The sequence below is a fragment of the Haemaphysalis longicornis genome, unplaced genomic scaffold (genome assembly GCF_048455015.1).
Source record: "Haemaphysalis longicornis isolate Haplotype H1 unplaced genomic scaffold, Haemaphysalis longicornis Haplotype H1 scaffold_6, whole genome shotgun sequence".
Lineage (NCBI taxonomy): Eukaryota > Metazoa > Arthropoda > Arachnida > Ixodida > Ixodidae > Haemaphysalis > Haemaphysalis longicornis.
Window position 1 is genome coordinate 88,781,388 of NW_027526407.1, and position 70,930 is coordinate 88,852,317.

General features: G+C 46.3%; 4 protein-coding genes across 4 annotated transcripts in view; 2 read left to right on the forward strand and 2 right to left on the reverse strand.

Moving 5' to 3' along the window:
* The first annotated feature begins 4,860 nt into the window (after window positions 1-4,860).
* On the forward strand, window positions 4,861-6,203 carry LOC144143132 (uncharacterized). The gene is made up of 2 exons (XM_077674938.1): window positions 4,861-6,123; window positions 6,174-6,203. The coding sequence occupies exons 1-2, from the start codon at window positions 4,861-4,863 to the stop codon at window positions 6,201-6,203; spliced, it is 1,293 nt and encodes a 430-aa protein (XP_077531064.1).
* A 241-nt stretch (window positions 6,204-6,444) lies between these two features.
* On the forward strand, window positions 6,445-17,621 carry LOC144143133 (uncharacterized). The gene is made up of 4 exons (XM_077674939.1): window positions 6,445-6,586; window positions 11,180-11,417; window positions 13,253-13,475; window positions 17,598-17,621. Exons 1-4 carry the CDS (start codon window positions 6,445-6,447, stop codon window positions 17,619-17,621), a joined length of 627 nt encoding a protein of 208 aa, XP_077531065.1.
* Window positions 17,622-23,572: 5,951 nt separating this feature from the next.
* On the reverse strand, window positions 23,573-37,749 carry LOC144143134 (uncharacterized). The gene is made up of 6 exons (XM_077674941.1): window positions 37,738-37,749; window positions 37,249-37,393; window positions 34,688-34,902; window positions 32,349-32,632; window positions 25,077-25,241; window positions 23,573-23,681 (listed from the first exon to the last, which is right to left on the reverse strand). Exons 1-6 carry the CDS (start codon window positions 37,747-37,749, stop codon window positions 23,573-23,575), a joined length of 930 nt encoding a protein of 309 aa, XP_077531067.1.
* Window positions 37,750-55,662: 17,913 nt separating this feature from the next.
* Window positions 55,663-70,930, reverse strand: part of LOC144143617 (A disintegrin and metalloproteinase with thrombospondin motifs like) — a 23,918-nt gene continuing 8,650 nt past the window's right edge. The window contains exons 4-14 of the mRNA XM_077675455.1: window positions 67,305-67,416; window positions 66,975-67,040; window positions 65,876-65,991; window positions 63,885-63,956; window positions 63,673-63,803; window positions 63,119-63,171; window positions 62,305-62,413; window positions 60,631-60,798; window positions 58,513-58,651; window positions 56,873-56,992; window positions 55,663-55,815 (exon numbers count right to left, since the gene is read on the reverse strand). Of these exons, the coding sequence (XP_077531581.1) occupies window positions 55,789-55,815; window positions 56,873-56,992; window positions 58,513-58,651; window positions 60,631-60,798; window positions 62,305-62,413; window positions 63,119-63,171; window positions 63,673-63,803; window positions 63,885-63,956; window positions 65,876-65,991; window positions 66,975-67,040; window positions 67,305-67,416 (1,113 nt within the window). The 3' untranslated portion in view covers window positions 55,663-55,788. The remainder of the gene's footprint in view (window positions 55,816-56,872; window positions 56,993-58,512; window positions 58,652-60,630; window positions 60,799-62,304; window positions 62,414-63,118; window positions 63,172-63,672; window positions 63,804-63,884; window positions 63,957-65,875; window positions 65,992-66,974; window positions 67,041-67,304; window positions 67,417-70,930) is intronic.

The following is a 70,930-nucleotide window of genomic DNA, read 5'->3' on the forward strand; positions in this document are numbered from 1 at the left end:
TTCTTATATGTCCCTTCAAATTTTCGTCTGCTCGAGAGTTTCATCACTCTGCTCTGCGCCGCTTTGCTAGCGGACGGAGCAAGACAACATCGCTACACCGGTGACAGCGCTGGGAATATTCACCGAGACGAAAGATCCAACGAAACGAAAGGTCCAACAGTGGATATCCTGTCTCGGTGGAGCTTTCATCTCGTTGGACATTCAAAGTCGATTGGACCTTCAGACTCGGTGGATCGTTCGTCTCGTTGGACATTCAGGCTCGATTAGAGCTTTCGTCTCGTTGGACATTCAGGCTCGATTGTACTTTCCGTCTCGGTGGATCTTTCGTCTCGTTGGACATTTAGGCTGTTACTATTAAATGAATGTCCGGAGCACTCTAAAGTTATCTTCAATGACCTCTACCGCAATATAGTTTTGGGACCTTTTGCATTTTCACATGCAATAACTTTTACACGATAATTTGAAGTGAAATGTACGCCTGGCACCTCTGATTTACGTCGTAACATTTGAGTCTGCCTGCAACGCTATTGACGAAAGGGAGCTTGGTCGTGAGTACGTTGCTGAGAGTGCCGAAATGGGACTTGAGTTTTTTTATTCGCACCTGTTTTATCATTCGGGAAAACTGTCAGGGTTTTTCGGGGGTTTTTTGTTGTGCACTAATATGAGCGAAAAAAATAATGTTCCCAAGTTTTATGCGTATGGCAGGCACGTGAGCGCTAAACAAAAAAGCAAACAGCAACGTGCTCTTCCATCCAAGAAAGGAGGGTGCTACGACAGTCGCCTGACACTCACCGCGTCAGCGCGTAAGTGTCCGTCAACTGCTCGCAGCCCGTAAGAAGCGGTCGATGCGGATGAGGGTTGTATATTCTATATTGAGTCTCATCAAACCGTCAGTTTGATGTGTCATTTGTCATCCAGGATTTCACATATTAATCAGTTATTGAGATAAAACATCCAACTTCAATATCTTGGCTTCTGGTATTTCGTTTACATTTCGCGCCCACTTATAAAAACGACGTTATTGTGCCTCACGCTGTCACAAGAACAAGCCCAAATACCAGCTTCAAGCCTTGGAATGATCATAGTATTCACTTTTCAAATCTGGAAACTTTTCAAAAACCGTCTTCTTTTCATCGATTCCCTTTCCTCATGTGTCCGCAACACTACAAATTTGGGGATGCCCTCAACAGCATAGACTCAGCACCAGGACATACAGGGTGTTACATCGATAAATGCAACACATTAAAAAAAATCCCTGAGCGTATCGCTGCTCCGTTCGCGATCAAACTTCACACGGAGGTAGCATCTTGTGGTCTATTTTCTTTGGCACTGGACATTCAGGCTCGATTGGACCTTTCGTCTCGTTGGACATTCAGGCTCGCCGATCACGTGACGAATTGGACCTTTAGACTCGTTGGATCTTTCGTCTCGTTGAACATCCAGGCCACAAGTGTTCTGGGAAGGCCAGTCCCAACAGTGCGTTTCCGACTGCGCGAAGCGTCTTTTTAAAGCAAAGCTTTACTAATCTTGTCTAGAGGTTTCGCCGTCACCGTATATTTGACCTTCATTGGCCGCAGCTGCACCGTATCTTTGGCAACGCATTACGTGACTTGCCTGGCGGCCTCCGCCGTCCGGGCTCCAGAGACGGTCGGGTTCGCCCAATAAAGAAAAAAATGGCCGAGTTCCCCGCCGCATGCTTGGCGCATGCGTTCTCCACACCTGGTTCGCGCCTGCTCACGTGACTCGCCGCGTGCATGCGAGCTTGGTGGTTAATAAAGAGCGAGGTGGGGTCGTCCTCTCTGAGCGTTGCGCGGAAGCTAGAGGCTTTGAGACGCCGTCGGCAAGCGGAGCCGGACCACCCTGCGGATATCACCTAGTGAGCCGTTCGGCTCGAGAACGCCGGAAGCGGGCCACAACCCCAGAGAAAGGTAGGCTTCGGGCGATGGTATATACAGTCAAACCCGACTATAACGAACCCGGATAGAGCGAACTATGCTATATATCGAACAAAAATAAATCAGTTACGGAAATACATGGAAAGCACACTTCTTATAGCGAACTTCCCATCTAATATATCGATCTCGGCGTGCCTAGAATGACCGCCAAGATGCAATGTCTCGGAGCGGCGATTGAGATGATTGGCCCGCACCACTGAGCTAAGGCAATGGCGGAGACATCGTGCCTCATATGGATTGACATGACGCCCGACACTTTTGGTAACTGTTTCCGACGCGCGGAACGTACGACGGAACCAGTGAGTCCGAACAGTGAGTCCGGACCAAGACGGAAGCTCGCCAACCGTCCCGATGCTGTGCCGAAAGGAGTGTCCTTCGAAGATTTCCTAAGTGTCGACGACTACGGTGCCGTCACTGTAAGCCCCTCGGACGCGGGCACCGTCAGCAGCACTGTCGTAATGCTGATGAAAAGCACCGAGGAGGCAGAGGATGTCGCGAGTGAAAGCCGTCCGACGCTTAATGAAGTGCTTTCGGCAGTCGATGTCCTCCGCCAATACGTCTTCGATATTGAAGGACACGGATTCGAACAGGTGAAAACGATGCCTCGTGTAAAAAATGCTGTGCTAGTTGACGCTGCCAGAATGAAAAGGAAAACAAAAATGACCGCTTTTTTGGAAGTAGGCAGTTACGGCGTTCAGGTGGAAAGTAGCTTTGTTATTTGCAATGTATCGATTGCTTTGAGTATGGTATTGACATACGTTATTTTGTTCGTTTCTGCATGCGGGGATGGCAAGGGGATTCCCGCGTATTGCCCACTCGTAACAATGAACTCGTTATAGGTGGGTTCAGCTATATCGAAATATTGGATATATCGAACTAATCGTGGCGCATATTGCAGTTCGCTATTGGCGGTGAGTTGTTTGAGTGGCGCCCCCCTGGCTCTGACGTCAGCTTAGGGACTCGCTCCGCGGTCGTCTGCTACATTGCGCTTGTCAGGGGCAGCAGCGCCTGTGCTACAAATCGCCCGCTTTGATGCTGTAGTGCACGAAAATGCGTATTTCTAGTAATTAAGGTATTTTTACCAGCCTCTGACACATGAATAATTTCAAGCTGTATCCCCCACAAGTTTGCAACACATGAGGAGAGAGAGAATAAATTTCTTCAGAGCAATGGTCAGAGGATCGTGTGTAACTCATCGTAGCTTATTCGCGAGGTTCAGCGCTCAGAGCTCCTCGATAAGTATTCAAAATGCGTAAACGTCCATGCAGTATTTTTGGGATGCTCTTATGAAGACTGAACGGTTTATTGCTACGAGCCAAGCAGAGGGCCCCTACACGCGCATTGCATTGCAGGAAATTTAAGCGGCTATCTATTTTTTTCGTTGTTGAATTGTATCTGGTTGATGTTTTTTTTGTTTTTTTTTTTACTATGCCCGACGCATTAATTTTTCCGCACCGTCACAAACGTTTATTAGTAGGTTTTGGGATGATGGGGAGGCTCACAAAGGTAGTGTGGATATTTTCTTCAGGCTGTATGGCATACATTCCCTTCTTCACAAATTCGCTTTCGTTATGGCTGCGTGCAAGAAGATGCATATTCTCTGCGTGCGTTGTTTATTCACATGCAAATAGAAGGAGAAGGTTTGTGCTACGCCACCGCGATCGCGATGATGACAACGTACGTTGTCCAGAGCACTCGAAGGCGGCTTTTGTGCTCCGAATTTCTACCGTAGCCATCGTTATCATAACGCGCTGACTCTCAACCCAAACAATTATGACATAATTACGGTGTTAAAGGTGTGATATACTAGCTAACCAACGCAAAAATAGTATACGCGCATATATTGCAAGAATCGAAACCGATTAATATTTCCAAAAATCTCTTTATGGCTTGCCACCCCTTCCAGGTGTAAGAAACAAATCCTATAGTCTACTCGGGATGGCGTTCTATGAATCGAAGAAAATTACTCTTACTTTCTTGTCCTGTACTGAGGCCCCGGCACACTAATAAGTTTGATATTACTTTTAAATTAAGTTTCCCTTCTTGTGTCCTCCTCCTCTTGAGCGCAGTTTTCCTATGACGCATACCTGAATATTGGGGACATAAGGCTGTGAGAAATGTGCCGAATTTACCTCCAAGACTGAACAAACATAGTGTTATTTTAACCGTATCTTTACTGTATCTTTACCGTAAACGTTACTCGTTTTGCTCAATAAACCTCCATACTGGTTAGAAGCCTAGTATGAAACCAACACACAGTGGGTTATTTGTAACTCAACCTAAAGGGTTTGCGGCCCATAGTGCATGTCGACATACTTTCATGCTATTGTAACGTAAAGTGATGAGATATAATACTTTCGATCCTTCGGCGAGGTTGCAAAAACTGTTTTTTTTTTCTTTCATATGACTACCGGGAATCGTAATGCCTTCTGCCAAATCCGACAGCCCCAAAGGCCTGGTATGTGTTTTGGTCCTGCATTTTCGCTTCGGTCATCTGGGCTGAGGCCACCGCCCCAACCTGAACCCGGTGTCTCACCAATAAAGTGTTTTTCTCTCTCTCTGGCGGCCACCAGGGGGCTACGCTGAACGGGTGAGCTCCGTATGGGCTGTGCCTTTTCACACTTTCTGTGGCGTAAATTAAACGATTATCCTGCAAATAACCACCGTATCGGGCGTCCAAAGGCCCTAGCTGCCGACGGACATCGTTTCCTTGGATTACTGGACCACCGCCTAGCTCATATCAGCCGGTTTGTTCAGCGAAGCGGGGCCACCCTGCTAACCCTACTTTCGAACCACGGTGCACCGGGGAGGAGCGGCGACGGCGGCCTGAGCCCAGCCGCCTCGCCCCCACTCGGCACCCACCCGGTCTACCGGCACCTCAACCCCCGAGAGCCGGAGAAGCGCTATGGAGAGAATCGAAGTGGACGGTGAGTCCATCTCGCCTGATGAAATCACCGAGGAAGCCGGGTGGCTCACGAGCCATCGCCGACGTGGAGCTCGTGCTCTCGCGCAGCTCGGCATAACCCCGGCACACTCCCCCGGGCAAAAAGGCGCTGGCTACACGCCAACCAGCCGAAACTCACGTGCCAAGAAAGCAGCAAGCCGGCAACCACGCCTTCCGCGTCAGCCGGCCTTGCCGAAAGAAGACATCAAAGTCGTGCTGCGCCCGCGTGAGGGGCTCGACATCACGAAAGTTAGCCAGGCCTGTTTGCGCGATGGCGTGCTCCGTGCGACCGGCCTCAGCTGCAACGAGGCGGCGGAAGATCTCCTCAGGATCAACCCCGCAAAAAACATCATCGTGGCCAGCACCCCCAGCATGGAGCGTGCAAGTAAATACACCGCTGTCAAGGAGCTCCACTTCGGAGAAAATTCCTACAAAGTCACCGCTTACGCGGCGCCTCCCGAAGACACCGTCAAGGGGATCATACACAATATACCAGAGTACGACAGTGCTGACGACATCACAAGAAGTCTTGTCTACAAGAAGAATCCAACGATTCTGCAGGCCCGGAGAATGGGCCGTACTAATTCTGCCATTATCATCTTTGAAGGCACAACGGTGCCGCATTATATATACTACCGCGGCGCCGAATATCGCTGCTTCATCCACAAGAAGCGACACGAACTGTGTGACGGGTGCGGCAGGCTCGGTCATCGCGCGGACGTCTGCCCAGCACCCGACAAAAAGATCTGCAAGATCTGCGGCACCGACTCACCGCTTGAGGAACATCAATGCGAACCCAAGTGTACTCTCTGCGGACGGGATCATCCAACCGGCGACAAGAAGTGCCGACTGCGATTCCAGACTCCCTACATTCTCAAGAAGCGCAAGTGGGAAAAGCAACAGCAACAAAATAACAACCGTCGACGACAACAAAACGGCGGGCGCAACGGAACTTCGACGTCGTCCATACTCCATAAGGACGGGCCGAGCGAAGCGACAACCGGCCAGCGTGGTAGATCGGGGTCCTTTCCACGGCTTCCGCAGCATGAACGACCTAGCAGACGGGACGTGAGTCGCGGGCCAGGCACCAGGGACAACTCGGCAAGCAGTCAACACCTGCGACACCGGAGCCCCAGTATCGCTGGCTGCCAGAATCACAGACGCAAGTCGAGATCCCTGTCTCGAAACGGAAGACAGCCGAGCGGAGGCAACCAAGCAAACAAGGTGAGCTGGGCAAACACGGTCTCTCACGGCAAAGCCTCCCAAAAGCGCAGCGCCCCTACCACAGGCATTCCTGGTTCTGAACATTCAGATCAACAGTCCGAGATTACCAAAATTAAGCAGATGTTAGAGCTCGTCATGTCGGAAAATACAGCCCTCAAGGCGGAAATAGCTCTACTCAAGGGAACCAGTGCGGAATCAACGGCATCCTATTCCCCACGCAACCTAGGCCAGGCGGGTACTAAGTCAGGACAACTCAACCAGGTCATTACGCCAGCTAAGCAGTCGCCTGAAATTATTTCAGAACACAGCTCTGCAGACGCGATGGACGACTCACCAACGGGCTCTCCACAGCCGAAACGCAAGGCCAAAAAATCGACCCCCACTAGTTCTAGCCAGCCCGCACACTCGGACTCTAAAACATACGTCGATGAGGACATGCTCGGCCAATTTGGAGAAGACCTCAGTAAGGCCATAACCGAGAATCTCAGCACAAAATTCAAGGCCATGCTGGCGGAATTGGCCGAAAATATCGGCTCCCAAATTTCTCCACTTAGAGCTAGGGTTACAGCCCTAGAAAGCACCACCACGTGGATGGGCAGGGATGGAGGAACGGGCCCCATGAAATCAACAAAACCCTACTCCCGTCCAACCTCAGCGGAAAGCTCCAAAAATCCTCACGACCATGTCTAATCGCTCACAGAAGAAAACCCGACAGCCAAGTACGCTTGTCGTATGGCAATGGAACTGTCGAGGATTTAGGAGAAAACGCGCTCACCTTGAACAATTTATTAGGACCAAGGATTCAAGCGAAATGCCTGACGTCGTTTGTCTTCAAGAGACCGGTGTTTTTGCAAAGCTTAGCAATTACAAATCTTTCGCAGACGTAGAAGAAGACGCCGCTGGTGTTAACTCGAAGCAAAAACCCACGGTAGCCACTCTCGTGAGGCGAAACATTCCGGCGATCCGTCACGATGCCGGGGTGGGTGCGTCGTCTGCGGCTCACATCCTTGTTGAATTAATTCCAGACAGCAAACACAGAACACAGACCATATTTATACTTAATATATACAGCTCTCCTCGAAACGCCCACAAATTCGGTCAACTTTTTCGTAAAACCCTCGAACTGGCCAGGGGAAACACCCTAATAGTCGTCGGAGATTTCAACGCTCACCACACAGAGTGGAGATATAAACGGGACACGATTAAGGGGCAAAACCTCTGGCTCGATGCGCATAGAGAGGGTCTCACCTCAATCACTGACCCCACACGGCCCACCCGCATAGAAAACAGCGTGAGTGGCGATACTACTCCCGACCTCGCCTTCACGAAGAACACGCGCAAAGATGCCACTTGGTTCAATAGTCAAGAAAACCTCGGCAGTGACCACTACATCGTCGTGATTGGGGTCGAATCTAGGGTCACTAAATACCCGTACGGTAAGAAACTCCACCTTATTGATTGGGACGCCTTCCGCAAAATACGGGTCGCCGAACGTACCTCATCTGACGTTGCGGGCAGCCCTGCCATCGAGGAGATATCTGACATTCGGGAATGGACAGAACAACTCTGCAGGGATGCCAAACAGGCTACTAAAGAAATACCGGCAGATGCAGGTCTTTATCAAGCCGATGCGAAGCTCCTTCACATGTGGGAGGCCCAGCGCAGTTTGCACCAGAGACTTCGGAAACAAAAGCTAAATCGCAACCTGAGGCGGCGCCTCGCTACTCTCAATCGCGACATTGAAGATTACACAAGTCAACTAACACGTCAAAATTGGCACAGCACGTGTGATCGAATGGAATATGAAATTGGACTCTCAAAGACCTGGAATATTCTACGCTGTCTCATCGACCCTGACAATAGTAAAACCACGCAGAAAAACAACCTCAACATACTTCTACACAACTTTAAGGGTTCCGACACCGAGCTGATCAAGACAATTAAGGATAGATACTTCGGAGACTCCGCACGTGAGGTCCTCCCTCGCTACACGGGACAGGAAAATGACCTCCTTGATCGACCCATCACTGTCAGCGAAGTACGAGGGGCCATCGTAACCCTGCGAACCCGGTCGTCGCCAGGTCCAGATGGCATCACAAATAAAATGCTCCGAAATCTGGACGATGAATCAATTGAAGCCCTCACCCGCTATATGAACGTGTGCTGGGAGCGGGGCCAAATACCCGACATGTGGAAAACGGCAAAGGTGATTATGATTCCCAAACCAGGCAAGAAACTTCAGCTCGAAAACCTCAGACCGATTTCGCTCACATCTTGTGTAGGGAAATTAATGGAGCACGTCATACTCAACAGGCTCAACAGCTACATGGAGGACAACGGTCTTTTTCCGCACACGATGATCGGCTTTCGACCAAAACTCTCTGCGCAAGACGTGATGCTTCGCCTAAAATACGACGTCATAGACGGGGCGCGCTGCTCACCACTTGACACTAGAGCAATTTTGGGTCTTGACCTCACAAAGGCCTTTGACAACGTCAAACACTCGGCTATCCTCACGAACCTGAGCAAACTCGGTGTCGGGACAAGAGTCTACGAGTACATCAGCAACTTTCTTTCAGACCGCACAGCTACCCTCGCTGTAGGGAGAATGGAATCCGATGCGATAAAGCTAGGGAACAGGGGGACGCCCCAAGGCTCTGTCCTGTCCCCTTTTCTCTTCAACGTCGCCATGATTGGTCTTCCTGAAATTTTAAACCGAATTTACAGCCTTCAACATAGCCTTTACGCAGACGATGTTACGCTCTGGGTCTCCGGAGGCAGCGACGGCCACATTCAGGACACGCTACAAGAGGCAATCGAAGCAGTCGAAGATTACGTCGGTCCTCGCGGTCTCAGCTGCTCTCCGCAAAAATCGGAGCTTTTACTATATCGACCAACCAGTCGAGGGCGACGCACAGATAAGACCCCTCCGGAAGTCCATCTCTTCGCTGGTGGTGGAACCCAACGCATCCCCACAGTCACAAGCATACGGGTTCTTGGCCTTCGCATACAGGCGAACGGACACAATTCCGAAACCATCCTCTCTCTCAAAAAGAAGGTCTCTCAAATCACCCGACTCATCTCCCGCATTGCAAACCGCCATCACGGCATGAAGGAACTCAATCTAGTACGATTAGTTGAAACTTTTGTTGTAAGCAGGATAACGTATGTCACTCCGTTCTTAGACCTTAAAAAGGACGAAGAACACAAAATCGACGCTCTCATTAGGCGAGCTTACAAGCAAGCTATCGGGATACCGCTTACCGCATCGACCGAACGCTTCGAGGCACTTGGGCTACACAATACGCTAAGCGAACTCATCGAAGCTCAACGCTTAGCGCAACGAGAACGACTTACGTACAGCGCGACTGGACGGCACATCCTCGACTCTACTGGCATCACTTACCCGAGTACTGCCCCAACCAAGGTCCCACTTCAACCAGCCATAAGAGAAGGCATATCCATACCACCCATTCCAAAAAACATGGATCCCGTGCACAATCTGGAACGAAGACACGCGCGGGCCAAAGCCCTCCACAAACAGTACGAAAAATCAGAGAACGTGGCTTACGTGGACGCAGCCGATTACGAAGGCCGCGACGCCATGGCATTAGTGGTAGTCGATCGGCAGGGAAATTCCATAGCTTCCGGCTCGATTCGCACGAAGGAACCGGAAGTGGGAGAAGAGGCGGCCATAGCACTGGCAATGACGGCCTCCGCAAATATCAAATATGTCATCAGTGATTCTAAATCTGCCATTATAAATTTTTCGAGAGGGCGGATCTCCCCAGAAGCGTCTGCAATTCTCACATCTGGCTTCCGTCGCGATGCGCGGACCGGCAAAATCTACCTGATATGGGCCCCTGCCCACTCCGGCCTGGCCGGGAACGAGTGCGCGCACGATGCTGCTCGAGGATTCACCGACCGAGCTGACATCGACCCTAACACCCCATTCGCCCATTCGCTCCGATGGTCGGGCAGGGATCGGCTCGTGTCCTACAGGGACATAAAAAATCACTATCGTCTGGAACGGGCCCGTTTCCGCCCCGCTCACCCGTCACTCAACAAGAGGCAATCCGTCGTATGGCGGCTACTGCAAACAAACTCATATCCAAACCCGGTTATGTATAGCTACTGCTATCCAGGGCAACATTCGGATAAATGCCATAAATGTAAAGAAAGGGCAGATCTAGCACATATGCTATGGGCCTGCCCGCAGGCGGCTATACCCGCGCGCAGAATCACTCGGGCGGAGCAATGGGAGACCGTGTTGCTCAGCCACGACCCAGCGGATCAAGTCTGGGCCGTCCAGCTGGCCGAAGACGCTGCTAGAGCCCAAGGGCTCTTGGCCGACGCCTAGGATCACCAGCCTCTCCCAATAAAGTTATTTCTCTCTCTCTCTCTCTCTCTCTCTCTTTCGCTGTTGTCGGTTATTAGCAGGTCGCGGCTCCCTTTGTTCTAAAGATTTCTTACCAGTGAAGCTGACGCTTACTCCGGCTGTTCGCGCTCCGCACAGGGCCGGCTTCGCAAAAACTGGGACGGCGCTGGCAATGTTTCTTCCGGGGCAGTATCAAAAACTGACTTTAAATTGCGCCTTCAGCTGGAGTATGCGATTTAAAGTGTTTTATTATGATAAAAAGTTACGCACGCGCAAAATCTGGGGTGAACAAGCATGAGACGTCAACCGAGCGCAAAGAAACAGCAGGGAGAGCGAGCCCGAGTGAAGCAGACGACAAATGCGCGAGTCTGTTAAGCCGACGTCACGGAGGCGCGCGTCGCAGCGCCGCCCGTGGTCGCGCTCGCCGCCAATGACCGGGTTTGACTACAGCTCAATCCAAGGTTAACCAAGTGAAACCAAGACATAACCAAGTTAAGCCAAACTTTCGCGTTGCATATCGATTGTCGGCTGAGCTAAGCCGCAGCCATTTGTTTTTTGTTGAGGCACTTTTGTAAGTTGGCTTTTCTGCACGTTATTGTGGGCGTAACAATGCACTACATCAGTGCGACGTAGAAAGGTTAGCTTCAAAAACGTTTGAAATTCGCCGGGACAACGCAGGTGGAGATCCGCAGGACCTTGGCAACGTCGATGGCGTGAACATGTGGAGCACACTTATCGCGGACAGCGTGTCTCCGCGCACGGAAATCCTCCTCAACATCGACCCCATCTGGAACGTGTCCGCAATGCGCTATCAAGGCTACAAGCTGATACAAGGCTCGACGCACAGAGGGCGCTACGATGGATGGTACCGCGCCGGAGAGCCTGGCACGGCGCCTGCCAACACGAACACACTACGGTAACGGCTTCTTCCACGGTATTTTTCTCCCGGGCCACCTTGTCATCCACGACAGTTAGGTGCAGGCAATTTCACACGAAGGACGTGACAGAGAGGCGCTACCTTCAACTGATTTTTATCTCCGCCTAGATAAACCATACAAACTTGACCATCCCTTTCTAAAGAAAGTTGAGAGAAGCGGAAAAGCTTCGTCGCATCAAAACTGCCTCAAATGAGCATCAAACCCTTCGCCAAAAGTGCGTCCAACCTTCACTAAAAAGTGCGTCCAATCGATCGTCACACCTTCAAAGACCCAAATCTCAACCGAAGAACGAACTCATGCGACGATTTTTCGCGCACTAAGTAAACGCATCAACGAAACATGTAAATGTATACCGATACGGGGTTTACAAGATAAAGGCATCCTATTGTGCTCCTCCTTCGGTATCGATGAGTGTATTGTCTTATCTAGAACCTTTCCTTTTTCGAGATTTTCAAGTAACCGTTGAGACTCAATGGAAGCCTGCTGTAACGCATGCGCTGTGTGTCGAGCGATTTTAACAGAGACTTCGGCGGAAAAACCGGTCTACGGGGAAATCGACGCCATCGGTTCTACTAAGAAAGCTTTCGCTTTAAAAGTCGGTTGGAAGTTATCGCATGCCTTCGCCTGTCACGTCCTTCACGTAAAACTCGTTGTGCCTAACTGCGGCAGACCACGGAATACGAACTAGCTCGCACCCGTACGTTATTGCGTTGTCCCATCGCAATTTAAAGCGTAAATTCTTGCGTATCCCAGTAGAAAGTCTTACTCTCCGCTAAGGTTGAGTTCTTGTCACGAAACGGTTTTTAATTCCAGTCAGTTTAGGCCTTCACATAAGAACTGTTTCCCTGAAGACCGTTCAAATTGCATGTTTTACAGGGTGGCGAAGTAGGAGAAAGCAGGCTGAATGCAAATAAGATGAACACGTATAACATTGTTTTTACAAAGTCGTGCTTCACACGTTCAACATGCAAGAAGAAAATTGGACTCATTGAGTAGTGAACACTCAGTAGAATTACAAAGAATACTCAATGGCTTGCTTATTCGATGAATTCATTAATCATCATCATTATCAGCCTATCTACCCCCAGTGCAGGGCAAAGGCGTCTCCCATTAAACTCCAATTATACCGGTCCTGTGGTAACTGCGACCAATTTATCCACGCAAACTTCTTGATCTCATCTGCCCATCTAACTTCTTGCCGCCCCCTGATACGCTTGCCTTCTCTAGGGATCCACTCTGTTACCCTTAATGACCAGCGGCTATCCTGCCTTCGCATTACATGCACTGCTCACGTTTATGTCTTCTCCTTAATTTCTACTAATATGTCGTTAACACGCGTTTGTTCCCAATCCGCTCTCTTCTTGTCCCTTAATGTTACACCTATCATCTTCCGTTCGATTGCGCGCTGAGTCGTCCTCAATTTAAGTTGAACCCTCTTAGTGAGCCTCCAAGTTTCTGCCCTGTAGGTGAGTACCGGTAAGATGCAGCTGTCATACCCTTTCTTCTGCAGGGACAATGGTAAGCTGCCATTCATTATCTGAGAATGCCTGCCGAATGCACTCCAACCCATTCTTATCCTTCAAATTATCTCTGCCTCATGGTTGGGATCCCGGGTCAGAACTTCGCCTAAGTAGATATATTCGCTTACTACTTCCACGACCTCACCACTTATCTCATTGCTCACATATCAAGCGGAACAAACAACATTCCTGCATGTGCTTCTCTCACCTCACCCAACAGAAAACTTCTCTAAATAATCTTTCGCCGTGTGTGGACTCCAGATCGCTGACCATGCGACGTAATTGCCTCAAAGTTCGCAGTTCCTCAATGCCCCCATGTCGTTCAACCCCAAGTGCGCGGCGGCCCGCACCATTCGCGCCATGGCCCGCCTCATGCCGACGCAACAGCAAGAAGAACTGTACGTGACGTGTGGCCACAACAACGGCACATCGTGCCAGGCCTCGTGGGGGTACTGCCTCTTCAACATCGACACGGATCCATGCGAGCGAGACAACATTGCCAGGGAGCACCCAGACGTAAGCTTCGACGCAGTGTGTTCGGTATATGCAGAGTCAAAAACACGTCAAGAGGGGGCGTGGTTGCGCCGATTCGTTCCTTGTCGGCTACTTCGCGCAAAGGGGGGACTGTTGAGAAAGCAGGTAGAATCGTTCTATAAGCACAATTTTTTGATGCAGCAAGCTTTTACATTGCCTACCCAAACCTTTAAAGGATGTTCAAAAATTTTTATATATGCGGGCTAGTAATAATCCGGTTCTTATTGAGCTATGCTTTGACAGTTTTATATATCCCGAAACTGCAGAACGTGCTCTTAAACTTCGTACGTGACAATATTTACATTCAACACCTACTGGGTGACAAGAAATTTGAGGACATTCGAGAACTTTCGTGTACTTTATCTTTATATTAAGCCTGGTTATGTCCACTGCAGGACGAAGGCCTCTCCCAAAAGTCTGCAGCCACGCCTATCGAGTGCCGAAAGGCCGATAGTGTGATCGTATAATCACCGGGACGTTTTTAGCACGTGTACTCAATCAGGTTTGCTAAATCCTTGTCTGGTGAGGAAATACTGTCCCAAAGATCTCCAGCCATGTTCATCCAGTGCGTGAAGGCCGATAGTGGGATTGTTAAAGTAAAAGTACAGCGTGTGATGTGTACAGCTCTGACTGACGTGAACGCGTGGGCGTGACTTTGCGGCGCTCAGCTGCCACACGGAGCCCGTTGCGCGCATCTGGAGATCTGAGGTTCTGAGCGCTGTTACTCTGCATGCAATTAAAATTTCAAAAATCTAATAATTGATACTGGATGGGCTTGTGATCCTGCACAGTTTTCGCATTACAACCAAGCCCCTAACCAGAATAATTCGGAAGTTAATTAACGAATTCTAGTTGATTATTGTCATAAATAGCACTTGGAACCTGTTTTAGTGCACCCGTTTAGTTCAACCGCCCCGGGGGTTGAAAAGAAGGTCCCCTTCACCCCGTGTAGTCTGAGTGGCGCTGGCTACCACCCTCAAGCGTCAGATACAGTTGAAGTAAATATAAATACCCCAGAAAGTCAAGGAGAACACAGTCGCCCAGATAGCCGAATTGGTAAGGCATTCGAGATCTAATCGAAAGGCGTGGGTTCGGTCCCCACTCTGGGCGCGTGTTTTTCTTTCTTTCTTTCTCACGTAATTAATAAAAGAATAATTTTAATGTAACGTCACTAACGGTATAAAAAATATTCTAACCATTCCCCTATGCCTCCTTTCGCGTTGTAGACTGCTGGCATTTCTTTCTGTATTTCCTAAAGAGCCCCTCATTTCCAAACCCCATTATTGTGCGAAAGCTTAGCGAGGGCCTCGCTTCTGGCAGCCTTGATGCCATGGTAGCATTAGAGGGTTTCCCGCCAGTTACCCGCTTATGACAGGCTGTTGACGTTCGCGTCATGCCCCGGACGTTTAAAAGAAGGTCCCCTTCTCCCCGTGTAGTCTGAGTGGCGCTGGCTACCACCCTCAAGCGTCAGATACAGTTGTAGTAAGTATAAATACCCCAGAAAGTCAAGGAGAACACCGTCGCCCAGATAGCCGAATTGGTAAGGCATTCGAGATCTAATCGAAAGGCGTGGGTTCGGTCCCCACTCTGGGCGCGTGTTTTTCTTTCCTTCTTTCTCACGTAATTAATAAAAAATAATAATAACGTAACGTCACTAACGGTAAAAAAAAGTCTAACCATTCCCCTATGCCTTCTTTGGCATTGTAGACTGCTGGCATTTCTCTCTCTCTCTCTCTCTCTCTCTCTCTCTCTATATATATATATATATATATATATATATATATATATATTGAAAGGTGATTTATTGCCGAAGATCTTTCTGAAGGCGAGAGGTCAGGAATCGCGGACCAGGGAAGCAGAGACGAGCCGAGCGAAGCAGTCCGAGTGAACCCCGTCGTTCTAGGCGATGGCGATGAGGATTTCCGACAGTCTGTTTGCCGATGATGACGCTGCTCGTACTGGTCAACATGACCCATTGTGGGTAATGACGCCTCCGATGCTTTTGCGGAGCATAGCTAATATTCTTCACTACAACCACCCCCCGGAAAAGAGGGTAGCCATCCTGGCGACTCAAGGTGATGGCGAGACGAGCGGGTCATAATAATGCTTGAGACGAGCAACATGCACTGTGTCACGTCCACGGCGTCGGAGATCCTGGGAAGGTGTTAGCGGCTCGACGACGTAGTTCACCGGGGAAGTGCGTTCAACAACACGGTACGGCCCCTGGTAGTTCGACAGGAATTTCGAGCACAGGCCAGGAGTCCTGGTGGGTACCCAGAGCCACACGAGAGAACCGGGACCGAAGTCGGGTGCGGGCTCGCCAGTCGTGATGGACTTTTGTCGCTCCTGCTCTTCAGTGGTGAAAGAACGGGCAAGCTGGCGGCATTCTTCGGCGTGTTTGGCAGCCTCAGAAATCGGCGTGCACTCGGATACATCAGGGCGGTAGGGAAGGATGGTGTCCAGCATGCACGATGGCTCCCGCCCATATAGGAGGAAAAACGGAGAAAAACCCGTCGTCGCTTGTATGGCGGTGTTGTAGGCGTACGTCACGTAAGGTAGTACAAGGTCCCAGTTGCCATGGTCAGACGCAACGTACTTGGACAACATGTCCCCGAGGGTACGTTTGAAGCGCTCCGTGAGGCCATTCGTTTGCGGATGGTAGGCAGTGCTCGTTCGATGGACGACGCTGCATGCCTTAAGAAGCTCCGCGACGACGTCAGACAGAAAGACGCGGCCCCTGTCGCTGAGCAGCTCCTTAGGGGCACCGTGGCGGAGTATAAAACGCCGCAGGAGAAACGAGGCGACGTCCCGTGCGGTAGCAGCTGGTAGAGCGGCGGTCTCAGCATAGCGCGTCAAGTGGTCGATGGCAACTATAGCCCAGCGGTTGCCGGCGGTTGTGCAGGGTAACGGTCCGTACAGATCAATGCCCACACGGTCAAATGGTTTCACTGGGCAAGGCAGCGGCTGTAAAGGACCACAGAAATGAGGTACCGGCGAGTTTCGGCGTTGGCAATCTTGGCAGGATCGAACGTATTTTCGCACGAAGTTGTACATCCCGCGCCAAAAGTAACGAAGACGCAAACGTTCACAGGTTTTGAGTAGGCCGACATGACCACATGTGGGATCAGAGTGGAACAAGGCACAAACATCGGACCGCAAATGCCGTGGAATCACTAGCAACCATTTGCGGCCATCCAAGTAGTAGTTGCGTCGATAAAGCTGCTGATCGCGTACTGCAAAGTGAGGTGCTTGCCTACGGAGAGCGCGTGTCGTTACAGCTTGGGAAGGATTGGTGAGTGAGGTGACAAGGGCAACAATCCATGGGTCCTTCCGTTGCTCAGCTGCCATGTCAGTCACAGCAAGGGAAGCCAGGTCACCCGGAGAGTCCGATAGATTAGCAGGTACGGGTGAACGGGAGAGAGCGTCGGCGTCCGAATGCTTCTTACCAGACCTGTATTTCACTCGTATGTCATATTCTTGGAGGCGAAGCGCCCATCGCCCCAGACGACCGGCCGGATCTTTCAAAGAAGACAGCCAACAGAGGGCGTGGTGGTCAGTGACCACATCAAATGGGCGGCCGTACAGATATGGTCGAAATTTAGCAAGCGCCCAGATGATGGCCAAGCACTCCTTCTCGGTAACTGTATAATTGGATTCTGGCTTCGTTAGGGTGCGGCTGGCATAGGCGACGACATATTCGTCGAAACCTTGTTTACGTTGGCAAAGCACAGCCCCAAGGCCAAATCCGCTGGCGTCAGTATGAAGTTCGGTGGGCGCTGTAGGGTCGAAGTGTCGAAGTATGGGTGGCGATGTAAGGAGACGGCGCAAAGTATGGAACGCGTGGTCGCAGGCCGGAGACCGGGCAGGCAAGTCACGGGCACCACCGAGGAGCTTCGTCAATGGCTCAATGATGGAAGCAAAGTTGCGAATGAAGCGCCGGAAGTACGAGCAGATGCCGATGAAGCTCCGAAGGGATTTTATGTTGTTTGGCTTCGGGAATTCGGCGACAGCGCGAAGCTTGGCTGGGTCGGGGAGGACGCCGTCCTTGGATACAACGTGACCCAAGATAGTAAGTTTTGTGGCGGCAAAACGACACTTTTTCAGGTTACGTTGGAGCCCAGCTCGTGAAAGACATGTTAAAACTTGCTCCAAACGGTGAAGGTGCGTCTGAAAATCGGCGGAAAAGATGACGATGTCGTCTAGATAGCAAAGACAGATCTTCCACTTGAGGCCGCGCAAAACATTGTCCATCATGCGTTCAAATGTTGCAGGGGCGTTGCACAGCCCGAACGGCATGACATTAAATTCGTACAACCCATCAGGTGTGACAAATGCCGTTTTCGGGCGATCACCGTCTGCCATAGGAACCTGCCAATACCCGGACCTTAAATCAAGTGACGAGAAAAATTCTGCCCCCTGCAAGCAGTCCAGAGCATCATCTATGCGAGGGAGAGGATAGACGTCCCTGCGCGTGATTTTGTTGAGGCGGCGATAGTCTACACAAAATCGAATAGAGCCATCTTTTTTTCGAACGAGAACGACAGGAGATGCCCAGGGACTGCTTGAGGGTCGAACAACGCCACGCTGGAGCATGTCATCGACGTGTTGCTCGATGGTGCGACGCTCGGTTGGGGAGACGCGATACGGCCGTTGCCGAAGGGGAGCATGGCTTCCAGTGTCTATGGTGTGCTCCACAGTGGACGTACGACCAAGGGCGTTGTGCGACAAATCGAAAGACGAGCGGAATCGCTGAAGTAGAGCCATCAGTTGAGCTTGTTGGGTGCTGTCTAGAGCATCATCCACGGAGGTACGAAACACGTCAGTCGCTGAGTTTGGATCTGACGAACATGGATCCAGTCCGTCGATGTCAATGTGTGATACGCCATCCGCAACGTTGAAAATAAGGCCAGGGTCGATATGTTCTAGACTTCCAAGAGTTTCGCCTTCTAGGAGTGCGCACGGTACGGTCGATGTGTTCGTGATGAACATGGCGCTTTCCCCGGAGTGGAAATCCAGAACGGCAAACGGCAGTGGAAAAAGGTTGCGGCGGTGAAACGTGTCAGATGGTGTAAACAGCGCCGTGGCGTCGGTCACAGACACACAGCATATAGGCACACATACAGAAGAACAGGGCGGAATGTGAGTGTCTTCTGCCACGACAAGTTTAGCAGCGTGGATGGGATGGTCGTCGTCAAACAATGCGTCAGAAGAGGCTGAAAGTTCCACTTGTGCGCGTGGGCAGTCAATCACTGCGTTATTGCGGGAAAGAAAGTCCCATCCTAATATTACTTCGTGGGAGCAAGCCGGAAGCACTATAAACTCAACGTGGTGCACGACGTCCTGAATAACAACCCGAGCCGTGCATGCAGCCACTGGCTCGATATGTTGTGCACTTGCGGTTCGGAGTGATAGTCCATCCAGAGGCGTCTTTACTTTGCGAAGGGAACGGCAGAGATCAGCGTGAATAACGGAAATGGCGGCTCCTGTGTCGACCAGAGCTAATGTGCGAATGCCTTCAACAACAACATCGATGACATTGGTAGGGAACGGAAGGGGATGAGGCCTTGGACTTTTCGACGTCGACGCAGTTCGTGCCTCAGGAACTGCGGCGACTAGTTTTCCGTATCTCCGGGACCAGGACGGCGCCGCATCGGGGAGAGCGAGCGACGGCGTGGTGACGGCGAACGGTGGTCGGTAAAGGTGGCGCGGTTCGAAGAGGAGGTCGGGAACGACGAGCGTGGCGCCACATGGACTTGAGGCGACTGAGTGAAGTCTGCAGGCGCAGAGTTCCAGGTTGACGGCGGACAACGACGACAATAGCGTGCAACGTGCCCAGGCATCCTGCACGCAAAGCAGATAGGGCGATTGTCCGGTGTACGCCATACACTCCGAGGTTGCGGCACGAACTGAGGTTGAGGAAGCACCGAGGGCGGAACCCGAGGTCGAACTGGGAATGTCGGCTGGAACGTCACGGCAGGCTGCTGCAATGGTCTGGTGACGACTTCGGCATAAGTGACCGGCGCAGCTACTGGCACGTACTGCGGAGGCGGCGGCGGAAGTGCTTCAGCAATTTGACCCCGGATGACATCTCTGAGGGCAGGCTCTAGCGCGGACACCGACGTCGTCGTGGAGGGTAGGAGGGACAGCTGTCGCGCCACTTCCTCACGCACGAAGTCTTTAAGTTGCGTAAGGAGCGCGGAATCGGCGGAAATCGCTGCCAAACTCAACCCAGAGCCATCCCGTGCAAGAGATTTTCGAGTGAGGGCCCGTTGCTTCCTCAGCTCATCAAAGCTTAAGCACAGCTTGACGACATCGGCAACCGTGCTCAAGTCCTTGGACAAAAGCATTTGGAAGGCGTCGTCATCTATGCCTTTTAAAATATGTTTGATTTTATCAGCTTCCGCCATAGATGGGTCGACGCGCTTACATAGGTCCACGACGTCTTCAATATAACTAATAAAGTTCTCGCCAGCCTGCTGTGCTCGAACACGCAGACGCTGCTCCGCTTCAAGCTTGCGCACCGCTGAACGGCCAAAGGCCGCAAGGAACTTTACCTTGAACTCAGACCAGGTCCGGCAGTCGCGCTTGTTGTTCCCATACCATAACTCGGCGGCGCCCTTCAGAGAGAAGCCGACGTCATTCAGTTTCATGGCGTCGTCCCATCGGTTATGAGTGCTTACGCGTTCATACACGGACAGCCAATCCTCGGCGTCGTTATTATCGGTTCCGTTGAAGAATGGAGGTTCTCGCTGCATAGCACCGTAGCACATCACCGTCGGCGATGAGGGCGTAGCACTCTGGTTCGGTTGGTTGTTCATGGCCGAGGGTAACTTCCGGCTCCGGAGTTCCAGAATTAAGGCGTGACCCCGGCTCCTCCACCACTTGAAAGGTGATTTATTGCCGAATATCTTTCTGAAGGCGAGAGGTCAGGAATCGCGGACCAGGGAAGCAGAGACGAGCCGAGCGAAGCAGTCCGAGTGAACCCCGTCGTTCTAGGCGATGGCGATGAGGATTTCCGACAGTCTGTTTGCCGATGATGACGCTGCTCGTACTGGTCAACATGACCCATTGTGGGTAATGACGCCTCCGATGCTTTTGCGGAGCATAGCTAATATTCTTCACTACAATATATATATATATATATATATATATATATATATATATATATATATATATATATATATATATATATATATATATATATATATATATATATAGCGAATGAGAATAGGAAATGAGGGGCTCGTAGAAATAACACCGAAATAAGGGTTGGCAGCCAAAAAAACCTCGGAAAGCAAAGGGGAGGTTGTGGTAGGTCATTGAAACAGATAAAGAATTTGGAAAGAAAGAAAGAAAGTGGAGATAAAATGCCGGCCAGGTGGGATCCGAACCCACGACCTCCAGAATACCGGTCTGGTCTGGTATATATCCAGTATATTCTGGTATATATCCAGATTACCGGTCTGGTACGATATATCCAGTATATTCTGGTATATATCCAGAATACCGGTCTGGTATAGCGCACCAGACCGGTATTCTGGAGGTCGTGGGTCGCGTTCCCCCCACCACTTAGAAACCTTTAACCCTTTGTGATCTATGGACCCTACCTATTTCCTGTTAAATTGCTAGCTCACTGTGCAATGCTCTTTTGTGCGCTGTACCTATTCTTTCAATCCGCCGGGGGCACGCCCAAAACACAATCCTCGTTCATGCCTGTATGAATCCGTCGTCCGAACTGGTCTCCCCACCCACTGTATACCTTATTGTATACTTTTCCCTTCCTTTTGAAACCGCGATTGCCTAGTCTTCCGCACTGTCTGATCTTGCAGCCCATTCCAGGTACGTTGCCCAGTCGTGGTGCAACCTTGACAGCTGCCTTGTTAATACGACCGCTTTCTCTCCTTCTCCCTCTCCTTTCTCTCTCTCTCTCTCTTTTTTGTTGTTGTAACATAGGCATAGCCCGGCTTCATGCATACTCTCCATTTCCGAAATGTCTTCCGCTCCTTCTCACAGTTTTCTGGAAATCTTTATACGAAATGTGTTCCGAATGTTTGTGACAGCAAAATCATGTAACTGTACTCTGATGAAGGCAAGTGCAGTGGCCGCTACGTAAGTAAACCTTGTTTGTTTTGTTATTGTTCGTGCTGTGTAACCGACTGTTTACTTATAGTATTTTTGCGGAGTTTGTGAGTTTTATCTCTCCCTCTCTCTCTCTCTCTCTCTCTCTCTCTATATATATATATATATATATATATATATATATATATATATATATACAATATTTTTTATGAACTTGGTGACATACGCCAGTGAACGAAAACTACTGATGCGATTCCAGCCGCGTTGAATGTATGCTTGTACTGCACGCCATTGTAACAGCACACAGGGAAGGCTTCAGTGCTGCAGTGCAGCAGAGCAGTGCACAGCAATGCTGCTTCAGTGCAGTTGTGTCCACTTTTTCTATTGTGGAACTCGACAGGATTTTCGCTGGAAGGCATCCTTGTTCTTGCGTTTAAATAATGGTTTCGCCGTGTCTTTAGGAGATTGGCGCTAATTTTTGTTAGAGAACCAAAAACCGGATTATGGAACTCTAATAAGATGGGCAAATAGTGAGATGTAATCAGTATACCCAGTTGCGAAATGCATAAATTTTCAGAGGGTTGCATTTGACAAGCAGTAAATTTGAGTAAAAGGCCGATATTTCCGGTTATACGGTAAAGCCTGTCGCAGGGTAGGACAATGGCTAACCTAGTGTATTCAACCGACATCACCCCTGTTTCTTCACAGATTGTGGACTTTCTACAGCTGCGATTGAAGTCGTACAGGAAGACCATGGTCGCTCCCCTCAACCAGCCACCTACAAGAAAAGCCGACCCCAGCAATTTTAACTACACATGGGCGCCGTTTATGTAACGGCTACCAGGTGTACCTTTCTTCCTGAAATAAAATGACAAAGAAATTGTTTTATTAAGAACTAAAATATCATCGAAGCAAATTAAAGTTGCTGCTATTTGTTATTTTTCTCCAAGTCTCCTCTGTGGGTCCTGAAGAAAACAAGCGCGTATTTTAAGACGGTATTCACTAAACGAACAATCACCGTGTGACGGGTATGAGGAATAAGTTCAAAACTCTTGGTTTACATGAATGCCGGAAAGTCATAAAATATTTTAAATAAGTTCGTTGAAATTTCACAAAAATTATAATATCTGCTGCAGTGTATGACATAACATCAGTTCTCTTGTAAAATTTATGGCTCTGTGAAAAGGTTGTAGGTGCTCAGATTGAAGATTCTGTTGTTGTGCAACATAGTTTTGTTATGGGAAATAAAGCTGGAACATCGGCTCCATAACAAGCGGTGGTAAAGTTATTGCAATAAAATTACACGTTCGAGACATGTTTCCCGAGAATTGATGTAAAATCATCCGTTGTAGCTTTACTTTGTTGTGTGTCCGGCAACAATAACAATATACTAGGCTCAAATTGCCTTTAGAAAAACTCAACTCAGCTTCAAAGTTTTGTCGGTTCTGTTGCCCAAATGTTTAAGCACATATATTCATCTGTTAATAAAACGTGCGTTATGAGTATTCGTGGATCGAAACAACATCCTGATACAGTAGGCCCTCGTCATAGGAAAGTCAACGGCATGGCAAACAATTCCATATCGGCGTTAATTTGATATATGTGCCCACTCCCTAAAAGCTCAGTAAGTACAGCCGAAGTAACCGGGACAACTTCGTGCAGGTGCTAAGTGCGAGATATTTAGGGATAGCAAACCTTTATTCAGGCAAAAATGGCTGTACCATAAGCCGGGTTGGCCGGGTGTTCCTGCCGGGCGTGGAAAGTGCATGCGTTTATCAAGGAACAGTTTATCAAGGACCAGCTTGAAGTCGTAGTGGCCATGGCAATGCCGTCTTCGACTTCGTTTGGCTACAGGAGAATGCTGTCCTCGTCTGCGCCAGAGTTGATATTTCGCAAAGCTGTTCGTCTATTGGTTCATCTTCCCCACGGGAACGAAAAAGGTTGTAGGTGCTCGAAAAAGGTAGGGCGATGACAAGGGTGGCTTCGTGAGCCATCCCGAATCATTCCAAGTTGCCTTCCGATTCCTCGTCAATGATTATACGCCCAGTGTTGCAGAACATGGTCATGAGGCAGCGACGGCCCTTCGACGGCGATGAGAACGGCGGGTTTCTGCGTGCCGAAAGTGTAGTGAGGGGCGAAAAACGCGAATAGTGGAGGAAAACAATGGCGGAGGCAGTTCGCCGGTGGCGGGGACTGTTGCTTCCAAGCTCAGAACGTTGCATGTATACGTATCGGCAACTTGCTAGTTCGTTGTAAGCGAGCAAGCCACCCACATGCTTCTAATAATCCGGCCTAAAATTTATGCATTCGGGACTGTACTTTGTGACACCTCGTTAAATGGGATAATTCTAATGAAGCCTTTTCGTTGGGACGAGGGTTTACTGTACAGTTAAAACTCCATCTAAAAAAGTCGCCGGCAACCGCGAACTATTTTGTTAAATACGGAACTTCGTAAAATATGGACTGTTATTTTACAAGCAGTTGATTTTATAGATTAGATGTCTAAAGGAGGCGCATACCATCAGGTATACCGTTACATCGTCATTGACTCGGTCACAGCGCTGTCCTGTTGATAATTTAGCGATATGCCAAAAGAACGTGGCGAAAATAATGAGCCAGCTGGGGCTTACCTGGAAGTCGTCGCACCCCAGCGGAAGCACGTAACACAGCGCTTTTTGTTTTACCATTTCTCCGCTGAGCGAAACGCTCTTGGCTTTCGTATCCTTGAACCACCTAAACAGGGCTTACTTGAACTCCTCGTGCGAGGTAGGCTTGAGGTGTTTTTTCGTCGACGCAATGCGAGACGAAGTGGCCTGGATGATGGCGCGCTTTCCACTTAAGATTGGAAAGCGTGGCACCCGGGAGAGTGGGAGATTGGCCAGAAGTCGGGAGATATAAGGGGCAATGTGCCCGCCTCAAAACATTCTCAGAACTATGAATTGGAAACGCAACAGTTGAAGAATAGTGGGTGCCGTGTGAGACCTGTACGTGATGTCCCGTGAGCAAAACAGGTGCACACACGCCGTTGAGATCCTGGATTGTAGGGAAGCTGTGGCGTGTGCCAGTCTGGTTGTTGACGAAATTCCCTCCAAAAAATGAAGAAACGGACGCGAAGAAAGAAACGCCTACTCGGTGCATGAGAAAAGAAGCTGGTTGAAATATTTCGCGTCCACCGATTAGAGGCAGCTCTTCGACTTTGTTGCTGAGACTGGCCTATACGGCATTCTGTAGTACATAAAGCCGCTTGCGTCGCGTCACTTTTTTTTTTATATTTCAATTCCTTTGATGCCCTGTGGCAAACTGGTGCAATAAAAAGTATTTCGCGCTAAAAGACGGAATCGAAAGCGAAAAAAGACGTAGACACAGTGTACCAGTCTTGAAGTTGTAAATAAGTTTCGCTAGTCTTTCGCCTTGGAAAAGCGTTAGCAGACCTGAGTGCCCCGAGGAAATTTTATTCAGTTTTTAGCGTACAGTCGGTGTGCCCGTTCAAAAATGAATACCAACAAGCTCGAACCAATGCCCACAATGAACAGGAGGAATCCTCCCTGGAGGTCAACCATAGCCAATGGTTTAATACCGTCGTCCTTCTCGTTCTTGCACATTGTGTAGTTACGCAGTCGCCATTCCATCTCCTTGTGATAGATGTTGCACTGGTTAATGGACGTTATGCTGTAAAAAAAGTTTTAATAACGATCATGTGCAATAACGATCAGTGAAACTTCATTTCTTGCGTTTCCCACCTTCTGACAATTTCTTGGTAACATGTAAGTGGCGAACAAGAGCGGAAAGTGTTTTCGATTGTCTGCATGACATGCTCAGTTGAAACTTTTAATTGAAACTCAGTTGAAACTCAGTTGAAACTTTAACTTTTTAAACTTTTAATTAATTGCCTGTCGCGTCAATCGTTTTCGAACGGGGCAGAAAGGACGCCGGAGACATGTCTGCCGGTTCGCGCCACACCATGAGTCAGTGCAGTAACTAGGTGATCTAGGTGCCTAAATCCTGGAGACGCAGGGTGGCCAACCTGCGAAAGCTGCACAAAGCCTGTAAATTGTTTCTTATAGTTTTGGTGAAGCGCACGGCTGGCGGACAGTACTCAGGCCGGCAGCATGTGCAAAGGCCAGTGTGAGAGAAGGGCAGGAAAGAGCAACACGAAGGTGGCTGTTTCGCCATTATCAGATGAGATGAGAGGCAATGTTTACAGGCACCTTTTCTATGACTTGAGCTCCCTCTTAACTGATAAACATAGTTCGACCCAATAAACTGGCCTGCGGGCAGAGAAAGAGAAAGAAAAGAAGAGAAGAAGAACGTTATTTAGGCCAATAGGATCTGTATTGCTGGGCCGGATGTTTTGCTGGTCATCCATTGGGTATGTGACATTCATCAAACGATAATGCTGCTGCTGCTACTGATGATGATAGTCCTCATTTTCACTGTGCCAAGGACAAACCTTATGCAGGTTGCCATCTCTTTGGCTGCACACCGCCAGCAAACGATATTTGCGCGGAAGAAGGGTGATCCAATTAAATAATGGCCTGAGGCGCCACGCCGTCTAAACTGAGTGCTCTGAGAGTATTTTGTGAAGGCTGTACTGTCTTGGGTTGAGGCGGAGGAACATACGGGTGGTCCTGGGTGGCGGGGGTGTAAGGAAATGAGGTTGTATAAAACTTCTGGAGTGGAGATGGCGCTCGAAAACTGACGCCGACAGCCGTCATCTTGCCGTGGGCAGAAAACTCGTTCCGTCATAGGAGGCTCATTGCACCCGTCGCATCATGTACTTGTTTTTGCGGCGGGTTACGTTATATTTTTGCTTTCGTTCTTTCTTGTTTCGTTTTGTTTTGAATGTTGATTCTCTCATGCGGCTAGCTTCAAGCGCACCCACCTTTTTTTGCGCGCTTTTATTTCGAGGCATGTGGTTTCGGTTATGCTCCCCTCTTCGTGTTTCTAGTTAAGCGCTACGCGCGTCTCTTGTGCGTGCGCCGGTGGCCGCACACATCTTATAATTACTTGCATTCTTGGGCGCAAACAACTAAAATAAACAGAAGACACAATGACATTTTTTTTCTGCCCCATGTGTCGTCCTTCCGAGTTGTCTCTTGACAAAGAGCAGAACTCGTGTTCGTTCGATCGTCGTTCGCGGGCGGATGCTTCAAAGGCGTAGAAAGCAGAAATGGTCTGCTCGTGCGTCGCGTTCGGCTGCACTAATCGCGCGACGAAGATGTCAGGGATCACCTTTCATCTGTAAGTACTGAATGTCTTTGTTTTGGGTCTCGAGGGCATTACTTGTGTTATACCGTTATAAATGCACACTTGCCCGCCGTTTGTGAATGAAGTAAAGGGAAAATTCGCCGTAGCACCTGCCGTCTACTTATACTGAGCATACCGTACGCGCTTGTTTACGGAGATATGCGAATATTCTCGCTCGTAGTTGTGGCGGAACTGTGGTCGCTTGACTGCGCGAAATCACATGTTTGTAAATATGTGGGCCGCAAATTGTTTTTCTGCATAATTTAAATGCAGAGTATTGCTAGGACTGTTACCGTCAAAAATCAAGGCACTCTTGTTTAATACATTTCATTTGCATCTGGCCCTACGTGAATACTCTGACGTTTCTCGTTAGCGCTGTTTCGTAGAAGTCTTTGACGCACCGCAATGCTCTCCCGCGTTCTTCGTCCGCGTGATTTTCTTATCAATAGCACGCTGCTCGCGAACGAACGTACGCGGTGAACGAGGTTGTGAATGTGATTGAGAAACCTCCTTCGCGTAGTTTTCTTATCAATAGCACGCTACTATTGTGCGAACATGCGCGGTTAATATAGTCGTGCATTCAATTAAGTAACCTTCTGGATTTGAAAAATAAAGAAAATCAATGCGAATGAGACATGTACGTGTTATGATCATGGTTTCTGTAAAATCCACACGAAACAAAAAAATCCTGCTTTAATGAGCTTCAGTGTGTGCCTAATCCATTTTGCAAAATACTATTGAAAAGCTGGAAATAGACCCGCCGCGGTGGCTCAGTGGCTAAGGCATTTTGCTACTCATCCCTAGAACGCGAGTTCGATTCCAGGCCATGGCGGCGGCTTTTCTGATGAAGGCAAAAAGCGGAAACGCTCGTGTGTACGAGATTTCGGCGCACGTTAAATATCCCCAGGTGGTCAAAAGTAATCCGGAGCCCTCCACTACGGCGTGCCTCATCCTCTGCGTTGCGTCGGCGCGTTAAACCCCACACTCCATCCATCCATCCATCCATCCATCCATCCATCCATCCATCCATCCATCCATCCATCCATCCATCCATCCATCCATCCATCCATCCATCCATCCATCCATCCATCCATCCATCCATCAATCAATCAATCAATCAATCAATCAATCAATCAATCAATCAATCAATCAATCAATCAATCAATCAATCAATCAATCAATCAATCAATCAATCAATCAATCAATCAATCAAAAGCTCATGCTTAATTTGGTCTTTGGCAAGGGCAACACTGGGCCTGTTTAAACCAGAAAACGCGCATGTGCAGTGCAATAAAGATTGCAATATCCTGATGCATATGATTCCTTGCAGTACTGAGAACAAACCATTCGAACCGCTAATCTATGTCTACAGAGCTTCTTGGGTTGTGTGTGATATCTGCGTTATTATTAATTAATTATTAATGAATAAGCATTTATTATTCCCAGTAATGCCGCCAAAAGAAAGAAGCGTCAAATAATCGCGCTGTCGCGTGTCCCGCACTTCCAGCGTGAAATCACGGCCAATAGTAACCTTATAACGCGGCATCTCTTGCCATGGCGTGCAACATGAGGTAATTAATTTTAATCTTAAGGGGGCGACCTAGAGCCTTAGATATACAGAATAAACGTTCATTGAAATAAAAGCAGAGGTGGAGTCTTTAGCTAAGCGCTACGCGTTTTCCCGCGGCGACAGCTCTGTTCACCACTGTAAGATATACACATGCGAACTCGTTGCTTGAACCCTATCTTACGTCAATACCGTCAGCGTAAGGCGAAATTCAGGTTGCCCTTAAATGTCCTAATTGATAAACCAGCTTACCCATCGTTTTCTCCCTTGTAAAGCCAAAAAAAAAAAAAAACAAAACACGACCTCACTTCAGCGTCCCTGCCGCCTCAGCGCCTTTTCTGCCCCACGGCAATATGGCCGCAGACCGGTTCGCCCAGCTTCACCTCCCCGCGTTGCTCGCTATGGGTGGCCTCCACTCCAGAAGTTTCATACAACCTCCTTGGTGTAATGGCACGAAATGCATGATGCCTGATTCTTTATCGCACGGGCAAGGCGGTCAGCGTTTAACTTTCATTATACCGGTGTTTCCAGGGCTCCAACTAACGTCAAAGTTTCAGTTAGAGAGTGTATCAAAATATGTTCTCTGTGTTTCTGCTTTGGTACGTCGCTGAAAACATTTGAATGGCAGACGTTTCGGAAATTGGAAAAACAATATTGCTAGTTTTGAAACCTACACTTTCAGCGTTGAGTTTCAAGCGGGATACTTGAATAACGAACCGTAGAATAGATTTTCACGTTGGGAATGGGGATACTTGTGGTGGCCCATCTGTAGCAGGTAGGCTAGCATATTGGGCTCGGATAAGGGCAAGTCTGAGGGTAAGGCACAAACTCCCCAGTCTAAAATCACAACAGGAATACAGCAAAAAAGCTAACAAGAATTCCTGCCGTACGAGAAAAAAATTTTGTTGTGACAACGGAAGTTCTGTTGTTACGACAAACCCATATATTTTTACGACACATTTCTATCGTAACGAGAGTCAATTTTCTCAACGACAAACATTCCTGTCGTCACAATATAACTGCCGTTTACGCTACTCTTCACAATTGGAAATAACAATCAACAACGTGCAACTACTGATGCAACATCACGATTACGACAAAACGGGAATTCGTCATGAGGGAACATCAAAATCAGGACAGGAATACGACACACGACAGAACACCAGAATCCCGACACGACAAGAATGCGACAAGATGACAGCACGACACGCAAAAATACGACAAAACTGCAGATATTTTTTCTGTCGTCTTTTTCGACTGGGTCATACGCACAAACTCTAGTTAATTGTTTGATCGAAAAATGTTCTTGCGGGGTATGTCGGGAAACACTAGTGATCGTTGGCGTCTGAGCTTGTTTCTGATTGGAAACACGCGCCGTTTCTGAGATGGGACACTGGAGTGTTGCGAAGCCTTTTCAATCATAAGTATCTGTTTGCAAAGTCTACGGGTAGTCTAAGGTGTGGCGAGCAGTCAACAGCACGTAGGATTTTCTTTGGTGACACTCAGCCTGGAAGATATTGGCGTTTGTGGCGTAAAACAATCATCTCGTCCGCTATCTTCTGGGCAATGGGTCTTCGAGGTACTCCGCTGGTGATGCAGATGGATGGGCAAGGTCTACCTTCGTGGCTTTGCTTAGGAAGCACCCACTAAAAAGTGCGGGGTTGTTCTAAGCGCAATTTCACTCCTTTTGGGGACTGAACAAAGAAATTGATGTCACAGTCGTGAGCTGACAGTGCATCCCTGTCGCAGCCTGCTCGGTGGCCTCCGAGAGATTACTCGTTGCAAGAAATGGTAGCAGAAGGTATACAACGGGAGCGCACACGCAGAAAAAGACTGCAGTACCGTAATTTAGTGCAACAGCTATGCCAGGATGCCTCAAGCCATCCAGAGGGCTTGAGGCACCGCTATACGCCAGTGTTAATGCTTCAAGTGTTCTCGGAGGGTTCGGTTTTCAGACTGTGTCGGTGGCGCGCGATCTTTGTGCCGGGAGTCGCCTCGCGACCGTGCACTGGGACAGGAAGTTTTCCCAGTGCTCTCTCATCAATCCTGAAACTATGCAACCCGTGTAATTAAAGCTATCCCAGTTATGAACCACTAAATTTTTCTCAAACGGAATTATCCAATTTTTATCTCAATATGAGCCGCGGCGTTGACGCCCGTGACTCAGAGTTTGCTCGAATACGTGCGGTGTAAATCCCGGCATCCGGTATGGAAGCAATTGCGGTGAAGAAAAAATTCAGTCTTTCTAGTACGAAGCATTCTATGGATTTTTCTATGCAAAACGGGAGAGACGCACACCGGGGAGATTTCCTATTTCTATATGCTGGGCGGGAACTTTATGTCCCCAAACTTCTAGTCTCTACAGCAGCGGCCGGCTGACGAACCCGCGCATGGAATATCAATTCGACGTGGTGCAGACAAGGGTCATGTAAACTGCGGAGGCCTCTGTTACACGAGCAACGACTTAACGACCTATCGTTTCTGTTATTTGGCGTTTTGACCCTCTCTTACTGGGGAACGATGTGAACCAATTAATTACAAGTATATGCTTAAGTACGAGCATCAACAAACCATGATATGCAACACAGCATGCCAACTTGAGGCACAATATGCCATATATAATTTGCTTTTGTTACTACAGTCACGTAGAGCGTCTACACAACAGGCATATTTGCAACAAGCGGCTGCTACGCAGCCAGAAATGGTAAATTTCATACACCGCATGTCAGGAGAAAGAGTAACAATTCTAGTAAAAAATAGAGTAATTGAAGAGCACACAGCATTTAAAACAACATTTCTGCAGAAACACGATGTTTTAAACTGCTTCGCATACTTTGAAAACTTTGGACCCAATCAGGCGCAATTTGAATGAATTACAATTTTTGGGAAATACACGTTCTAACTGAAAATGTACTACCGTAGTCGACGCACAAAAATTTTCATGTTACAAAATCTATGTTTTCTACCCAAATGCAGAGGGCTTACATAAAAAATGAAAACAGGAAAGACAAGAACGTACTTGTGGTCATATTTTACTTAGGAGTTGTGCGTAAGCAGTTCTTCAAGTCCTGCTCCGTTTAAGTAAATATTTGTTAAACCATGTTCACTACCCAGGGTGTGCATTAAAGACTGTTAGCCCACCTGAAGCCATTTAGCAGTTAGCGTTGATCCGGGTATCATCGCGCCTGCTTGAATAGACACGAAAGATATCTCGGAGAATCGATAAATTTTTAATATTCATGACGTTACGTATATTTCTTTTTTATACGCTTTAATTACTTTAGGAATGTATGCTCAAAATTTCTTGAAGTATTATATTTGAAAACTGCTCAGCGACATCGCTCAAATGCGTAATCGAAAATCTTCTGTTGCAAAATGTAGGTCATGTTATGCACCACATTACCACAAAAGCCTCTTAAAACCAAAATCTTTTTTGTTGCAAAATGTAGGCCATGTTATGCACCACATTACCACAAAAGCCTCTTAAAACCAATAGCCTTTAATGTAGGCCACTACCCCAAAAGAGCTGCCCCACAAAAACTGCCCCACAAAAGCTGCCGCACTGCCCCACAAAAAACTTTTGCTGGGGCGTCGTGGCGGCTGTTTCTGTCCCATGTATGACTTCCATTCCGCCTGCATGCACCATGTTTCACATGGTCTCCGACAAGTTAAGGTCCGGGATGCTAATTTCTCCTCGCGTGCAGGCTTCCACCCGGGGTAAAACCAAAGAAGTACTGGGCCGGAACTCATGACCCTACGCCTGCGTTACGAAAGCTGTACGGCAGGATGCTTTGATCACTGGCTGAAGAGAAGAACGGGGGGGTTCACAGCGAACCTGCAAATTTCGCTGAAGGCATGCTGAAGATGTTTAACTTGTACCTACATCGGAACACAATATGGCGCCTGTAACACCGCTCGGTTTCGAACAGAGGGGGACTGTTTGCTATATATTGCATACTTACTATTTGTCAAGCTTTCTTTTGAATTGCTTAGGTAGGCTTTTCCGCAGCAGCATCACAATGTGCATGATCCCACCTTGGCCTTTGGTGACGTGGTGTCTGCACTCCCCGGTCCTCACGAAATGGTCTGCTACGTGCGATTTGAGCATCACGTCGGTGCCAATCATAACTCGTTTCTTTTGGAGGACTTGGTTCATGACACTCTCCAGCACAGCTCCGGCCTGGTATATTCCGACCACTTGTTCGTGCTGGCTGCTCAGTTTCTTGAAGGTGTCTCCTACGGGATTCTGCGAAGTCACGGTGAATAGAGGCATGTCAGTATGTTTGAACTGTTGAATACTTTTCTCCCCAAATTTCTACGTGAGTTCATTACCATCCCCCGCTTTCTCGGTCAAAATTTGGTCCTCTCAGGAACGTATTAAAATCACTTCAGTAAAGTGACATTTGACATAAAGCAAAAAGTCGACCAGGAGATGAAAACTCTGAAAGCAGTTTCCAGGATTTTGAATATTTTTTGTGTAATTCGCTATCAAATTTTATTCCCGCGGCGTTTCAATAAGATAGTTTCGTGGTTCTGGAGCTTGAACACGCAACGTGTTAGACTAGAAACTGCGCAGAAAGCAAGATTTCGCCCCCAATATTAGCTGGGCGAAGATAGTTTATATTCCGCTACATAACTACAGAGTAATCGCTATTGAAAGGACTGCCGTGAGCCGGACACTGCACCTGGCATTTATCTGGTGCACATATAAACCGTATTTAGGAAAGCAGCAACGACATTCGACCTTTTTTGTTTGTGTTGAGCAAAAGTAACAGGGGCTAAACGGCCTGTATGATTCCACAGTTGTAAGACGGTACGTAGGAATGCACGCACAAAAACATCTACTTTTTGCAAAAAAAAGACCCCTGGTAATGCAGAAAAACTCGCGGACTTTTATTTAAATAGGCCTGAAGTTTGTGCATTTCTCAAAGGTTGAACTTAAAAGAACTTGAAGTAGGCAAATGCTTCCCCCAGAAACTACATAAACACATTCACGATGGTAAATTAGGTAAGCACCGTTATAATATCTTCCAAGTGATTTTCTAATAGACTAGCCACAATATGAGGTAGGATCTGACGTAGTATATTTCGCGGTGAAGTTTGCCTAAAAGTTTATGCTTCTTGGACGCACCATAGCCTTAAACCGGCAAATCGCTTCGCAGTTTCGCGATGTACTTTCAGTGGTCCTTTGAAACTATTCCCCAGAAGAAAATTTAGTGAGGCTGCTTGCCACAAGCCGACCCTGCGATGAGTGTGCGAACAATAAATTTGTGCGTGTTTTTTGGCTTCTGCTCAGGTAAGCGGCATCCAATAAATTCATAATGACACCATCATTTCTGGTTTGCTTCATTTGACCTGTTCCCAGACACAATGCCCAGCACTGTTTTTTTTTCGAGCAGTAACTGAGGAAGCAGTATTCACGGCAACTTTATTATTTCTTCAATTCGACAAAAGTTGTATATCTCTTTTCAACAATTTGTACTACGTAACGTTCGTGGCCTCCACAATATGCACAGTATGACCCTGCCGGTTTTGCGGTCGTAGCTTTGATGTTTTATTATAATATATCTGCAGTTGATATACAATTCTGAAAGATACGACAGGTGTGATAGTGCCGTAGTTTAGCCATTTATTAGATGCGACGCTGAGAGCATCTCTTGTCGGGGGCCCTGTAATTCCTGCGTGCGTCCGTTGTTGTCCGCAGCCTTTCCACTCTCCCCCTCTCCTCTCCGATAGCGAGCACTCTCTCGCGAGGGGCATTGGATTGGATTCGATTGGATTGCCTTGGATTGGCTTGGCTTGGCTTGACTTGGATTGGATTGAATTGGATTTGGATTGGATTGGATTAAAGTGGATTGTGTTGAATTGTGTTGCGTCATAGCCGCGGCAGACGCACTGGCGCCGGCGCGTGCCCAGGTGAGAGCGAACACTCTCTCAACATCTCCGGGTGTGCGGCCCAGCGCGCTCTCACTCCACCGATGGGCGGCGCTGAGTGCGGTGCTGCGCATGTGCAGTACTCTCTCTCGCCGCGGTCTCCTCTCCTTCGGGCGCGCTGCGCATATAACCGGTGTGCCGCTCTCCGGCGGCCTTTCGGTCGACCGTTGCTCTCCGCTTGCGCTTGAACCCCCCTCAGCGTCGATCACACCGGGGTTCCCGCGAGGGGAGGTGGGCGTAATTTTCATTTTGAATTGAGGGAACTTAAAATTGCCCTGGAATATTGTAATTACCAATGGAAGAGGTCAGTTAATTGCGAAATATCAAGATAAATACCAAAACAAGCTGACGAGTAGTGAAATTTTACCTTCAATATTGCAGAGAAGTACGTTAGCTTCTCAGTGGATATTTTGACATCTGGGAAGCGAAGGAGGTCTTCGAAGCTGTCAACGTAGTCGGTGGTCTTGCGGACTAGCATCGTTGACGTGAGGGTGCAGTTCAAAAGTCCCATGATTACGACCAGAGACATCAACCACACTCCGATCAGAAGTCGGAACCAAGAGGCCCTCGAGCTTGGGTAGCCTGTGGATGATTGTAGCCACAGAAGATTTTTAAATTTCAGTAGAAAAAGTTTGAAAATAAATTGTTGCAACAAATTCGGCATACAATGTTCAACAAGAAAGTTAATAACGAGCTTCAACTTTTACATGAATGGTTAACTGTACGTAGGTAAAATAAGTACTAGTTTTTATACATTTTTAATAGAATACTTCTGCTATACCCAAGGAACCGATCTCCAATACAGGCCCCATCGTGCCTTGCGGACATAAGTGCGAAATAAACAAATAGGCCTGGCCTCCGCTGAGCCCCTATGACGGTGGTCATTGTCGTCTCATTTTAGAAAAAAACTTGTTTCCGTATATTTAACTAACCCCTGCACATCTCTCGTTGTAGAAGAAAGCACGGTTTCCTCATAGTTTGGAATTCGACATACAGGCCTGTTGCTACAAGTGGCTTAACTCAATACCTGGAGACGACCGGCTCACGCAGCGGCTGTAGCCAGAGGACTGCAGTGACTGACTATGTGCCGGGACTGACAGCCCTATCTCTTAATTCTGTATCCTCTCTTTATGTCTTTCTCTGTCTCTCTCTCTACTTAATCCTTTCACTCCCCCTCTACTTCCCATCCCCCGCACTGGGTTGTATGCAGGTGAGCTCCCTGCTGAGCTAAAAAAGTATCGCCAGTTCCTTTCCTTTCCTTTTTCTACAAACCACAACCATAAGCACCACCTTTAGCAGTGACGGTGCATACTGCATTTAAAAGCGTTTATTTCAAATTGTGTTATTTGTAACATTGAAGAGGCCATTTACATATTATGTCGTAAGGGTAGATTAAAGGAGTTTTTTTTTCTCTCGATCTATTTTCTTGTAGCTTGTAGAATTGTGTATTTTATGGCTGCCTAGAAGGGTACATACAGTAGAATATATTTTTGGCAATTGCTGATACTAAGCCACATGTAATCCTTTCAACAACGGAGTGAACATATTCGCATTGCGTATAATATTATGTGGGTTGCTCATTCTGTCGTGTAAAGACACGGATTTGAAAATTTGTAGTAATGATACCCCGTGAGGTGTGGAACTTCTTTTTATACGTTCGAAATGGTCGTGCGCAGTTTTTTGTAACTGAACTTTTTAGGTCACAGCCATGTTTATTAGAGTTAGTTGGCCTCTTGAAATAACTCACCAAAATTTTATAACATTCACAGGTGCGTCCAAATGGATGGAGACCCATAACCGGGTTTTTTCTTAAGTGATTGAGTTGTCTCATCATCATCTTAATATCTGCCTTACCTGCCGCCAAATGTCATTTATTATGGAATAGGGCCTCTAATAAAACAGGTAAGTCATTCTCATAAGTGATGTTTTAGCTGATAATGCGACCAGCTTGAAAGGTACAGAGGCGGTGTGTCTGGGCCCTAATCGTTTCGGTATTTTGTGTTGTGTTTCGGGTTTGCTCGTACGCTTAGTACACCGGCCCAAAGCGTCTAGAAAATGAGGAATCGTGAACCTGTTATGGGCTGCTGCCAGGGATGTTATACTCTACTAGTATACAGTAAAGGCCACACCATGTACTAGTAAGGTAATGAATGTTTTTGGTACCAGGGATATTTTATATTTAAATTTCGCCCATTTCATTTTAGCTCTCAGTTCTTCGTCGTTGTTCAAGGGGGACTCACCTGTTAACATTCCTATGGGAATCACTTGTTCATGACATGCGGGCCTAAAAATCATCGCGCACCAATACAAAAAGTTTTGCAGACCTATGAAAATGCTCCACACGACCTAGTCTGCTCACTTTGGATGTATGTCACTTTGTACTGAAGCAAAGAAATAAAAACCTGGCTTTCTAGAAAACTAGCGCCATCTAGTGAAAACTAGATAAACCAAAATGTCTATCTTTTAATGCCAGTGAAGAAATAATACATTTTTAAATACAGCAAACGGCACCGTTAGGAACATTTTCATGTACCTGAATACTTTTTGCATCAGGACGCGATGCTTTTTAAGCCCATGGGTCATGAATCAGAAAGCCCACACAAATGTAGACAGGTGAGTCCCCTTAAACAGAAAGCCGGTGCTATCAAATGATTAGGACCTGCAATGAGCATACAAAGTCTCACAAAAAGCTGGTTACTGCTGCTCACACCTCTGTATCACGTGCCCCAAGCTCAGCGAGAGTACGCAGGAAAAGTCAGTTAGAGGACGCGTTTTAGAAGATGCGTATTTCACATTTCTAAGTTCGCAAGATAAGTGTTCACCCCATATCGGGCAGCAACTAATGCCAGCTGAAACAACATACAATGCGTTTTTAGTAGTATGTACGAAGTCTCAAAAATGTGCAGTGCTCAAGAAATGCAAACTTACTATTTGGAAAAATGAGTTTGAAGTAGACCCAGTAGAACTCTGCAAATGAGCTGCTCTTCTGTTTGAATAGGTGGCCGGCGATGACGTCCAGCTTCGCAGTGACCAGTGCAAGCAGAAGCCACGAAAAGAAGATGCACAGCCACACCTACGCTTCGAGAAATACGAGAAAATGTTATGCGCAAATCGTCTTCCTCTATTACACTCTTAAGCACATAGAAAATATCAGATCATGGGCAACTACGCCGCTCAATATATCCCAGATTCCATTTCACCTGTTTACTTCCAGGCCAGAGCTAAGAAGCCATGAAGGTCATAGCAATATCGCTGATGTACAGTGGAACGCACCAAAAAAGGTACATAGAGTCAATAAATTATTTCCGTTTTTAAGCCGTTTTTTTCAGCTTGGTGGGCACGTAGCCTGTCAAAATGATTTAAAAATTGTGGCACACCGTCGTAATGCCGGCGCTAACCCTGAAAAACGTTGCTTACGAAAGTAGCCATAACGGAATAATACTATTTTGTCAGTCAAAAGGAGATTCTGTTTTTATTTTGTTGAGATGGCTTCCGTCGAAGTCTAGGCTGATGACGACCATTACGATGCTCTAGGTGTATCACAGGTACACCTTAACAGTACCTCAATTCTTGTCCTATCGTTTATGGATAAGGAAGACGTTTTCTTAATATTCAGAATGCAAAAGCAAAACTGCGACTTATAACTGAAACTTTTGTGAAATTTCGCTTTGTATTTTAAGGTATTGTTTCCTTGATTTGGACGCAGGTTAACTTGTCTCATTATTAGGGAGGTCATCACTGCGACTTGCCTAATTTGTCGGAAGTGCAGATTCGGTGCGCAAAACCCTAATTAGAAGACAAGTTGTTTGGCACTACTGGTTGGTTGTAAGCGATGATTCCTGACGTCTAACTTTGTCTCTTAGTTGCACAAGAGAGTTATAGAAGAGCAGAGAACCTGTCTGGGTAAGGTACGCGGGAATCGACCGGTGCACCGTTTGCTTGTAAAGGCTGCACCGTTTGCGTGTAAAGGTAGCGAAGAAAGTTGTGCGCGTGCGGAGGAGCTTCGGAACTGTACTGATATCTCAGAAATAAAGGCCAACGTGGCTTCCCAAAAAAACCTCAGAGAAAGCAGATTGAATAAAAAACCTCTCACGTACGGCCGGCAAGGCGTGCACTACCTGTGATTAAGGGACCCTGCAACACTCTTTTCAACTTTTTTTGAAATCTGAAATGCTTGCAGAACGTAGTCCCCCAACACACTCAGTACTCCGATCAGAGGGTCGCAAAGTACTTCAGCAAAAAATTACTGCTCTACGGCCATCAGATAACTTGTAAACTCGCCCAAAGGATTTTTCTCTCTTTCCCGGTCTTGACGTTCTTCGACGGCCCGAATTACGTCACTAAGGCCATGTAGCAGCTGTTGGCCGGTTTTCCTTCAGTTGCAGCAATGAACGCTTTTCGACGGCAACTAAAAAAAAGCCACAAAAACAAAGCAGAAATGGAAGGCGTATCTGGTGTGACTAGCAAATCACGCAGTGCCGCTCCGTGCAGGCGATAACTTTAGCTTTCGCAGCGGTTTCAGACGCGAAAGAAAGAGTGAAAGCGTTTATCGAAAGTGGTGCAGAGTCCCGCTAACGGCACTCGCTGGCTGCCGTATGTCAATCGGGAGACGTTTGCGGATGGATCAAATATGAGACCATATTAGAAACGTTGCCGGGAGGCAAATGCAGAGAAATGTCCCCTGGAAAGGCGGTGTATTCCCCCGGGTTCATTTCTTGCGGTAATGTAAGGCCGGTTTTACACCGGCTCTGCTATCTAGAAATGGCGCAAAACAGCGAGTCTCTTCATTTGATGGTAATATAATTATTATTAAGTCATCGAGGAACTTATTAGCGCTTCCTCAGCATTTTCGGCATAAGTGTATACGTTTTATCATATTATCAGAGCCCTACAAACAAAGCATTTTTCAGTAGCTCATGATACTCTGCTGTTTTGCCTTTTAACAGCATAATTGCAGAGGGAGACGGAATTTCGCACACATTGTTTCATTTGAAGCATGCGTGCTGTGTAGGCACTTACATTTAGGTCGAAGGACAGAACAAAATTAAATGGGTCGACAAACTTCACAGGTTTCCACGTCATCAGACTGACGTAGTTTACGTCGTAAGGCATGGTGAAATCAGCAGCTTCGGCTCTGCCTACTGTAGGTGCCATGGGTCCAAGCATGACGTCAATCCCCTGAAGAAATGTGTTAGTAATGAGTTATCATACGGGCAGATTTTATATTCGTGTTTTTTCCCCACTAACGTCTTTTACGGGGGCCGCAACCACATCAATGTGCAGTCTCTCAGAGACAGCTTAAAGTTCAAAGTTCTAAGTTCATTTATTCAGCATTGTGCTCTCATACAAAGTGGAAATAATAAGGGCAGAAACAAAAAGCTGCTAAGAAGCAACTTGACAGGGTTTCTGCCCCGTTTTTGACAGCAAAAGAACAGCAGAAAAATGAATACAAATGGTTGAACGTTTTTGGATAAAAAGAGCATACACAAAAGAGTAATTGTCACGTGGATGCATCGGAATACAAACAAAAATGTACATAAGCAGTCATATGCACACTGGGGTATACATATATAATAAGAAAGTATATACAAACACACATTACACATACATACACCAAATTAAAATATTACAAATATTTGTTTAATGCACCTGATGCAGTGGTAGGTACTAATGAACATCCGTACCAAGTGAAAAAACAAACAACCTGTGGAGTAAAACATACAGCCAGAGAAATAATAGGCCCTGAGGATTTAGGGCCTATTTTGATAATAATAGGCCCTAAGCACTGAGGATTTAGGAAATCAAGATGTTAAAGATTACAAAGAAGATAATTTACAAGCTGAACACTGCTAAGCGTATGTGCATACGCGCATGGCTAGCCGTTTGAAGTAACAGTGAACATGCAATCGCAATCACAAGTAAAACACTCCTTCTAGGAGGCACGATATATCCAACGCAACTGCCTCAAGGCTTACTGTTAGGTATGTTATGGTAATAGTGCGCTTATTTTTGCCGACCTGCGACAGTGTTGCAGCTCGCAAGACAAGGTTCTTTCAGCGGATTACCATGGCTCTTTATTCGAAGTATGTTTACGATTTAGCGTTCTTTGTATGCCACAAAAGCCACTGGTACATTACATACACAGTTATGTTGTTAAAGCGTACCATACAAGTACTCTGCCGACCTGCCTGGTCCTGTTGTGCTTAAAAATCAGGGTTGGTGAGAACTACATATATTGCTAGTGACAATATTCGCTCTTTGTTTGCGTACCCCTTTCTGCACCATTCCGAGGAATCCAGAAAATGTTCCATTGGACTTGATGCCCCAGATTCGTTCTTTCGGAAATATCATTTGGGATCTAGAATAGAAAGACATCAAAAATGAGTTTGACAACATCTCGTCACCGGAAAATAGGCTTAGAAAGCTAAACATTTTTCAGTGTGATTTAAGAAGCTGGCTTCACTTGTGACGAGCGAAGAACACAAAAGAGGTATCAAGCCGAGTAACTCAGAAACGCGTCTGCAGTGTGTGGCACAATGTTTGCGCAATTAAGAAATGTATTTTCTTTTCAGTTTTATTGCGACCAACTACAATGCCTTACAATAGTGGAAGAGTCCGCCTGAGAACTAAGCGCTCCTTAGCAGGCTGCGGCGTTGCTATCAGGGATGAAACTCAATATGTTGTTAAAAATGTTGAAAAGAAAAACGACTGGCTTGCTTGCTCGCTCACTCATTCGCTCACTCACTCACTCACTCACTCACTCACTCACTCACTCACTCACTCACTCACTCACTCACTCACTCACTCACTCACTCACTCACTCACTCACTCACTCACTCACTCACTCACTCACTCACTCACTCACTCACTCACTCACTCACTCACTCACTCACTCACTCACTCACTCACTCACTCACTCACTCACTCACTCACTCTTTATGCTGCCACTGCTCGCCGTTGTGTGTGCGTGTATATTTACAGGGAACAAATGTGTACTGTCTGCGCGTATGCTATTTCGTATAGACATCACTACCCTTAACACAAGTACAACCTTGGTAAACAAGGAATAACCAGGAAAATGAACAATCACTCCGTCCTTGCACTAATCTCAAATTTATTACCTACCCCTCAGGTAGCCATCGCTGGACCCTTAGAACAAAATCATGGTTGCGCTTCTTGAGTCCTGTTTTAATATACTTTGCTATGTGGGCATTGGCATCATTCGGTGCCAATGAATAAAAATTACTTCAATAAATTGCTGCCAATATGAGGTGATGCTGCAGGATTGTTTTCGTTCGACGACGTTGTTCACCTCGGGTTTTTTAATAATTTCGGCACCAATTACATGATAAGATTAAATCGGCCGTGCAATGTCTTTTTCCAAGGTTGTTCAAGGACACGGAGCGCATGCTTTCTCAGAAGGGTGATGATGCACTCCTTCCATAGTCTCCCTCGAACTATGGCCTCATTACCACGAAGTTGGTTGAAGACTTTTGGCGATAAAGAAATGCTAGGTTACTTCAAGAGAATTCACCGCCGCTCATGTTGGCCAGATCTATCAAAATATAATTTGATTCTCTATACTTTGGTCAAGGTATAGCACCAAGCACACAAGGGTTTATGGGCCCAGAAAAAGCTCACGTCTTGAACTTCGTCCCTGTTTCTAGGAGTAGGCCAATCTGGGATGCCTATTTGCGCCTTCTGATGTTGACGGGTTTTGTTTTGCGCAAGTAATCAGCCCTGATAAACAGAAAACAGTTGAAAAAAATTAACGCCTATATGTGAGGGTCGTAACGTACTGTTGGGGAATTGTCATACAGTGCGTAGCATTGGTAGTTAAACCGTGTTTGCTGCGCTTTTGTTTTACCCGACCGGGTGGTGTTGACCGAATGTGTGTTGTTTCAACCAGCCGAACTTAGTTTGGTGTTGTTTTTGTTGTGTTTGGCACTGCTCAAATCAGTGTGGGGCCTAACCTTTTTTTTGTGTCACCCGCTTTTTTCCCGCTGTACTGTCGCTCTATTCGACACTGTTTTTAAGCATAGTTCTTATTTTTTTCCTAAATGAAGCTGTATCTTTGTGCATGTACATCTGGCTTATCCTAACTTTGCTTAAGGCTTCCTGCCCGCTAAGCAAATTGGATATGTACGACGAGCGCCTAGTATGCCTATATAAACTTTGCCGTCGCGCGCAAATATGGAAGGTACGTAGATAACACTACTGGCCATTCGCTCAACAAAAAGCGCGGATGGCAATTAGGTACTCCGGAAAAACCAGGCAGCAAACCAAATAATGTTATCCGGAAAAAAGAATCACAAAAAATAAGACCATAAAATATTGAAGTCAGTACAGCGACGCCAGAAAACAGGCCGGACCGGTAGAACGGCTAAGTATTACGCACAAGCATACGCAGATTATTTTGGTAGCCAGTCCATCATGAACTACACCTTCTAATTATATCACTTGGTATTTTCGGTTCGCAACACTTGCTGTTCGATATATATGCAAGGTGCTAAAAATACAAAAAAGCCTGCTAGTCTGCTGTTTGGCGGATGTCTACATAGACTATACTTTCAGGCATAACGAACCTACCTCAGGCGAAAGCTCTTCACCAAGCCCTCGACGACAGCTCCCAAAGGGCCACTGATTTCAGTTCCGTTTGGGAATTCTTCGTAGTGCACGTAGGGCACTATCTGTAATGGCCAGAAAAGGGAGTCAGGAACATACCGATGTGTCTTCCGCTCCCACGTTTAAACAGCGGAGTTGCTGTAGGCCTAGCCTTTCCGTTCACCTGCCGTAGGTCTTGCGTCACACAGTGGTAGGAGCAGGTTCCCGTGACCACCGAAAGATGGCACAGTGGTGTCAACGTATCATAACGAAACAATACAGGGAGATAAAGGCTTGGCGTCGTTTGAAGTTCGAGAAGCTCAGAGTAAACTACGTTTTGAGAGGAGGTTAAGAGCAATGGATTAAGGTGGGTGGGCAACTAAAGTTTTCAAGTACCTATACATGAAAAAGCGTGACACGCAGTGGGTAAAGAAAACTAGGAGTCCAAAGATGAAATACGGAAAGAACAGTGGAGAATCAAAGATAGGTACGGTAACCAGAAAAGAAGGAAGGCCGATAGAAACGAATAAATTGAGAGACGAAATGAAAGCTAAAACGTCGTTAAAGATCTACAGGGTAGAGAAGTTGAACGTCAGAAAAGAAAATTTCTACGATAATTTTAAGGGCAGTGCTTTGTTTTTTGAGGCTACAGCAGGTTGCTTGAGAACTTAGAGCTTTGTTGGGGAGTATTCACGAAATGATGGGGTGTGCCTGGTCTGCGGAAAAGAAACGGAAACTATGCGGCACATAGTTTTAGAATGCGAGGGTATTCTTCCAATTCCACACGAGGGAAATATTCGGCTTTCAGATTCCCTATGATTTAAGGGTAGAACAGAGGGAGTGAATTTCAAGGCTGTCGAGGCGACGAAAAGAAGGATAGAATGCTGGTGGACGAAAAGCAGAGTATGGCCTAGGACAGCTACCACCACCAACTGGAAAAAAATTGTGCTTTTTCTTGAGCAGCGCCAGTATTAAACGTAAAGTATAAAACATAGATATACTAGTTTTTCTTGGTAAGATGACACGTCGTCACCCCGTTTCAAAAGAGATATTACTTGCAATAAATCAGTCAATCAATGAAAGCCGGGGTTTCTCTCCTTCTAGGGGAGGGAGCCCCGCGCCACTGACGTTCAGATTCCGATTTCTTTGCGTGAACTGTAGAATTTGCGCGGCGTCGGCGCTGCCGTTCTTGGGCGAGCACCCGTTTATGTTCGAACCGACGGAAGAGAACTACCACTTCTCTGTTTCACCAGCTTTAACTCTATGTAGAACTGGGTTTAATTTTTTACAATGGCGTGCTGTGTAATACATTTATAGGCTTAAAACTCGCAGAAATGTATTAGTGGATGATTTCCAGAAAGACTAATAACGGAAATCCGTCACAGCAGTGAGATGGAAATGAACGTACATAAGGTGAAGAAAAATGCTACGAGGGAAGCCAGTCTATTTTGTTCACAGACTGTTTACGGTGTTCTCGTAATTTAATAGGAATTTCGACAGGAACAAAGCACCGATACATTGGTGGACTGTGCTACAAGTATGGTTTTTAGTGTCATCATGTGAATGCTCGCTGGAATCTGCCTCAAAATATCCACGTATGTTCGTTATTGGAGTGCGATTACATTATAAAATATGACAAAATGCAGTCGTAACAATTGTTTTAAATAGTTCGGGCTTCGAGCGTAAATGCTTCTTTTGTTTACAAGTTAATCGGGGCCAGCAAGTTGCCACGTAAAGTTAGCAACCTTCTTGTCTTTTTTGTGCATGACACTCTTCATTTCCATACCTTTGAAAACACAAATAACTTAACCTTGTTCCTGTCATGGCGATAAAACCTCGGCAAAAAAAAAAAATACCGCGACGCCTTGAGGTCTTGCTGAAGCTTGGTTACGGAGCCGTATGCAAATATAATGCACCCCTCCGTCTAACGACGATGGTGGTTTAACGCGAAGCTTTCTCTTGATGGGTTGCTTGGTGTTTAATCCCTCACTGCGAGTATGTGCCACTCTTCTATCGAGATATACACTACTTTGCTAAAAAAAACCCGGCCAACTCTCGGGTAAAGACAACATAGTAATAATGTTTGGGATTGCGGTCTACGGCGTTATTGTATACCTGCTGGTTGGCGCACAATGGGTACTTTTTTCAGAGGGTGCCGGCTCACGGTGTTAAACGCCAAAATTGGATGTTAGGCCTAAGGTCCTAAACACCACAAAATACATTAGGCCTAACGTCCTGCGGCTAGCAGCCTCACGGCATGCAGAACAATGTCATTCTCAACATACGTTGAGTTGTGCGTAACGGTTGTCTACGCTCACCTCATAACATGACGTTAGGCTTTTATACGTCACGGCGTTCAACGCCTTCGTCACCTGCTCTCTCTTCGCTTCGCAGGGAAGCGTTTTAGTTTTGCTACACTTCACCGACAATCGTCATCATCGTCAGAGAAAGCTGGCTTTCCTGCAGTGTGTCCTTGCCCACGGACATCATCAGTGAGAGGCTGATAGCTTCTCTTTAAAAGAAGTGCGAAAATGATACACTGAAAAGCGCAGAGAGTGACGATCAAGAAACAATAATTGACAGCTGATGGAGCAAAGGCTAAGATTCGACGAAACATCGTATGCAGGTGTGAAGCGCAGGCTGTCAAGTAGGAATATAAGCCACAAGCGGTAGTGTAGGGACGAATAAAAAAATAAACCGTTTAAATAAAATAGGTCGAAATGTTAAATGCAATTTACCTAGGGTATATAAATCGAAACAAATTAACCATGTAGGGTGATTTCTTTGCCTCACCAATCTAGAAGAATTCGATTGATTGATTGATTGCAGGGTTTAACGCACCGACGCAACGCAGGCGATGAGGCGCCCCGTAGTGGAGGGCTCCGGGTTAATTTTGACCACCTGGGGATCTTTAACGTGCGCCGAAATCTCGAACACACGGGCGTTTTCGCTTTTCGCCTCTATCAGAAAAGCGGCCGCCGCGGCCGGGAATCGAACCCGCGACCTCGTGCTCAGAAGCGCAACGCCTTAGCCACTGAGCCACCGCGGCGGGTAATCTAGAAGAATTCACGGGACAGAATATGGGATATCCGTCGCGTAAACAGTGATTATTGCTGCACATAGGTGGCCTGTTGGGAAACGTGACGCGTCTGTTTTTTATAGCAGAGCTGTTGAACAGACCTGTTTACAACACAGCTGTTGAACAGCAGAGCAGAAAAAGTACAAAGAAGAAAGACCGAGCGCACGTAAGCATTCGCCTTGTGAGGAGCGCCCGTCTTCGGTCAGGTTGACCTGCGAAAACACTCTTCCTAGCGTTCGCGGCATGATATGTCGCGTGATGTTCTCTTCGCCCGTTCACGTACGTTCGCTCCTGAAATGGGGAGCACGGACGCCGAATTCGCGCTACAGACGGCGAGTTCGCGGAGCCGGCTGCGGGGGGTTCTAGCCCGGGCTAACTCGGTCCTGTTTTCGAGAGATGCGAAAGCCTACAGACAAAACGATCCGGACCTGCCAGTAATGGAGAACGTACAGCAGAAAGTTCGGAAATTCATGTGAGCTGCAACAGCGGTGTCTCCGACGAAGAGAGAGGGGCCGCCAGCTCGGCTGTTTCTCCAGCCTTGTACCGCTATAGTGCTAGCTGCGCCACGTTTTTACGGTTCACAATGCCCACGTAACCACCGAATGTATGTCAGTAACATCTAAGCCTTGCGTTATTATAACACACGTGCTATTATCCAAGTCTTTATGCGAACATTCTGGCTCGATGAAAATATTTTCCTCCACTTAAAAATGAAGAGAAACTTCGTGGCACCCAAAATCAAGGCATCAAATTTGTACTTCTCAGTGTTTCTTTTGCCAGGTAGCGATGAAATGAATGGTGCTTTTGTACGTGTCTATTATACATGCTTTTCTGACCAAAGACCATATTGTATCTGGGAGCGAAGCTTGCATCGCGTAACAATATACATGGGTTTAATTTCATAGACGACTCATATTTTGCATAGCGATTTTAAACTGAGAACCTAATATTAACAATAGCCACGGGAATATTTTGAACACCTCTGGTTTTCTCTACTCAAGTCCAAGGGAGCTCAAAATCCTAGTGTAGCGGGCTTGCTACCACAAAAAATTTTCGCTAGCACTGACTGTTTACTACTAGCGGAAATAACGTACATTTTTTAAATACAGTAAATCACCTGGTTAAAGTTTAAAAATATATAGTGATGCAGCTCACCTTACCAACATTGAAACGCAGACAGTTTTTCTCGAAAATACAAGGTTCGCTGCTATTGGGAACAAACATGGCGAAAGCCGGCGTCCAGGGTGCTCCCCCTCTTATTCGCTAAATGGATGGGCAAACTCATAGAAGTCTTCGAATTTATACTGGCGACTATCTACCGATGAAAACGACTGGCCCGGCTAATGACGGTTGGTTTCAGCCCAAAGGTCTCCTATATCTCGCTAACATGCTTTGGAGATGAGAGGGAAAACAGTATTTATGAAACAAGCGAATGCTCGAAAGTATACTTTTCACCCAAAATGGCAAAATTAAAGCATACAGCGGGAAAAATACACAATTGTCATTAGACCCGTTTCAAAATATCAGTGATCTCGACTCGTCAAAGTATTTCGTAGTGTTCTCGGTATTAGAGTCAGGTTTGTTCTTACGACGCACCCAGTGATACTGATTGCTTACCCTGGTGCGACAGTGCTTGCCCTAATTCTGAAGGATATCACGATAATAAAGCAGGATCTTGGTGAGTATTGCCAAGCTGATGTTCTCGTTGTACAGGAGACATTAGGCTCCAATGTGGAACCGCTAATTATACCCTTTTGTATGTTAAGGACCAAGCCGCAGCGATTAGATTTCTTTCAGAGCTTATAAGTGCTTACGTATAATGCATGGTGGGGAAATAGGCTTCTCGGATAAAGGAAGCCGTGTACAGAGCTCCCGCGTTCTGACCGCATGTTTAGGAGCATTTGTTTTAAAAAAATGAGCCATGCGGGCACGCGTAATGACTACCGCAGAGAACTTAAATGCCGATAAGTTTTCGAACGAGAACGAAGCCATGATTTGTTATGTCAAACAACGTCGGTGGCGGTGTAGAAAGGTTGCTCGATGCTCATCGTCGTGATCGTGAATTGAAGGTGAGCCAAACGCTAAAGAGGGGAGGAAAGTCACCATTAAAGTGGATACAAGGGAGGGAACAGCACACATTTCAACGAAGGACGGATAGAAACACGCACCACAACCGCTGCTCATCGAAATGTGTGCTGTCGAAATGTGCGTTCTTCCCTCCCTTGTATCTCACCGCCAACCAGCCCAACATGGTGCCATTTGGATTAAGAAAGTGGACACACTCAAGAGTAGGAGCAATATGCTTTTGCACTATAGAGTTCGAGATAGAGTAGAAAAAGCTGGAAACGAGAGAACAAACGAGGTATGCCCAGCCACATCTGTCAAGCGTAGTCTTCTGCGAAGGATGAAAGAGTGAAAAAGAGAGTAAATGCTGCGTGGAGGAGGACTGGAAAGATGCGCAATTAGGACGGAGAGACTAAAAGTTCGATGACTAACCGGAGAAGTAGAGTAATAAAGAAAAAAATCCCTGGCCACCTCCACTAATGTGAAACCTGGGGGGAGGGGGGATTAGCGTGCAGTGTGTAAGTGTAGTTTTGGCGCCTTGGCGTTTTTTCCAACCGCGATGAAACCGTTTGGGGTAGAGGTATATAGCTTTGCTGTAAGTCTCGTGCCTTTGAAGCACGAAGCGTTCTAGCGCGAGGCATGGGAAAGCGAGTCTCCCGGTGTTTTAGCCCCGTGAATACATGGTTCTATGACGACATGAGATGACGACTACATGAGACGGCGACAGCCCGAGCCTCAAACGGGCTTCGCACCTAAAAAGGTATGGCACGACCTGATGAAGAATATTTTCTAGGTGTGCAAGTAAGACTCATTATGTTCATTTGCATGATTAAGCGGCTCTAAAATGTTCTTGCTTTCTTTCTTTAACGTGCGTTCGTCGGAATAAGCATACATCCTCTCTTAAAAAGCGTTGTCCAGTACACACCTGCGCAGTCCACCCTTCTGTGGGTTCAAAGTATGCGTACTAGAAGCACGCTGATATTCTGTGGTGTACCCTTTCAGTGCCACAGCATTAATTTATTGAGTGATTGATTGCCTAAATAAGGGATAAAATGGTGGACCGAACCTGTTGATGAGCCGAAATGATTGAGTGGATTGTGGGTTTTTAAAGCATTCTCTAATACACTTCTTATATGCGCTACTTAATAGGCTGGCAACGCTGTGTGAGGCTTTGGTGCGTGCGCAGGTTTCTTGTAGGTGACACACGTGACTACAAAAGTATCTCCGTATGTGCTTGCTTCCTTAAAAATGGCGTGAAAAATAGTCTCCTGCCCCCCCTGCCATAAGAACCTGTCTCCGTTACCTCTTCCACACCTCACGTTCTTCCCCTTTCCTATCGCTTCTTTCCGAATGCAATGAAGCTATTCTCAATTCAATGCAATTTTTCCGCATTCGAAATCTTCGCAGGTCATCTGTCGGGACCACTTGTTTCAGTTCGGTTTGGAACCGCTCTACATGGTACCCTTGCTTGAGTGTTTGTTTTTATCTCGCTTAATTTCGACGCCATATTTGGCGAGGTGTCTGTGAATTTGCTTCATTGAAACCAACCGAGCGTGTATTGGTAAATACTACATGCGGTACTCACGGTTGTGCACATATATATGTTGCAGTAAATGTGCCTAAGGTGTTGCTTCAGCTCAACATTGTTGAGTAGTGTGAACAGTGGCAATCGTTGAGCGCACAGCGCAAGAACATGTAAGCGTGTGAGTGGGAGTGAAAAAAGAAGAAAGGATAGGGCAATATGTGACACAAGCGGCAGAGACACTGGGCTTTTGATGACACTTGCATCGAGCATGCTTATGTTATGCCAATTTTTAACCACTTATCGATCAATAAGTTTCGCTTGATGTCATTGTAATCTCTAAATAATACATGAGCCTTGCCGTTTGGCAAATGGTGTGCCGAGTTTGAAATGACCGGTTCGTTTAGACCAGTCTTGTTTCGTTCAGCGATGGTAATCTTTCTACATAGGCTTCTAGTTGTACATTGAGCATAATATAAGCGTCCTAATTTGTAGATAAGACTTTCCGAACGTATTTGTTGCATCAACGCATACAAGGCGAAATCTACTTTTCAGCCTTTGTAAGCCCTAACCATCAATCATGTTTATCGTCAACTTTTTTGAACATTAAGGTAGACAGATTTCGCTCTACTAGGGATTTTCGGAGGTCCACATCCTAGGTACAATTTCCACGAAAATACTAAACACAAGAAAACGAAGACAAAAAGAGTTCCTTCACTTCATGCTTAAAGCTTATGTGCTGGAGAAAGGGTGCACACTGCAGGTGAATTTCGTAAGACGCGTCTCAATGCGCTGAGGATTTTGACGTTCTTCCAGTGAGGGCTTGATCTCCCAAAAACGTTTTTAAACTCAATTTACCGAAAGCATCACTGCGATTTTGAATTCTTGGAATAATATTTATTTTTCGAAAGCATGACTACGTGTTTTCAGGGTAGGTAAAGTAGGGCAGAGAAGACGGGCGTGAAAATTCTCCTGTCCATCGTCCTTATACGTGCATGCATCTAAAGCGGCAAGATCTCCTTTTGGTCTGTCTTGACCTAGGCGAGGGGAGGGAGCTATTCTCTTTCTTGGGAGGTCTTCATGGTCGGCAAAGGATGGCAAATTTTTTAAGTGCGAATGCACTTCTTAAGCGACCCTGAACCTGCGTCCACCGGCGACGTCCGCGCACGTGGAAATGGGCGCGCGCAGCCTGGCCGCTGACGTGGCACATACCCACGTGGGGGATTGGCCAGGAATCTCCTCGTCTCCCTTGGCAACGGGGGGAGATGGGCGCGCGCTGCCTGGCCGCTGACATGGCACATACCCACGTGGGGGATTGGCCAAGAATCGGGCGTGAGAAGGGCTAATGCACCTGCTTAAAGGAGTACTGACACGAAATTTCAAAGCTGAGATCCGCTCTAGCAATCAAGTACAACGACAACACAAATAGGTGTCTGTGAATAAATGCATCTTTCTTTCTTTGTAGTTGTGTGTGTGTGTGTGATCTCTTTTTCGCGAACATTACCGAACCGCGAAAATTCAACTCGTGCATTCGCACTTTCACATTCTTCCCCTCGGGGAAATGCGGGGAATTTTTTTCCCGTGAGCCAAATAACACCAACAACTTCTGGTATATGTGGGTTTCGTTGTTTAGCGGTATGCCGTGATCTCATTCTTGTCCTCGGAATGTTCCCTCCGTTGTTTGGATAGCGGGGAACGTTGGAAAGTTGGTGAGCTCGTCTCTGTCAGGGCGACCCGTGGTCTGATCTAGTGCTGCCAGGATGTTGGCCCCTTTTGTAGGATGGAGGAAAGAGGACGCTCTCATAACCACTGTAGCGAGCGTGTACGCAATTTGGGTCATCAGTCCAAAATTTCCGTAGTGCGTCCGGCCGTCTTCGCCCTTTCCGCCAGCTATAGATCAGTGTCAGGGCCGGAGCCGGTAAGCTTTCCCACTTCTCTCATGAGGAGTTGGTTGTGGGAAAATACCTGGAAGTCAGCCGGCAATGCTCTTTTGTTATTGGACGTGGTAGCACGAACCTTCGTTTGGAGAGAGAGAGAGAGAGAGAGAGAGGAGAGAGAGAGAGAGAGAGAGAGAGGGGAGAGAGAAAGAGAGAGAGAGAGAGAGAGAGAGGGGGAGAGAGAGAGAGAGAGAGAGAGAGAGAGAGAGAGAGAGAGAGAGAGAGAGAGAGAGAGAGAGAGAGAGAGAGAGAGAGAGAGAGAGAGAGAGAGAGAGAGAGAGAGAGAAAAACCTTCGTTTGGAGCTCTCGCTTAACAGCGGCTTTATCATCGAGCGCGTCAGGATTGTGCCGTGAATGGGTGATTGGGTGAGTAAGGCAGGAGGGCATGCTTGCCTCCTCACTTGCCCATGCTTAGGAGGACTCACTTCTGACTTCTCCGGTGTGTCCGACGGACAGTTCCCCCGCACGGTGATGCCATTGGTTGCGTGTAGTTTTTGTTCGTAATCGCAATGGTTAACTGTTGCGTGGCACCACCGACATGTGTGTTGGTGAGTCTTGCCACCTTCCCCCTCTCGGCTCTCATAATACGTGGTGAATGTCCAGCCCCGTGGGTACTCAGCCTGGTACTGCCCTTCAATGTGCTTCTCTATGAGCGATAGCCCCTCGAGTTCGCAGAGCATCGTGCTCAGCGCGGTTTTTATTGAACGGCAACACCTTGCTCACCCGCAATGGCGTCTAAGCACTGGCGACCGTGACAATGTTGGTGGTTTAGTGGACTGAAGCGCCCGCGAAGATTACATCGTGTTGGCTTTCCGCTGGTGCCTCGTCAGTGCCCAGATTCTTTCTGTGGTAAGGCCTCAATTAGGCCCTGAACGTGTTTTTGCAATGTGGACAAGCGCATCCTACCAGAAAAGCCTGAAAAACCATTAGCTCCTCAGTCCTGAAGTGCCTGAGCAGGCTTGTGATTATTTGGTGGGCTGCGCGTGCTAAACCTTCGTAAGCTCGAAGCAGTCCGGCTCCTAGCACGAAATCGATGGAAAACAGCGCATATGGGTCAGCACATTGACGTCGAGTCGCACGTCACGCATTAATCGAGTGATGGGAAACTGCGGCCTCAAAGTCGTTCGGAGCTAACGAGACGCAGAGGAAAAATTACGTTAAAATGTTAGAATTCGGGCTGACAATTTAAAACGCTTATTCTGTGTCAGCATTTTGAGCCGTTCATTGCCGAGTACTGCCCACGGGACAAAAACTCTTCTTTTGTAGGAACAAAACTGTTTAAAGTATTTTGAAGGATTTGTTTCTCTTTTCCTCGAATGGTTTACTTCCAGTACGCTGTGTTCTACCTAACAAAAGCGTGAGGTACACTGGCCAAGGTTGAACAATTTCGCGTGGCTCTTGGAGAGCCGTGCTGCGCAAGTGCGGCACGTGGCGGCCCGGTCCACTTGACGATCATGCGAGGGGTGGCCGTGTGTGGAACCGATGACTCGTGCGTCTCAGCAACACCGGCGTGCGCCTGTGGAACCCCCCCCCCACCCCCCACCCCCCCCCCCCCCCACCCACGCGTCCAGCGTCTTCGCAGACCTCCGTTCCGCACGTGGCGGCCCGGTACATTTGATGATCAAGCGAGGGGTGGCGGGATGTGGAACCGATGGCTCATGCGTCGCAGCAGCACCGGCGTGCGCCTGTGGAGCCAGCTTAGCTCTGGGGCGATTGTTGACGCTGCGCCGGAGCCACTTGATAAATATACATGTGTCCCATAGTGCGTATACCACGTGTGCGTCATTGAAATAGCAATAAGCATGATAATCAAGCTACTCCTATACAAACAGGAAAGCTAAAAATAACCAGCTAAACCTTAACTCCCGCTACCTAAATCCTGGAATAGTGGACCTAAGCCACTGCTAATTTTTTACCTAGGTCCCAGGCGTAAGGCGTTCTTGGCTTCGCTATGTTGCAGACATATAAGGGGTTTTTCAGCGTGATATTGACCTGCACTGAAAGACGCGCCTCATTTGCCTTTCTCTTTTTTGTGTGATGCAATTTACATTATTGGGTACACACGTTGCAAGAGGGAAAATATGTTTGTGTTATGTAATAATGTGCATTTAATACTGCCTCACCGGCGCCTTCTTCAGACAGTTTATTACCATAACCGGCATCTCAAAACATGCTGGGTGCAACCCGCACCTCTTATATCTGAACGCCTTTACCAGCGCCACAAGGGTCATATTCCGCGGCAAAACGCTGTCGCCTGCCCTCCTTTTCTTCCGAAAGCGAGCCAGCAGTTTAACCGCCTGCCTAATTCACTACACACTAATTGCGGCCCTTCCAAAAGCACTTTCAAATCTAATTTTCTTGTAATTGTTTTGCTGTTGTCCTTTTTTCAGTGTCTTAGATAATTATCGCGCTTAGTAGTTTGTTCGTTCGTGTGTATGTTTTTTAGATGTACTTTTGGTTCATTTTGTGCCTGTATCGATACGTCATTTCTGTGTATTCATTTTTTCTCATTGTGAATGCAGTAAATTTGCATTTTTTTTAGAATCTTATGGGAATATTTTGGGTGGGTACAATCTTTGGTGCACTTGTCGCGTGCATTTTACTATTCTTACAGTCTCTCCTGTCTAAGCCCATCCCGTCGGCAGTAGTGCATGCTCTGAGGTTAAAATAAAGCAATAAATAAATAAATACTGCCGTTGTGACCTAAATGGTGCTGTAACCACGCCCATGTCCCCGGTAGCTGAATTTATTTGAGGACAAGGTTCCTTGCTTACTGCTACTGTGTCATGTATCTTCAAAGAAAAGCGTTGATGTTGGACTTTTTGGCTCGCAATAAAATGGGGGAGAAAGTCATTGTTATCACTGCATGTTTATAACCAAATCCTTCTTGGTATTTTTGTTTTGCCTTCTTTCTTACAAGCTTAAAGGCTTCCCTCATATTCGCACATAAGGTGCTCGCTCTAATCAACTGCTTGCACGTCTTTGCAAAACGAAACCTTCCTTTACTAGATCAATTCTCGCTTTGTAGTTTGATGGTCCCTGATAGCCGATATTGGCAACATTGGCGTCCTATGGTTTGGTTGCTTACAAAAATGGCCGCAGAATTTCGACTGTCACCTACAAGGCATATAGTGCGGTTTGCTAGTAGCAACATACTCTTCACACTTTGGTCGTTCCTTGAACTCAACGAGACACAAGAAACTACGGGTGGTATTAATAAATTTCTAATAATTAGAAAGCGAAGGCCTACTTGGATTATCTGTTCATTTGGTGTCCACCTTGGTGTTGAGGAGAAGGAGGACTAAACGTCTCTCTAAAGCGGTCAGCCCTGGGGAAGAGTTTAATTTCAAGACGCCTTGAGTCCGTCCGGCTTCTTGGGCTCTTTTTACCAGCCAAAGCTGGTCCCGCAGGGTGCCCGGAGTGTGCCCGGAACATCAAAGAAGCGGCATCGCGGGTAATGCAGGGTGGGGGCCCGAATGTGAGCTCTAGTGGGGTGGGGAAATGTGTTCGTTTGGGCACTCGGACTTCGTGTCCCTGCTGTTTAGTGAAGCTACTGTGCGCAGGGAGATATAATGTTCATTCCAGACGGTAATTCTAGTTGATTTCGTGGAACGACAAGAGGGGGCAGACCCCCCACTGCTCCCCGAACAACTTTCTGTTGAAAGTTTATGTTCTTTCTGCTAGTGCCTAGTGGAGCTTCATCATACTCGCTGCCTCACATCGTCGTATATGATCAGGGATGGGCAAAATATGCAATGAAGGCCTGCGCCAACGCAGCGGCGTATACAAGGCGCGCCAGGAACATTCCACAATTCGTCGCCCTTGCTGTAAACTGACATCCTGCGCTGCTGTTACCCTTTTTTGGTGCGAGCTTCCGGTCTAATGTCCGAACCACTGATCGCCTGTGCAGAATTCTGTGACTCACAACGAATTTTATTAAACTCAGAGATCTAAGGCTTTCACCTTAAAGTTACTGTGAAGGCGAGAAGCTCCAGTTTACTAGGGGAAATATTTAAACTCAGAGATCTAAGGCTTTCACCTTAAAGTTACTGTGAAGGCGAGAAGCTCCAGTTTACTAGGGGAAATATTTAGCGTGCCGTCAACACCCGTAACACACAAAATAGCACAAACTGAACTGTCGGTAAATAGATAGTATTTATTGAACAAAAACACAAATAATTAAATAACGCTGCAGCCGCGCGATATTTGTACACTGTACAGAAGGATTGACATCCAGGCCTTGTGTTCCTTGCTTCTATTTCTCATTTGCATTCACCGTTGATGCACCTCTGAAAAGTAAACAAAAAGAGGGGTAATTTAGAAAAGTTGTCTGAAGTATTGCTAAGCAGCATATTTCCGTAAAAATACATTTAAAAACCGCGAACACTATTCATGTCATACCTGGCATGTCTAAGTTGCAACCACTAGCCAATGCATACCCATGAGCGCGTGTGAAGACGAGTGGACTTTGTTTTATAGTAAACTTAGGTTTAGGCCTTTCTAGAAAAAGCATACATTACATATGTGAAATAACCATCTAAATCTGAATGCGACTTGGCTAGAGAATGATGCTTAATTAATGTACATAGATAGCAAGTAACACATTAAAAAGGAGTAAAGAATCAACATAGTTAAATGTAGGCTGAAAGCATAATGTATATTTTATTCTAACATTTATTATTTTGCAAATTATTTGTAGCAGAAAGAGGTTTATTTTAAATTTTTGCTTGATTTAAGAAAAAAAGCCGTCGACAGTGCCCGCTGTTGATTGCATGAAGATAAAAACTGTTGCGTAATGGATGTCCGTCTCTCCGTACATTTTAAACGAGAAATATTAAGGGGTATCATGTGTCTGTGGCTACCACTCCTCGTACAATACGTTGAATTTTGTATTGGCGGGATCGATTAAACGGCGCAATGTCTGATGATTAAGTGTCCCACAGGGAGCGTTTTTAATGCGCTGAGGCAATTGTAATGAGGGGATTTTTTTGTATGTTGTAATAGGGGCCCTTTAGGGTGCATGCGAAAATCCCCATTTTGCTGTACAACATGCAGGTGACAGTGAAAACGTAAATAATGAACACGCAATGAGTGCTTACTTAAATACTCTCGAGCAGCAGCGGGGACACAATCTATAGTTGCAAATTCCAAAATGTCCCCAATCAGTCAGAATTAAAAAAAAAACGTCCCACTGCATTATAGTTTTATACACGCATCAAACACCCTTGTTTTGCTGTTTAAAAGGTAAAATAAATAAGCAGTCTTATATAAATGCATATATCGCATTATGCAAATGTTTCCAATAATTTCTACTCATCGGCGCCGGAACATTTTCTCTGTACTTACTTTGCCTTCAGCGCATGGCGTTCCGTCCAGGGCATTCGCTTGTCTGTACGCGTACAGGCCAGTGTACGGGTTCACAGGGTATCCGCAACGTATCCGACACTTCATCAGCTCCGCTGGGTTCTGAGGACAAAAAAGATGGAGAAATGTGCTATTTTGGCTTTTTTTTGGTGAAATCAACATGATTTTGTGCTGTCCGGTACTCAGTAATTTGTAGCCCTATTTCTTCCCCTTTGTGATCTGAAAGCATTAATCGACCCATTATGCGATAAAGTAAGCGTCCTGCAGAAGCGTCTGGAGCAAAACACTTGCACTGGCACAGCTGTAGCTGCATTTTGGTAAACTGCGTACACGATGAAAGTATGCAAATTGATCCGCCGCTGTTATCTCGATCAGCTCTGAGAAAGCTGAACGCCATGCAGTGGAAACAGCTGTGGTGTTATGTGCAATTAGTGTATAGCGTGAACTTTTCAGTAGAACAAAAGCTAAAATTAAGGGCAGCGCCGCTTGTCACGTGAAAAGCGGAGATTTGCAGCTGTGGATGTGAATACCGGTTATACTCAGGTGATACTCGTAGGAGGCTGAACCTCCGCACTCAATGTAGATGTGAGCATGGTGTTAGGCGGAATTTCAACTTCGATTTTCGGTGACCAGGAACAGCGGCGCAGCAGTTACACTGGCTCTGAACGCAAAACTGTACAAAGCACTCAGAATTGTTAAATTGGAAAATGATGCTGCTTTCGTATTTACAAATCATGAAAAGTGCTTAGGTGTGCTGAGATTTTGTTCGAATCCAGACAATAGCGTCCGCAATCAGCGTATGACAAAATCAAAGAGAATATAACATTTGTACTATGCGGCCGTTTAACGTTGGCATAGAAAATTGCGATTTTGAATCAATTGAACGATTCTCGTGTTGTGTTCTTCTTGTGTTGTGTACTCCTCGTGTTGTGTACTCCTCTCTCGTCCCGTGTAATTTGCGCTGGTAAATTATGAACGATTCTCCCTCCTCCTTCAAAAACCACAGTTGTCTGTTTAGAGTTAGTGTGTTTAATATCAGCTGCTGGGCGGTATGCAAGTTGAGCGAAATCTGGTGCAAAGTTTATATGCATGGTTCACAGAGTCCGAAAGTAAATGAACCAATATGATAAAATGAAAGATAAAATAAAAATTACGGACCCCACGCAGAGATAGAAATCGACGTAACGCGAAGCTTCCTTCGTGGTCTACCTAGGTTGAAAAAAACGGGCGCGTTGCGTTTTTTGAGATTGCTAGTGTGCTTGGCGCAATTGTTGATTGTTCAGAACGGGGAGTCGTGGCGAATACGACCACAAATTCGGGATGTAACGAGAAACCTTTAAGAGTGCCAGTTTTTCGGCCGATAAGGCCCATAGCTCCAAGTGCAGAGAACGTGTTGGAAGCAGGAGCTCGGGTATACCCCGCTGCCCTCCTCTGGAAAGTCCCTGTCTTCGACAATATATATATTTAAATTCCTAAGTAAATTTATTTCTGATATGCTTATCTTAGGAAAGCGTTAAATAACATTGCTCTTCAGCATGGACAAATGCGAGAAATATTTTCAAGACAACCGAAGGGGATATGCATTGTTGCCACCTTGGAAAACGGTGCTATGCAGTACTCACCCCGTCCGTCCAGACATACGGTATCTCGGGGAACCGGATCCGGCAGTAGTCGATGGGTGATAGCGTTTCTCCTGGTAGACGCTTGTCCAGCTTGAGAGGGTAGTTGAAGTCTTGAAGGAGACAGTCGTGGCTTCCCCGTCTGGAGCGCAAAACATAATAAAGTATATATGTTAGCGTCCGAGTACTGTACTAATGTAGTTAATTCTGACGTAGACCTCTAGGGGGACTTTGGGGAAATTTAGACCACACTAAGAAATGTTATCACATTACTGCTAGTTTAACAGGTTCGGGTACAACTAGCAGAAAACATGTATTATTGCCATGATAATTGTTGGCTGTATGGTAATTTGTGAGAAATAAAGTCTAATTTTATCTAACAAGTGACTATTTTTCTTGCTAGATTGTGAGAAGTACTGAGGGGATTAACAGGATGGTTATGCGAAGAAGCCTTGTATATAGAACAAGCGATACACTTAGGTGCACTTATTTGTTTAGCAGTTAAAAAGACATCAAGTGACGGTGGTAATCCCGGCTAGAGTAAATTAAGGGTAGCGTTGTGGAAAAACGTTAATACAAAGAATTTATAATATGGTGTGAGTATTCGCCTTCGCGCAGCCTTTATGGCGGACACCTAGCTCCAAGAGGTAATCCAGCACATCTATGTTGTGCTTTGATACTGTAAACTCACTGCTGTTTTTAAGCGGCACGGGGGCGCGTATAGTGGGTGAACTAACCTGAGGCAACAATAATATACTTTGTATTGTAGTATATAGTAAACATATCTCGAGACAATGTTTCGTTTCATCATAGTTGAATCCTATCTATAGAACGTAATTCCTAATTGAAAAGTTGCATCAGTAAGGCGCGATTTCATTATTTTAGTATTTTAGTATTTCACTGACCTTATCAATGTATGGATGCGATGGAATGCAGGTTATTGCACAAATACCTCGCGTTTTTACAATACGGCACTCTGAAACAGCATGCTGATGCAACCTATTTCTTTGAAGGAAGCTGCTTTTGTGGGGTTTTACACGGCCATAAAACATTTCTTCACTGCCCTTATCACAATGTAGTGTTTGATCTGCAGTAAGAATGCTTACTTTAGTTATTCAGTGATTTTGGCCTCAAGGGCTCCGACTCATGTCAGAATTGCGAAATTCTTTTCCACGAGCATTAGTATTTTTTACTATTTTTTAAAATTGTTCTATGTTGCGGGACTTCGGCATCAATTATATCAGCTTTCCCGTCAGCACATCACTTGAGTTTTGTAGTAAAAGCCGAAATGACATCGCATTATTACCTCAAGCCTCTCATTACTGTTTTAAAAGCACACTGCCCAATATCTGCTCATATTACAGCAATTTGTCGTTCTTGACTTTCTACGTTAACAGGTTAGACACCAATGTTTCTGTCCGTCCAGCGACTATACAGTTTCTCATTGACAACATTTTTTTCTCTTCATGCGCGGACTTCCTCAGCTGCGACGGTGGCTTTATTGACGCACCTTATCTGTGTATCATATATAGCTAAAAGTAGGCAGCCTACTACATTTTCCCGTGACGATTAACTGCACAAAAATTCACTTCCCTTCCACCCTGCGAAAGAGGACCAGCAAATGTGTGGTGCGTCATGTTGGAGTCGACTTCGCGGCTAATTGTCCTATAATTTGTTTTCGTATAGGTCCGGTAAAACAATAGTTACAGCCGTTTTATGTTCATATACTCCCTCTTTAGATGGCTATTGTTCATTGTTTCACACAGAAGGTGGAAAAGCTAGTTTACAGAGACCAAGCTTACACCAATCCCTAAAGTCGGCTTCATTCCTTAACACAAATACATTGCTGGAAAGGCAATGTTGCAGGTGGACCATAAGCTGTTTTATTTCAAAATATAAGGGGTTTAGGGCGTTTTTTTTAATTTTAGTGAACTTTTTTCTATGCGCTGTAGATGGGGCGTACAGCTTTACGATCTCGGGGTTTAGAGTGGGCGCCGCAAGGTGGCGCTACGCTCGCATGCGATTCTTGTCTGCATAGTCATGTTGTCTGAGATAAGCTGCCGGATCTCAGCCATATACAGGTTCGCCGTAATATGTGTTGATGAGACCTCACGGACGTACCTGAGTACGTGCTTGATCTGCTCCACACAGCACTGCGAGAACCTGTACTTGTTCATGCCTCCGTCCTTGTAGCTCATGATGAAACCGTCATCCCAGGGGCAGTCCTGTGCACCGGGAGTGTCAGCCAAGTATTCCGGAGGCGGGTCACCGTCGTGGACACAACCCATTCTGCAAATCGGACAACCTTTGTGTTACCTTATTTTTACGGTAAACGCTTGTACTTATGCGGAAAATCAGTGAAAAAATAGCAGAAATTTGGATTATTATGTGGAATCAACGTTGCGGGTAGGCCACACCACTACTGTTTGAGCAGGTGTTATACTTCCCCAATGGGGTTTCTGGGTTACATTTCTAATAAGCAAGTTTTGGTACATTTTTGCTATAATTTATTGTGCACTGATGAACAATATTTCAAAAATCTAGTGAAACATTTTTACAACAATGTTATCAGCCTCATCTCTCTGCTGACATATCGAATCGCCGTGAGAGAAGCTAAAAACAGGCATTATCGCGTGGCGCAGAGCGGCTGTTCGCATACACGTTCTGTTAAAGCTTACAGCTATACTTAGCCCTGCTGAAAATAGTTATTCTAATGTCGTGCTGCACGTTGCGGCTTTCCTGAACTAGCATTTAAAATATTTCGGAATATTGAAATTTATTTAATTTTGGGATTGAGATTTCACGGTGTCTATAAGAATGTTACCGCAGGTTTATGTATGGTAAAAATTTGTCCGAGAGACGGCAAAAAAGGATAACACAAATGAGAAAAAATAAACAAGGGATCAATTGAAAATAAAAACAAGGGTATTCCGTGGATGGACGCTGCATGGCCTTAGGATTTGCTTGTACATTTTGGTTCTCCGCAGGCATCCCAATGTAAGGGATCATCCTGACAGCTGACGTAGAAGCCGTGCAAAGTTGATGAGATGTTTGCAACAAGAATTATCAGTAGTCATTATTGATTAGGCAGATTCCTGGCCTCGTTCGCCCGTTGCGGATTTCTGGAGGGACCTCATCTTCAACGGCGGCCCCTGCGTACGAGTGATGGCTTCAGGTCCAGTTAGTAACGGTGCGATGCGTCGTTTACACCAGATGTCGTAGCTTTCGTCTAACGGTTACTTCGCACATAATTTCTTGGCTTTTTGGCTACTCAGCCTGATCCTCAGCTGTGACAGGTTATGACCAGTGTGGTACCGATGTTAAAGCTGTGCTTGTTGGAACGTGCTTTTGTATGTTGCTTCCAAGAAACTTACAAATGCTAGCTGGCAATAAATATTTGAACCTTGTCCTTACCAGTACAGATAGCTAAACAATATGCGACATCATTGTTTACTCAGAGGTGTAGGCTAACGATGTAAGTTTTTAAGGCTGAATGTTGTATTGGAAAAACTTTAGAGTGCATTTAAACTTATAAAATAATGGAGAGCTTCCGAGAACAAAAGAGTTATGCTGCGCGTGTAGGCAGGCCTTTCATTTCCAGTAGTAGTACTCATACCTATGCGGGCGAAGCAGGAGACGGGAGCCTCTGGCTATGATTTTATGTCAGAATAGCGACATAATCACTAATTATACATTCCTGAACCGTGCAGACGAGTGGCGCCACATTATCTCTGGGATAAAGTGTCACTACAAATATTCTACCTATTTCTGGTATTACATAAAGTGTGTTCTTACAAGTGGGCCATTTCATGTGCTGCCACATGGACACCATCGTATGTGCCAGGAACATCTTCTCCCATGCCCGTCTTCTGAGCCGTGCAGGCTCCACCAATGTAAGCAACACCTGAAAAAAGATGAAGCGCGCTTGATGTAACGGCATAACACTTCAATTTTCCTCGGATATTGTTTTAACTGCTCACAAAAATCTTGGTAACATGTAGGCGTTTTTATAAATGACCAATACAGATTCACACTAACGTTTGCCGAGTGTTCTACTCACTATGAAAAAATACTAGCTTAGAAACAGCATGTTCGCCGGCTTAGCAGAAAGACATCCTGGGAAGTTTTTGGCGTAGTTTTAAAACATTGGAGCGAAATGGCTAATGTAATTCCACCGGAATATAAATATATGTTCTATAGTTCTACTGTAAAGAGTAATGCGTTTTTTTAATGCTGTTTAAATTATTATATTTCCGCAGACAGCCATTAAACTGAGCTCTAGGAGCTTCATTTTTTAATTACTTTCTTCAATCCAAAGAAGTCATTTTCAAGTGCTGTAAACAGCACTCGCAAGTTGTGAGTTAACTACATTGTATATATTAGTTACTGAATTGTCGCTTTATTAGCTCTGTGGGCGGTGCAGTTGTTTTGTGAGTTTAATAATGGTGAGTTTTAATTTGAAACCTCGTGTTTTATAAGAGCGCAAGACGAATGTAGGACACCATGATAATCAATAGGGCGCCCTACTGAAAGTGAAGCAAACAAGAAATATGTGGCCCTACAAACAAATTCATTATAAGCTGCAATGTTACGAAAATAAATAACTTACCAGCTACGGCTACGTGAAGGGAACCTGAAGGCATCACTTGAGCAATGTCCCCTCTGTAATAGTAATCATTAGTGTGAGTAAATTCTGGAACACTCTTTTGCATTCACGAGAAATTATAAGGTAAAATATAAACTCAAAACGTAGAAGTTAGGTAGACGTTAACGTGGGAACAATGAGGCCAGATCACGAATTGAGTGTTGAGAAATTATCGTGGAACTGTTGCTTAAATAGGAGATTCAAGCACCAGCTATTTCTCACGTTCGAATTAGGGAAAATAAAATTCGAGACTTTTAGAGGGAGCCCCTACCCAGGACAGGGAAAAGGAGGCAGGGGAACTATAAACGGTGTTTTAATTTTTATAAACTCTAACAGTCCTTGTGCATCTTCGGGGCATACAGCATTGCTTTTCAGTAGTCTGTGGGTCAGCAAGATGCTTTTCAAGGAGAGTGTCTGATGTACAGAAAATTTTACGCGAGACAAAAAAAAAAAAAACTAACACATAAGATAGGACCCTTTACTGAAATACAAACTAACTCAAGAACCCCTGAACTTACCCAGTAAGAAGGTATGCCATGTCAAAATTTCCGGGGATGTAACCTGACGCTATTCTTAGCGTCAATCCTGCGAGTGTCTGATCGGCGTGGATGAAGTTTCCTGCCGACTGGAAGTAGGTTTCTTGATCAGGCTGAAATTTTATAAGGGAGTAACAGTAAGCGCACTGCATAAATTTAAATCTTGCAATCTCTCTTTCTTTTTGCTTACTTACCGTGCTGATTACAATCGCCGTCAACTTCATTTTGATGTTAATGCCCGTAGCTGCTGCGTACCTCAGATTTACCTGCAAACGAGAAGAATAGAAAGGGGATTTCATTTTCAATATGCGTGGCCTGGCAATCAGTTGCGCATTTTTCCTGATAAGCATGCGTCACGGTTGAAGCAGGAATGATGCGTGTTTTCTAAATCGCCTAAGGACAACCAATGGTTTCTTTTAAGTGCTAAAGGTTTTAGGACACTTGTTATTTATGAGTTCATATCTGCAATCAGTGTAGCGTTTCAACAGCACAGCTATTGAAGGTTAAGCCTTTCCGCAAGTTTGCTGTAGGTCGTGCGTAACGCAGGGGCAGGAGGGGGTTCCCAGAGCCGCTTATAGAGAAGAGAGTGGTTGGAGGAGGGAGAGCCAAGGGAGCTTTTGTGCTGACGTTCAGCTGCCGATGTCTTTGTGCGAACCATTAAATTTTCGCGGTGGCGGTGGCGCCGTTCTCGAGCTGGTACCCATTGACATTCAAGCCGACACAAGCGAACCTCAGCTCCCGTGCTTCAGAAGATTCTACACTGGGTGAAACTGGCTTCAATTTTTTAATTCATGATGTCGCATTTTTAACTCTCTCCCTCTTTCGTTTTTGCGCTTGGAATCCTCTTTTAGGGCGCGCATTTTGAGCGTTACTCTTATGTGCTACTGTTTGTCCAAGCTTCGCAAGTAAACCCATATTTTACGGAGAATTGTCTGTGTGGGGAGGCAGAGAAGGGGAGAAGCATGTTTTCTTCATATCCGGGGGCTGCATTAAAAGCGGTTGATTCCTGCGCACCCCCGCGCAGCAACCTGAGAATGCGCCGGACATTCGCGCTGCAGGGCCGGTTGCAAATACCAGTGCTTCGCACTCCGGTGTCATGGCGCCGGGTCGCCGTCACTCGTCTTTTGAGTGAAGCTCATTACTCTATATAGAAACACACGAAAGGCCTCGTAGCATAACTGCAACCTTGAAGCTCAGCCAAGATCCCGCAAGTTTCTCATGCGGGTTCGCTGCGTCGATGCGAGCGTCAGCAACTACGCTTATGCCAGCGATCGTAGCAATTCGTGGCGCCTACGGAAGCTGTCGCCGCGGTCGCCTCGGTCGCCGGCCGAAGCAAAATTGAAGACAGAGGTTCGAACCTGCGTCTAAGCAGCGTGCTGGTCCCGGTTGTGGCGTCATGAGAGACGAGCAGCATTGTGAGCACTACTAGCATAAGCGGCATTCAGAAGAAGGTTTCGTGGCCTTAGGGCAGCACCGCATCTTGTCAGAGAAATACTTCGTAGACCAGTTTCTGAAGCTTCACTTCACATCGATTCCCCCTATGAGCGAGATTTTTCACTGCCGCTGTACACACGGCCTCACGTGGTGTTAACAAGGCCACTGTCTTCGCAAGAAAATTCGCAGGGCTTTCAGGTGAGAAACAGTTCACTGTTATCTGAAGATAAGGGATTCTGCAATACTTCCAGTAGACGCTTTCACTCTTTCCTTCACGCCTGGAAGCACTGCGAAAGCTACAGTTATTGCCAGCACGGAATCGCAATGCGTGATTTGCTCAGCGTACCAGATACGCAGTACGTGTCTGCTTTGCTTTCGTAGCTTTCTTTTTATAGTGGCTAGCGAATAGGTTCATTGCTGCAACGAAAGGAAAGCCGGCAAATAGCCGCAACATTGTTGTAATGACGTCATTGCAGCGGTCGAAGAACGCCAAGGCGAGGAAAGAGGGAAAAATCTTATCAGTAAGTTTATAAGTTATCTGATGGGCATAAAGTCGTAATTTTCGGCTTAGAGTTCTGCGGACGCGTACTCTAAGTACTGAATGTGTTGAGTGACTACGTTCTGGAAGCATTTAAGATTTCAACAAAAGTTGGAAAAAGTGCTGCACGATTTCCTTAAGACATTTTCGGTACCTGTATGTGTTCGAAAAAGGACACTCCAAATGTATTGACTCAAATGCAGTTGTACTCACAGCGTTCATGAAGATACCGATGTAGCGTATGAGGTCGCCGCGTGTTCTAAACTTTTGGTTGTGGGCTGAGTCCGATATAATGACTACTTCTGGGCGCACAGTCAGTGTCTTGTTCTCTATAAAAGAAAATGCGTCTGTTTGAAAGTATTGCATGGTTGGAAGGTCACAGGCCGCAGTAACCTTATACTTATCTGCATCCAACTGTTATTTCTGAATTGGATTGCACATTGTATAAAATTTCTTTCAGTACTTATTCCTTCTGGAACAGTCTACGTCGGTAACGTTTTCTGGTTGATCTGGCGTTCTTTTTTTTAAAGAAAGGTTTATTAACGCTCATCGGACTGACTTTTTCTTCCCTTTCTCGCTAATGCTATATGCAAACACTGTTCTATAACTGGAATATATTGAACGAAGCGGCCGAAAAAAAGAAGCCGACTTTGGTCATATAGAATAGCGCAGTTTTAGGTTAAATCACGCAGTGTGCTGTTTATTTGTTTTTGGGTACAAGGGACGCAAAATAGAACCTCGGATACACATTCGACAAACCACTCAAGAAGGGTCGGAATAAAAATGCATGTATCGTTTAGCCCCGGCGTGGCTCTTCCCTTCTGGAATACCTTTTACAGGTGTGACCTCTTCGTACTTTCTTATTAACATGTTCCAGCCTTTTGTAGTGAGGGGTAATAAGCGAGTGGCGTCTACAATGCCAGTAGGTGCCAGAAGAAGTTCGGCATACTTCCGTTACACGAAGGTTTACGGTTAAGTAGAAGATTCTTGCATAAGGACAGAAATGCATATGAATTTACACTGGCTACACTTTTTTTTGCGTGCAATGAAGCGCAAAACGTTGGCATATGAGGATATAAGGCGGGTACCAAGTTATAGTAACTCAGGCTAAAAGTCAAATTACCTCTAGTTTAATAAAATCACCGTCAAGGCATTAACGCTTGGGCAAACAATTAGTAGCACTTCAAACCCATTTGTGTTACGTTGGTGATACTGATAATAGGTGTGTTTTGTACTTTTTTTAAACTGAATATTTCTTGAGGCAGAAAACACAATACGGTGAAAAATTGCTATGCGTTTTAAAAGCACTTACCCATATCTCGTTTGGTAACTTCATTTGTTTCATAATCTTGTGCCAATGTAGAGTTGTTGGTGAGAACTAAAAAGAAAAAAAAAACATATGCGGCGATACTTAGAGCTTCGAGTGACAATGCTTATGTTTTACGACAATAACTGCTTAGCCTAACGCAAGTAGCTTAGTACATACAAGTCACTATGAATTCTGTACAACGCGCAGAATACCAAATCACAGATGAAAAGGATGCTAATAATGCTGAGAACTTGTTTTTGAGGACAGCAACCTTGCACACTAAACATGTTGGTTGGCAACGTAATCTCCGTAGCTAGATTGAAATGCACATACTTGAGTCTAACACGTGAGCCGTCTTGTCTTTCACACGGAATATTTTGTGCGCATTTTCCTTTCCTTTTTCCTTAACGGGAATGATGCGGAGGTCGTGGTCAAGAATTCCTTCCTGGGAAAAAACACAAGACCATCAAACATAAATACCAGCAAAATACCTCTCCGGTACTCATCTTTACATCGTAAGCGCGAAGAACCCCAAGACATTCTATATTGCTTTTTTAAGAAGAACACCCCAGCCTGTTTGTACGTGAAAAATGGCCAAATTATTTGGCTGGCATGGGGGAGACCGTCTTTATAATTATCGTTTGGAGGGGCAAGACAGAAAGTCACTTTTCCTTAATCCACAGAACATCAATTGCGACCCAGTTGCCACTGCTCTTTCGGAAAAACGTATTACCGTATTTACCCGATTCTAACGCGCACTTTTTTTCCGAAAAAATAGGCCGAAAAATCGCATGCGCGTTAGAATCGGATACAAAACCGAAACTGCCGAAACAGCGCAAATTTCATCCTACCCATCGCCATCGCCATCTCAAGATGGTGCCAAAGCTTTTAGCAACGATTTTTCGGACGCAGCAAGCCTAGGCGCCTAGGCTTCTCTATCGGCGTTCACACAAATCGTCAAATCTTTTCACTTGCGCGCTTGATAACAGCAATGGCAGCAGCGGCTCCCACGCGTTCAAAACGAACGGTCGGCTGAAGCGTGCACCTCTGGAGAAGCTCTCGGGATGGCCGTGCGAGGCGTGGGCCACGATCCCATCGACCATGGTTGAACGTTCGTTCAGAAGTGTGGCATCGCGAACGCGCTTGAAGGCACTGAGGACGAGATGTTGTGGTCATCGGAGAGCGACGAGGATCGAGTGAGATTACTTCGGGAAATAAATCGCCCGTTCCTCTCGCATTCGTTTGTGTGGGTCACAAAGTCCCGTGCGCGTTACAATCGGAGGTGCAAGTTTTTTCGGTTTTCTTGCCAGAAAAATCGGGTGCGCGTTAGAATCGGGGGCGCGTTAGAATCGGGTAAATACGTAATATTAAAAACCCTATGTCACAATTTCAGACCCTCCTACACGTTAAAAAAGCCACGGGGAATATATAAAAGTTTGGGTGAATAAAAAGGCTTCTTAGTTCCGATATCAAGTATACCAGTTCTAAGGAATAATATGAACGAAAACAGATCACGATTGGACACTCATCAGCCGATTTCCGCAGATTTGTCTCATATCACAGAACCTTGTTTACGCAATGGGAAGTCGCCGTAATTAGCTCTTCCATCTCAACCCCCCGTCAAGTACGTCACTGGACTACCGTAGTGGGGCCCCTAATTCTGTTTGATCGTACCACCCGTACACTAACGTTCAGTTAACACCCTAACTACGTTCTTAGTGTTAGCTCATAAAACGTCACGCCGGCCCAAACTACGTCCCTATAGCGGAAAGTTTAAAGCTTCTTTTTGTACTTCTTGCGTTTTCTTCGGTTAAAGAACGCCTTTCATAGTCGAAATATAGCTTCGTTACTTACAGAACGGTAGTTGTTTCATATTGAACTAGGTTGTTTTTTATCTTCATTTGCCCCTTAAAAGTTGTAGAAAGGTGCCTTACAAAAGGTAGGAGTGTTTTGAAGCTTCACTATAAAAGTGGCGACTATAGATTCCCGGCCCAGCTACGTATTGAACAAATCCCTGATACGTCTGATGTATAGCGTGGGGTCGCCCTCACCTGGCTCTGGCTTTAGTAAAAAAAGCCGTCTTTCGTGACAACAAGTTCACTTGTATGTCTATTAAACACGTGTGCCTAATCAGGAGATTCCGGCATGGCTGTGATGCGAACTGATGTTTCGCCTTTTACGAGCCCCACGTTTCGCTTGCGCTAGAGAATGTGCATGCACGAACGCCTTGCTGATAACTGGCCAATTTGGCTGCTAATATAAGCCTCTCATTGCTAGGCTTTCTTGCTGGAGTGTTGTTATTGAAATTTATGATCGCGTTGAGTCAGAACAGGCTTCCAACAGTTGACGCCATGAAACCTTCCGGCACTCGGCAATATGCGTACGTGCCTAAAATATGAAATGGTGACGTGTTCGTTTAGTAGTGCCATCTCACAAGAAAAAGTGCTCGTAAATTTTAAAGGCCACAAGAATATAGACAAAGCTGATAGACAAAGCCATTAGACGCACTCCAGCTGATAGACGAAGCCATTAAACACACTTATGTTGGCGTGAGCACAAAGCCCTTTAGCTTCTTGAAATAAGAAAAACTGCGGTTCCCGGTGCCAAAGCAGTATGTGATGGCAGGATTCAATGCCGTAAATTACGCCTTGGGGGTTTATTTGTGCCTGCTTTTAAGTACCCTCTCGATGCGGCGTGTCTAGCTTACACCTCACTTTTAAGAATCATATTTATTTATGTACCAGTTGATTCCCAATTTTTCACTGCATACTTCGCGTGAACGCTTCATTACATAACTATGCTGCCACACTCTGGAACGGTGAACTTAGAGCACGCGACGGAACAACAGTGCTTGCGGGGGCTCTGCGCGTAAACGTATTCGCAATCCATATTCCGTAGAGACACGCCCCTGCACGGGGCTGGTTGGATAGCAGAAAGTTACCCTAAGCAGTTCAAAAGAATCCTAATTAAAATATTAACAGGAAAAAAGCAACCTAAACGAGACAAGACAACCCCAAAGGAAAAAAAAAAAACAGGCACTCAGATACGCCTAACACATGTTGAAACCGACTTAAGGTGGACAAAAGTACCAGCGTTGTACCCCAATCCCTCATAACACGGATAAACACTGCAAATGACCAAAAATGTTCATCAGAAGCAGTTGAAACGGACACAAAAAGGAAGAAACCGCTAGAACGTACTAGAACTACAGCGGAAGCTGACTTAAAGAGATCAAAAGCATCCGAAATTTCTGTATAACACGCAAATGTGCCATAAGTACTTCACACGCGTCATAAATATTTGTTTTAAGTAAAATAGAGCAAATAATGTAAGCGCTAGCTACACTTCACAAGACTAGGCGGACGCGTTTGATTAAACACAGTGCAAAAGCACGTAGATATATGTTCAAACGTGCCCCTAGAATGCGTTACATGTCATCTATCCTACCCGCCGTGGTGGCTCAGTGGCGAAGGCGTTTTGCTGCTGAGCACGAGGACGCGGGTTCAATTGTCGTCCACGGCGGCCGCTTTTCTGATGGAGGCGAAAAGCAAAAACGCCCATGTGTACGAGATTTCGGCGCACGTTAAAGATCCCCAGGTGGTCAAAATTAATCCGGAGGCCTCCGCTACGGCGCGCCTCATCGCTTGCGTTGCGTCGACACGTTAAACCCTACAATCAATGTTATCTATCCCTCGGGATATGGAAGGCTAATGCCAGCCCGCACCGTTAAAGCGCAGGGAATATTTGAGCGTCCTAATTCTGGCCACTGAGAGTACCGGCTGCCGTTACATAGGGCAGTGTGCATGCACCCAGTAAACAAGTCCCCAGCGCGCGTTTGTATTGCTTTTTTTTACTTTGGGGAATACGTGACCTATAAAGACCAGATGCACTCCGCAAAATAAGAGTATAAACTCGAATAAAAGCGCCCCGGCGGGTGCTATCGAGCTAGCGAAGCAGTG

What these genes read in the sequence shown, in the direction of transcription:
- LOC144143133 (XM_077674939.1), top strand. Translation starts at nt 6,445, where the DNA reads ATGGACGACTCACCAACGGGCTCTCCACAGCCGAAACGCAAGGCCAAA. An exon ending in GCCAACACGAACACACTACG is followed by an intron (nt 11,418 to 13,252) that starts GTAACGGCTTCT and finishes ATTGCCTCAAAG; the next exon opens with TTCGCAGTTCCTCAATGCCC. An exon ending in TTGCCAGGGAGCACCCAGAC is followed by an intron (nt 13,476 to 17,597) that starts GTAAGCTTCGAC and finishes ACACTTTTTCAG; the next exon opens with GTTACGTTGGAGCCCAGCTC.
- LOC144143134 (XM_077674941.1), bottom strand. An exon ending in ACTTCTCTGCAATATTGAAG is followed by an intron (nt 32,633 to 34,687) that starts GTAAAATTTCAC and finishes GTGACTTCGCAG; the next exon opens with AATCCCGTAGGAGACACCTT. An exon ending in AAAAGAAAGCTTGACAAATA is followed by an intron (nt 25,242 to 32,348) that starts GTAAGTATGCAA and finishes CTTTTTTTACAG; the next exon opens with CATAACGTCCATTAACCAGT.
- LOC144143132 (XM_077674938.1), top strand. Translation starts at nt 4,861, where the DNA reads ATGGAGAGAATCGAAGTGGACGGTGAGTCCATCTCGCCTGATGAAATC. An exon ending in GAGGCAACCAAGCAAACAAG is followed by an intron (nt 6,124 to 6,173) that starts GTGAGCTGGGCA and finishes CCAAAAGCGCAG; the next exon opens with CGCCCCTACCACAGGCATTC.